This window comes from Fundulus heteroclitus, chromosome 6 (genome assembly GCF_011125445.2).
Source record: "Fundulus heteroclitus isolate FHET01 chromosome 6, MU-UCD_Fhet_4.1, whole genome shotgun sequence".
Lineage (NCBI taxonomy): Eukaryota > Metazoa > Chordata > Actinopteri > Cyprinodontiformes > Fundulidae > Fundulus > Fundulus heteroclitus.
In genome coordinates, this window is record NC_046366.1 from 4,025,166 (window position 1) to 4,076,237 (window position 51,072).

Here is a 51,072-nt window from a genome sequence, read left to right on the forward strand (position 1 = left end):
CTTGGGACTAAACTACAGCTTGAGACTTCTAATGACTTGCTCTCATCTCCAGAAAATATGCAGATGGAATTTCACAAACTTTCTGACTTTGAGTTAGATTATTTCAGCTCACCATACAATAAGGAAGGTTTCAACAATTTAAGAAGAAGCATAGTTTTCAAATTAAAAAACTAGCTATTTCACCTTGTCATGTGCGTAATGTTGTGTTGTATGTATTGCATCAGCTTTGGGGATGTGCCTTTAAATATGTTACTGCAGATAGTCTGCAAATAACATTAAAAAGCATTCTAATGCATGAAATACGTTTTTTGAGATTTCATGTGATAGACCAACATGAATCGTGCATCCCTGTAAAGTAGAAGTACAAAAGAAAATGTGGTTTTCGATATTTCTAAGTGTGGTGTGGATTTGTGCTCAGCCCCTCTGAGTCCGTACTCTGCAAAGGCACCATTAGCTGCAGCTACAGCTAGAAATCTTCTGGACTTTGACTAGACCATTCCGACGCATAATTAAACTTTGATCTAGACTATTTCTAGTTGTATGTTTGCGACTGTAAGTTTAAGCTAATTTTTCTGCTCGATGGTGACCCTCTGCCCCAATTTCAAATTACTCGCAGCGTCTGACAGGTTTTATTTTATGATATTTTCATGATTTTTCTTCTGTAATAAAGCACTTTGAAGTTTGCGGTGGTAGCGTGACAAAGTGTGGAGTAATGAAACCGCTATATAGTCACAGGAAGGGAAAAGTAATTGAAAAGTGATTTTATCTGGAAGAGATCTTAAAAACCAACCTAACGTTTTATGTGTGTTGTAATCTTACCCAGCCACATGTGTATGTTGTAGGACGGTGCTGAGGTGGTGAAGAGCAACAGATAGGCATCCCCAGTGTAGAAGCTGCCATACAGGGCCTTGGGAACAGGCTTGAGGTCCATGTTCTCGATACGCCACACCTGCAGCCCCGGCTTTTTCCCTGCGTCTTGAAACTCCTTGTGGCAAACCATGGTGGCTCTGAGGGGCAGAAAAGAAAATGTGGAGACACAGGGAGATAAAGCCACAGGTTTAAACTCATTTAGCCTAGCAAGAATTTGCAGCACATAGATATTTGTGATCCCAGTGACAGGATGGACGGTAAAGAGAAAAGTACAGGGGCTGCACAACCACAAACTGACAAGTTGGGTTTTTTTATAACCTCGACATCATGATGAGTTTCCTGAGAAGCTCGTTGATGGTGTATGTAGGTAACAACAGAGAGAGACCGGAACCCGCTGTGGTTGACAGTTCTTAATCTGAGATCTGTTTTACCCCATTTGAATACCTCCCTCTGCTGCTTTAAAGCCTTAAGATACACAAAAAGCACGACCCAACTAGCATAAATGTCATTTTTGCAATATGTATAATATTTTTTGAAAAAATAAGATATTTTGATAAGTTCAAAATGTTTGTTCCTCTCCACCACTTCTTTTTTTTCTGTCTCTCGTCATCTTTGTTTCTATATAATAGACATGGCCTGTCCAATATCTGCCTAAATTAGACATGGCCTGTTGTTCCATTGATTCCATAAAGTCATTTGGGCAAGAGGTGGAATATGTCATTTCCCCCTCCCCTTTGGTGGAATAAACCTGCACTGACACTGTATGGCAGCCAGACCCACCACATTAAGTTGCCAGGACAGGTCACACACAATAAAACATTTAACTTTCAGATAAGATTCGCCATTACATATATCTAATTTAACTTACTCATTTCCCAAACAAAAAAAGTCTTCAAAGAGATATTTACTTAGTAATATCATGTTTGTTTCTGGTTTAACTCTTGATGCTATCATCTCATTCAATCATTGTAACTTTTCAGGAAAATCAGCTTTAGTGTTTTAGCTCCAACTATGACGTAATCACATTTTTCTTTCCCTCAGCCACGAAGAGACAGAAGTGTTCTAGTAACGCTCTCTGAACATAAGCTGGAAGTGAAAACACAGGTATGGAATCTGGGTCACCCTGCAGCAATGGCACCATCAGCTCTACACCCTGCTCACTTTTGAGGATTCTGCAGCTTTATGAGGAAACAATGACATTTATGTGGAAATGTTTGCATGAGTCATATGTGATGGTTGGGGATTTCACTGGTCATTTACTGAGTTGAGCTTCTCTAAGGCATAGCAACAGGGTATGAACCAACAAGCTTTTAAGACATAGATTGGAGAAGCTGTTGGTTGGAAAAGATGGCCAAACAAAGCTTGTGTGCCGGGGTATCTGACTCATTCAGATAATTGCATCAACATTTAGAGCTTGGATACAAATGTTACGTGTAAACGTTAGTCAAATGAAATAAAGGGAGTAAAAAGGTGGTTCCAAACGACGATCCCTGAAAATAAACTAATACGAGTGAATGTTTTGATATATTTATTGATAGAAACATTTAAACACCAGGTTATACACAGAGGATACCATTTAGACACTTCATGAAAGCATCGCCAGCACCTGACAATGTTTATGAATGGTTTGAATTGGGCAAAGTGGTCGTATTCTGCAAATGCACAGTATCTAGGGTGCAGAAACTTTATAGTGGAATCGTGTTGCAATCAGTGGCCGTCTGAGGTACCTAGGCGCATGGAAACCCAAAATGTGGTCCTCGTCAAATTCTGTCCAGGTAGAGGTGTTTAATGTGTATAAGAAGCATCCTCTGTGTCTGGAGACCATTATCACTGTTTTGATTGTCTGATGCTCTGGTTACTGCCTGTATCACTGAGCAATGTTTAAAGCCACCATTGGTTATCTGAGAGCTCCAACTGGACAATGAGCCCAAAAAGAGACCAAAATGGGTTTTTGAAATAGATAAAGCAGACTAATACTAAAGTTAAATGTAACGATCATGTTTAAAAGCTGGTTCTGTGCCAGGAAATTTAAATTAACTCTACCGTTTCTGATAAGAGGAGAGGTTTCCAGCTAGAATTATGCCAGGACTTTGTTGAAGGTAACTAATAACATGTGTTTTTCTGGAACTTCTTATCCAAATAGAAGTGGGTGTGTTTGAATTTAACTGAGCCTTTATTTATAATTCTGACCCTCTTTTGATTAGACATAGTGTTTGTTAAGTTCAAACTTGTGCGCCTGATTCTTGATGTTGAAATTGGAGCATCTTTAACAGCTCCAAAAGTATTATTATATTCCCATATATGAGGAGTGTATGTAAACTTCTGGCCTCCTCTGTCAGCCCTCTTGTGAATGCTCCAAAAGTGCCAGCACCTTACTTTTCTTGCTTCTCTACAAAGCCATTGCTGGTCTGCATGTGTGCCAATCACATCTAAACTGAACCTTTCCTTCTCTGTGCCTAACCTGGACTTTTATTGTTTTTAATACTGAAATAAATAGTTTTTCCTGAGGGGGGTGTAATAAAATAAACACCTAAAGGTGTTTTTAAAAAGCAGCTTTTAGAGTAGCTGTTCTTACTTTGGTTTGAGCCTATAAGACATATTCAAAGTCCAGATAAACCCACATCAGTGTCTCCATACTGCTATTAGCAGATATCTAATCTGCTGAAATAAACAGGCAATCACCTTGCAGTCAGGGTGGTGTGCACGGCTTACCTTTTAAATTCACATCAGTTTTTAATTAGCTGTACGGTTTACCACCCGGGCAGGTTCAAGGCTGAATGGGGAGCAGTACAGTTTGATTTGTGGGCTCATTACTGCAGCACCGGGTCTAACAGAACGCTGCATGTAAGCCAACAATGAGCCAACAATGAGTCTCCTGAGCTGACAATCATGTCAGACATCATAATTAAAGCTTTGTGGGAGTTGAAAGCAATGAACAAATTGTTGAGATGGGATATTTCTCTGGCTACTCATTTGCTCTTGCCGTCAATTACTCGAGGTTTCTTTGCCATAAAAGGGGGCAAAAACAACAGACGTGATTAAACTACAGATGTAGAATTACATGAAAACTATTCAAACTAAATTACCAAACTATAAAAACTTTACACTTTGCATTACATTCATGTATTTCATTTTAAATTGTTTTACATCTGCCCATAATTCTTAGATCTATCCTGGATAAGTATTCAAGAGCGCTTGGAGCCCCCCCAAATCTCTGGCTCTTAATAAATGACAACCGAAGCGTGCGTGTGAGTACCATAAAAGATGGGAGATAATGCTGACTGCCATTTCCATGATTACACAAGTGCCAGATCACACATCTCTCTAGCTGCAGGATTACAGCTGTGGTGAGCCCAGCACATCACTTTTACTCCCCCCTCACATCCACAGGGTTGGATTATTCGCTCCATGCTGATCAGGTAAACCTGTCTGCACCAGCAAACACACACGTCAACACTTTAAAAAACTGTTATTACAGAGAGGTTGCTCAGCTGAGCGGGTCGCCCAGCTCAAGTTGCAGAGAGGAAGTGGACTTCCTGTAAGAGCTCTCCTGATCAATAAGTGCAGCCATAATGGAGTCTAAGTCTCCAGAATGCAGAAAATGAATGCACATTAATAGATGCACTGGGAGTAACACTGTAATGAGAGCTGATGGGAAGAGCATCCCCATTTCCCTTAATTTACTGCCTCCACAGCAAAAAAAGACTACTTTCATGTTTTAATATGAAATGTAGACTTTTTAAGAATCAAAGAAAATCAACAGATTGCAGTTTCTGAAGCTTTTTCTTTATATTTGATTATTGCACAACATTAAAAACACGACTTTGCGCACTTTAAACGCAGCCTTTTTGCACTCTAATTCCCTTTAGCGCAAACAGCAACACGCATAGGAACAGCTTTATGTCAAGACATGCCCCAAAAACAGATATAACAATAACAATAACAGATCTCCTCTTTTCATCACGGCCAGCAGCGGTGCGTCCTCCCCCCCTCTGCCTTCTGCCGTCGTCCCAACAAGACCAGCTTTTCCCCACAGCTGCAAATCTCGTTAAACCTCCCAGCAACCCTGTAAGTCCTGCACAAGCGCGATCTGACGAGCAGCAAGCCCGAATGACACAAGCAACCAGACGTAGCCTGCATGTCACTTAGTGTGCTGGGAATACTGTGCTGATAAAAAAAAGAAGGGAGGAAAAACGCCCCAGTGGGCTCACTCACAGTCTTCAGGATGAATCACACAGCAGAGACAGACAGAGGGGCAGAAATGCTGCTGGAGGGTGGAGATGTGGGAGTGGGGCGTCTGTGAAGCGACTTTGTGTTTTACTGTAGAGTTAAAGAGGAGGAGGAGGAGGAAGCGGAGGAGGAGGAGGAAGGCGCACTGATTGGTCCACAGGAGCAGCAGGAGTAAAGGTGGTACCGTCACTCAAAATGCGTCAAACTGCGCTTCACAGCTCAACTCTGCAGATTCCATTCAGTTTGTGCGACTTTTGAGACTTTGATGATGTCAAAAGTATCCCCGCGCCTCAAAACTTTTCATTTCGATACAACCCCAACATTCCCTGTGTTTTAATGGGATTTCAATGTAGTCTAACAAACCGACTTCAGTTGTGGGCAACAGGAGGACTCTAGAAAGGCGTTGCATGTTTCCCCCCGTGCCATGGCTCTCTCCGGGTACTCCAGCTACCTCCACAGTTTCCAAACCTTTAATGTTTGGTTAGCTGGTTGATCCAAATTGCCCTTATGTATGAGTGCATGGTTGTTTTTCTTCTCTGTTTGCCCTGTGAGTTGCTGCACTGACCGCTAGAGACGGGCACCTGCCATGGTTGGACCCTGCATGGATGGAGCCCAACAGAAGGTAGACCATAGATGTGAAGTGGAAAGGAAAATGTAGAAAAGGGAAACAAAATGACACGTTTTTATATAGCCTCCATATTTTGTCTCACCTAAAATCTGAAAAGTGTGGAGTGCATTTATATTCATCCTTCTGAGGCAATATTTTGTCAAACTTTTGCAACAGTCACAACTGCACGCGCGTGTCAGCTCTGTACACAGATACTGATAATATTTTTCTATGGACCAGAGCCGTGTCCCCTAGATGGCTTGTGAGGAACATTAAACAAGGCCTTTGACGGCTTCCTCTCAACAATGAGATTCTTTTTGCAACTTTTCCATTTGGATGACATGTTGAGCAGAGCACTGTGTAATATTGGAAGTTTAAGATATTGTTTTAGAACCAAAACCTGCTTTAAAATAAGCTCACAACTTCCTCCCTGACCCGTCGGCTGTTTTCAATGGACTTCATGTTCTCTCATGTTCTGTCACAAACCTCTGAGGCATTTATAGAACAGCTGGAAGTGTACTGAGATAATATCAACGACAGGTGGTTTTACTAGTAATGGGACTTCTGAGGGCAGTTGATTGCACTGGATTTTATATGAGGGTATCAGACTAAAGACAACTTAACGGCAAGCTTTTCAGATTTTGATTTAAAAATGATTTTGAAAGACATCTATCATTTTCCATTCACTACAAAATTAGGCACCACTTTGTTTTGGAATATCACATAAAAGCCATGAAAAATGTATTGAATTTTGTGGCTGTAACATGCCAGAATAAGTTCCATTACCTAATGCCTTATTGTTTCAGATTCCCGGAGGTGCTAAATCAGGTTTGTGGCTTTGCTTTCCAAGAATGACATAACTGACAGAATAGTAACGAATAGAAGGCAGGGGCAGATTTACCATTGGGCAAAACTAGGCGGTTGCCTGGGGCCCAAAAATTCTGAAAGCTTCAACACGAACCCACTGCTCAGCCCATCAGATGGGAATTTGTGTGTTTAAGATCGGTCTGCTCTGATATTACATTTTCCAGCTAAGAGATTGCTGACAAATTTAGACAGGTTCCAATTAATTCAGACGAACTTCTGATGATTTCTTCCCATGTGAGTTGTAGCTCTTCCGTTTTATCATTTAGGAATGGACTTACTATTATGCAAAACTAGGGCCCCAAAATTCTGAGGGCCCAATAAACATCCTCATACACTTATGGTCAATACAATTATTACATGTTTGCACACACTAATTATGTTAATAGATTCCTTTCACTAAAATGCCATCAGAATGCTTATTACACTGTGTGTCTCAGGAAGCCCCCCCCCCCCCCCCCCTTGATCTCCACTACACTGGATCAGTCCATATTACTGCATATGTGCTGAGAGGATCCAGGAAGAAAGCAAAACATGAAAACAAGCGGTATGAAGAGGTGAAACGAGAGGAGAAGAGAAAAGAGAGGAGAGCAAAGCGGACTTGCGGTTTGTCCGATCCTGAGAAGCAAGAATGACTGTTCAGTTCAGGACCATGGCCTGCCTCGTTAGCCGGATGGGGCTACAATAGGGGAACAGGCTTGTTTGTGGCTCTATGTGGAGCGGCATAACCCAGACTGAAGTTGGCTGTAAAACCTGACTGCTGACTCAGCGTGTGTTGCTTTTAAACCGATTGTAATCACTTATATTCACCCAGCAAGATGTGAGGTGTAGGTTTACCCTAATGAGCATCACCAGGGTCATCATGAAGACCAGAGAGCAGAAGGACTTTCACCTGAGCTAAAGGTGAACTTAAAAGCTCTGGCTTAGATAGATAACTTTAGGAATTCTCTGTGGGAGCTTCTAGATGGATCTGCATCATGATGTGAAATTGATCTGGTCATTAGATGAGCTCTATAGATTATTATGGAGCTTAATTGGGGCCCTAAACTTTGTTAAATTTGGGCCCATAGCCTTTAGTTCAGTGAAAACCAAAGCATTTATTCCTACAGTGGCTAAACACATTAAAAGATCCTTCGGATCAATATATTGCTTCTCATTCCTGCAGCAGGTCTGATTCCATTTGTAGACAGAAAAATGTGCAGCTTCATTAACCAGGACATTTTAAGAAATTTACTGGACACAGAAGTGAGAGTAAAAGTCAGCCTCCATCTTTTATATTTTCTGTGATGAATGTAAAAATGCAGCTCTGGATTGTTTAAAGAGGCCGAATTAATGAGGGGGAAAAAATCAAAATCGCAAATGTACCATTAATTAGTCAACTGTTTTATCTTTCTGAATAATACATGCAATATGTGATATTACATAAGCTAAAGTAATACAAAAACATGGTTTTATTTAAACAGTTTTTAATAACTCAAATATTATTACTAATAACAGGACAAATGATGAAAGTCCAGGAAAACTCCAGGATGAGGCTCTGTGCTATAGTCTAAACCTCACAAGTTAAAACTGTTTTTCTCCACAGAAAATACTTAAAAATAAAGATGCACAAAATATTAAAGGTATGGTCCAGCGTTTCTGACTTAGGCACATCAAACGTTTTGTCCTGTGAATGCTGGTGTACCTGCTCATTGATTGACAGCTCCCACCAGATCAATATGCAAATGTATTATTGAACACTCTAGGCTCCTGTCTCTGATACTTCATCCGTAGGGGCCAGAGGAGGGACTACAGGAAAATGCTGCACTACTGACTTACTCTCAGTATTATAGCATAAAGCCCAACAGAGCCTTTCACATTCAGGTCAGACTTACTGCATAGACTTACTGCATATTTGTTTACATTTGTTTACATTTCAACTGCCTACTGTCCACTGCTGCACTTTATCCGGAAGTCAATTGAAACTTATCCTGTAACTGACTGCAATTAATTACTGCATTTTTATCCTGTACTGTAATTCACTGCAAGGTATCCTGTAGAGTTACTGCAATTTTTCTGAGCTGTATGGAAAAGAAATTTCATTCTGTATGCACTCTGTGCATACAAAACGACAATAAAGAAAGTCTAAGTCTAAGTCTAACTTGGAGCAAGACCCCTTCACAAAGTTTGCCTAGGGCCCCAAAATGGCCAAGTCTGCTACTGATGGAAGGTTTTACAATTTGAGTTCCTGTTATGTTCAAGCAACATTTCAAGAAAAGAGGGTGTGCTAGAATTACATTAAACAGAACTGAAAATGTTGTACTTACTGCTAATCACTACACCAGCTATTGCAGAAACTCAATACAGCCAAACTATTGTGCTTTGATTAGTAATAGGAATATAAAGTGTCTGAAGTTCTGACTGCTGGTTAAAAAAAAAAAAACTACAGGCACCCATGAGTTACCAACAGCTTTTTTTGTGTTTCATTTTTTCTTTTCGCTAGCAAGCAGGTCGTAACCTGCTACGCAGCTCCGTGTGTGTACTCATCAATCCTCAGCTCAGTCTTGCATGCTCAAACCGGTCACACCCACCACCTGTCTGCTGTAATCGCTCTTCTTTTACATAGCATATTTACTCATGTCATATGTGGATGTATAGCTCACACTGAGAAGAGAGGGCATGCAGGCCTCACATCCAGCTGAAGAAGAGCTTCAACATGAACCCAATACTCAGCCCATCAGCGGGGAATATGTTTGTTTTAGATCGATCTCCTCTGATAAAACATTTTTCATCTAACTCAGAGATTGCTGACAAATTTAGACAGAGGTTCAAATGAATTCAGATAAACTTCTAGCGAGTTCTTCCCATGTAATTTGTAGCTCTTCCGTTTTATTGCATTGAGAGATAATGTCTGTGGCTGCTCACTTGAGTGTTAAAGTGGAGGATGCATCATACATTGAATGCAGCCCAGCAACATAATGCTGCTGATGGTGATAAAAGTTTGTTTGGATGATACATCTCTTTCACTTAGCATGGCATTATGTTAGATCTGTGGAGAAACTGAAAAATGAAAGAAAATTCTTTCTAAAAATATTTATGGACACAATGTGTCAATGATACGATCAAGGCAATATGAAAATTCATAGAAAAGAGCAACACTCATTGACAAATAATATGAACAAACTAGAAACCCAAGTGAAAACCTGTGGGCTAGTCAAGTATTTTGTGGACAGTGATTTAATATAAATATCCACCTATTATCTATTCCTACTTATCTGTGCAGGGTCACTGGCTCCAGTCATTGGGCAAGACGTAGGGTACAGCATGTTGGCAGTCCATACAACCATATACACATACCTAAGGGCAATTTAGAGAGGCCAAATAACCATAACAGACATGTTTTCGTACTGTTGGAACAAGCTGGAACACCCAGAGGAAACCCACACTTGCCCAGGGAGAAAGACCACAGGCCCAGGACCTTCAAGCTGCAAGGCAACAGTGCTACCAACTGCATCACCCTGCAAACATAATTTAAGTAACTCTGACAAATGTAATCAATATAAGTAACAAAAACACTAAATAAAACAGCTTTCAATAATTTCTGTAAAATTATTATTATTATTATTTTCTTCCACTTATCCGAGATCAGGTCGCAGGGGTAGCAGCCTAAGTAGAGAGACTCAGACTTTCCGTTCCCAGCAAGCTGAGAAACATAGTCTCTCTAGCGTGTCCTGGGTCTTCCTCTGGGCCTCCTCCCGGTGGGACATACCCAGAACACCTCACCAGGGAGGTGTCCAGGAGGCATCCTAACCAGATGCCCAAGCCACCTCAACTGGCTCCTCTTGATGTGGAGGAGCAGGGGCTCTAATCTGAGTCCCTCCCGGATGACCAAGCTTCTCACCCTACCTCTAAGGGAGAGCCCAGACACGTTACATGTCAACAACGCTCATGTCAATAGAAAAGGGCAGGAACATAGGTCAACCGCTAAATCGAGAGCTTTGCCTTTTGACTCAACTGTCTCTTCACCTCGACAGACCGGTACAGTGCCCACTTCACTGAAGATGCAGCACAAATCTGCCTTTCAATCTCTCATTCCATTTTCCCTCATTTGTGAACAAGACCCCGAGATACTTAAACTCCTCCATTTGGGGAAGGACATATTCCCTGAACCCGAGAAGGCACTCTACCATTTTCTGGCTTAAGACCATGGCCTCGGATTTGGAGGCACTGGTCCTAATCCCGACCTCTTTACACTTGGCTGCAAACCGCTCCAGCAAAACCTGTAGACATGACCTGATGAAGCAAACAGGACCACGTCATCCACAAAAAGTAGGGACACAATCCTAAGGTCATCAAAATGGATCCCCTCAACACTTTGGCTGCACCTAGAAATTCTGTCCATAAATGTTATAAACACAATCGGTGAGAAAGGGCAACCTTGGTGGAGTCCAACTCTCACCGGAAACGAGACTGACTTTCTGCTTTTCGGACCAAGCTCTGACACCGGTCATACAGAAACCCAACAACCCGTATGAAAGGGCTTGGTACCCCTTACTCCCAGAGTACTCCCCACAGGATCCCCCAAGGGACATGGTTGAATGCCTTCCCCAAGTCCACAAAGCACATGTAGACTGGTTGGGCAAACTCCCATGCACCCTCCAGGATCCTGCTGAGGATGTAGATCAGGATAAAACCCAGACTGCTCTTCCTGAATCCAAGGTTCAAGTATCCAACAGACCCTTCTCTCCAGAATCCCTGAATAGACCTTTCCTGTGAGGCTTAAGAGTGTGATCCCTCTGTCGTTGGAGCACACCTTCCTTGTCCCCCTTTTGAATAAGGGGACCACCATCCCGGTCTGACAATCCAGGGGAACTGTCCCCAATGTCCATGCAATATTGCAGAGTCGTGTTAACCAACAAAACCCCACAACATGCAGAGCCTTAAGGAATTCCGGGCAAATCTCACCCAACCCCGGGGCCTTGCCACCAAGGAGCTTTTCGACTACTTTGGTGACTTTGCCTCCAAGAGACTGGAGACCCTGACCCAAAGGTCCCAGGCTCCGCTTCCTCAATGGAAGACATGCTCTTTGACCTCCTTAATCTGCCCCCCTCCCCTGTCTGATCCCTGTTAATTATTCTCCCTCAGCCAGAGGCACCAGGTAATTAAGTAGACCCCAATGATGCCATCACTATGGCATCATTTGTTTCATGTTTTGGCAATGAAAGATGACGGGTGCCAAGGTGTTGGTGGTTGGTGAGCTGGTAAAGTTGAAATCAAACAGGATGTGGCATGTAGGGCCCATTGTGCTGACTGTCTCGTGTGCATCCCCATGGACAATGCACCCCACATAGCAGGGATTAGATCCCTATCATTGGAGGCTTAAGTATCTACAAAATACAACAAATGACGGAATGGTGTTCACAATTTCAGTTTTTATCTTTTTCTTTTTACTTTTTGAGATTCTATATGATAACAACAACATAAAGTAAACAATGAATAATTCCGTGTCATGTTTGTTTCTAGTCTGAGTCTCATGTAGGCAACAATTACACTCACTTTGTGAAGATTATATTGATTTATTGAAAATGTGCAATCTGGTGGATCATTTGGGTTCTTTGCAGGTATCTGGTGGGCACTGAGGATGAGAGGTAAGTGATTATTTCCAAGGTTTTGATGGATAATACATAAACAGATCTGAGTCTTACCGTAAATGAGGATGTCCAGGATGAGGTGAGCACATCCACTGTGTCTGAGGTTGTGTATAGTGGCTTGCGGATGTTGTAATGGAAGTTGGACAGGCAGCTGAGTGTGTGGTAAATTGCTGAGTGATGTTTACTAACTAAAATCAGAAAGACAGTCCTAGGAACAGTGAGGAGATTAGTGATTTTTTTTTTTGGGGGGGGGGTTGCGACTCTAGTGGGTTGCTTTTTCTGAAAGTAGGCTGAGAGGAAGGAGGGTGGAAGAGGGGGAGAGAGATGCAGCAAAGGACCGCGGGTCGGATTCGAACCCGGGTCAACCGCGTCGAGGACTAAGGCCTCCGTATATGGGTCACGCTACCTGCTGTGCCACAAGCGCGCCCATGATTAGTGATTATGAGAGGATTTTTCCAATGATCTGAGGAGTGGGGAGGCAGTGGAATGAAACATCATCCACAGATTTGGCATGGATGAAATCCTGCATAAAGGAGGGTAAACTCTGATGAGAGTCGGGAAAAAAAGTACCCCAGATAGCGTAAGACTGATTACTGTCCTATGTGTGAAAACAATCTGACATCTGCCTCACGGGATCCGCTCCACCTTATTAGCCCTGATGACCTGGACCACACCTGCCGGTAACACCTGCCAGGAAGAGGTGAGGAGTGAAACACATCCACACACCGACCTGCACACAGCTCCATGGACATGACACTCTAGACTAGTTACAGAGAGCCAGAGCTCAAGTGTGAGAATCTGACAATAAAACCATTAGCCATGTATTCCACAAATCTTTGTGAAACACCAGCAGAAACCATGGTTGAAAAAAAATAAGCTAGGAGAAATCATCCAACATTTAACAATCCATAGATACATCCACCGTGTGGAAGAGGGTGCTCTGGTCAGATCAGACTAAAATAAAACTTTTTGGCCTTCAAGAAAAACTCTGTGTTCACAGGAAATCTAATACTGGGCAACACCCTGAATTTACCATCCGCATTGTAAAACATGGTGATGACAGCATCATGCTGTTGGGAGGCTTTCCTTGAACAGTAACAGGGAAGGTGGCCAGAGTTGGTGGGATCCATCTGATCTGACCTAGCCTCAACGGTTGGGTAAATAGGAAATGGCAAAAATATCAGTCTCTAGATGTGCAAAGGTGGTAGAGATGGATCCCAAATACCTTGCAGCTGTTATCACAGCAAAAGATGGTTCTACCAAAGGGGGAAGGGGGTTGGTGAATATAAAGGCTTGCCACCTTTTCAGTTTGTTATTTGAAAAACAGTTTATTCTTTTCAACCAACTCATTAAATCAGTTGTTCCCAACTCTGGTCTTCAAGCACCCCGGCCCTGCATGTTTTAGATGCGTCTCTGTTGCAGCACACCTGATGCAAATGATTGCGTGACCTCCTCAGCAGCCATCAAGGGCTGCAGAAGACCTCTAAATCACTCATCTGTTTAAGTCAAGTGTGTGGCAGCAAGGAGACACCTCAGGACCAGGGTTGGGAACCACTGCAATAAATGACCTCCAATACTTTTTCAGTCTGCAGCACAATGGAGACAGAGTCACCATTGTTTTCAACTACCGTTTTGTAAACAATTCATCACAAATTATTCAGTCGCAGGATTTATTCACATATTATTAACTAAATGTTGTGCCCACCTAAAACCACAGCTCAGCTCAGCTCAGCCAGCCCATGCGATTGTTATGTCTGCAGCAGCCAAAGGTTGAGGCTCACACAGTGCTGTCATAAAACAACAAAACGAGGCAGGCCACACCCTCTCTCTATGTGTCAAGGTTTACTTTAGTGTCTCTGTGTGTGTTGGTGGGCTGACAGCTGTAACCTGGTGCATTTGGAGTGCTGTGGAGAGAGATAACACTGACCTTTCAACAGCATAGACCATTGATAATGGTGTTGAGAATGTTGAGGCAAACCTGCTTTGCCTAAGGAATAACAGGTCGATGCCAACCTTCTGCGGGGCCATGTAAATCTAACTAATACTATCTGTGGTCTGGATTATCTGTATAATCTGGTTATGTGTGTGACCAGAAACAAGGCATGGCTTCTTGATGACCGGTAACAATAAGAGTTTATTACTGTGAATGCTGCACAAGAAGCTGTCAAGCAGCATGCATAAACCCATATACAAATTGTGCATGTTAAAAACCTTCAGCTGAAAGATTGTTATTTCAAAGGAAAGCTTGTCTTTTGCTGCATCACAAAACTTATCATAACTGCACGGCCCACAGTGCAAACATCCTGATTCTACCATCTGCAAACAATGAGCATTATTGCTTTATTGTCCACTGTCCTGTGCAATCTGTTATAGTCAATATGAAACACTGACGGTTACTTCTCTGGTTAGCTCATGAGCCAGGCACACTTTTCAGCACTGCTGCAGAGCACAGTTGCAGATGTGGTTAACCCTGGCACACAATCCTCGCTCTAATTTCTTGGCAGAAGCTCTCATATGGCTGTTGGTGCGTCTGCATGCGGTTCCTTTATTTGCAAATCTGCAGACGATTTAGGATTTTTTTCTGAGGCAAATACTAACTTGAAGAACATTGGTAATGTTTGGATGTGAACACTTCCAGGTTGCACAAACCTTACTGAGGAAGTATTAGTTCTTTGTACCTATTGCTATGGTACCAATTGTCTTGTACCAATTTCTATGGTACATTGCTACTTACTAATGCTTCATGTCTCTGAACAATAAAGTAAGAATTCTGCAATTGTGAATTTCATTGGCCTTGAAATGGGAAACCAAGGTCTGGCACTGGCACCCCACATCACATGGTCCAGTTGCAAGTTAGAAACCCACTAAAATTTGTTGAATGGTATGCCAAGTGTCTGGGAAAAGTACAACTGCAAATACTGTGTTTCTAATCATCTTTAGAAGCATATTTAAACACAAAAGGACACAAAAGGAACAAATAATGGTATTCAGTGCCATGTTCGATTGTTTTAATGACATACAAACCGTTAGAAGTACAAATACTTTTGCATACAAATGCCTTTGTGCGCCATTATTTTTGCACATAAACAATGGTTGTACATTCTTCTGCACACTGTTCATGCACACTGTTTTTCTCCTGCATTGTTACATCTGATCAATGCTGCACTTTATATTGTAATGTTGCCATATTCCACCTGCAATCTCATTATACTGTCGTAAGCTGTGTGCAACAAAATTTCATTCAGAATGAAATTTTAGGCTTAGGCTTAGACAACAAAGTTGTCTAAGCCTAAGTCTAAATGATTTGATCTCATTTGTAATGTTATTTTTATGAAATGCTCCTTCCTAAGAAACCTCTTTGAAACTTCCGCAGCTTTCTTTGTGCTTTGAGATATCCCTTTATCCATTTTTCCAAAATAAATAACACAGATTTTGAGGTCTGGGCTTGTGAGGTGGCTCCGACTTTCTAAATAGTAGTTCTGACTGTAGGGATCTCGCAGTTCAGCTTTTGCAATAGAATTTGAAAATGCTGTCTTCCAAGTAGAAACTAAACACATTATTAGTAACAAGAAGCACAATAGAAAACAGATATTGAGCTAGCCTTTCTAAATAAAAATAAATAAAATATAGAAAATCTGCCTCTCAACCACATTCAAAGCTAGGCATCTTTAGTCCCTCTGCTGAAGTAACAAGAGGAGGCAATCCAACAGGTCAGGCAAACAATCCTCACTTTGTTTACAAAGGCCTCATGGCTGTTGCTGTAAGTTTTGCATCTATTTTTGTTTGCAAATTCATCCTTATAATTACATCAAAGTGTACTATGCTCTAGGTGGTGAGGGCGTTCCACCTTTCTGATATTGCAACGTGCATCATGTCAGGTTAGCACGCAAAGATCCGCGGAAAAGCTAGCCTTTCATCAAGCAATAAAAATGCTGCCTTTCTGACACTGTTAATGCTCACTATGTTTTAGAGGTGGGACCAAGTCACTGTTTTGCAAGTCCCAAGTAATTCTCAAGTCTTTATCCTCAAGTCCGGAGTCAAGTCTCAAGTACGGACAGTCAAGTCCGAGTCAGGTCTCAAGTCAAAATACATATTTCTCAAGTCGGGTCCCAAGTCTGAAACTTCTAATTTCAAGTCGTTTCGAGTCTTTAACAATGTTGAAATACATGTTAAATGTAAATAATAGAGTATGTGCTCTTAAAACATTTTATTTCACAATGTGTGAAACCAGTGCAATTGACCTTTCAAGACAGTAAAATTCAACTTAGCTTCAAGAACAGTCTTACCTTACAGTCTGACTCAAGACCAAGTCATGTGACTCGAGTCCCCAACTCTACTATATATAGCCTATCTAATAAGCAAGTGGCAACTGGAGGCAGTCTGTGGCAACAAATTAGGGGCATTGTCACAGTCACAAATTATTACACATTGTTGCTCCAGGAACATCTGTGATCTTTGATTATTCAGGAAAGAGCAAATTGGGGGCATAGGCATACTGACTCAAGTAAAGAGTTTCATAAAATAAAGAATGACGTTTTCCAGTGTGCTACCAGCTGTGAGCTATTGGTCAGATTAGGTTAATATTGCATAAGAATGTTTCATATTAAAAAAATCTGCATCTTCTTCTTTTAGCAGCTCCCTTTCAGGGTCTCTTCATCAGATCATCTGTCTCACGTTTATTCTATCCATAACTGAGTTTTTTCTCTTTTCTTCTACCATGGCAGCTCCACATTTAATATCCTTGTCCAATATTTTTACTATCCATCTTCTGAACATGTCCCCCCGGTCTCCCGGTGTCTCGTTTTTAACTACTTAACTAAAAGCGGTCCCTCCGATAAACACACTCCCCCTCCTGTCAATTTTGGTCACCCCCTATAAAAATCCTGACATCTTAAACTAATCTTCCTTGCTTATTGTTAATGCCACGGTCTCCAAACCATATATTGTTCAGGTCATACTCCCATCCTGCAAACCTTCTCTTTCACACTTGCAGCTATTTCTCTATGCTTCTACTGACTTTTCATTGATCCGGTCGTCAGAGCAACTCAAATTCTCCCACCTCCTTTCCCTGCTCCCTTTCACTACAGATCATGATGTCATCACTGAACATCGTGGTCCATTGGGACTCCAACCTGACCTGAGCCTGTCCATCATCGTTGCCAAGAAGAAGGAGCTGAGCCCTGATGTAATCCCAGGCCAGCTTGAATCTATCTGCCACTTTTACCGTGAACCTAATCATTGCTTCGCTGTATATTAACAGTGCTGTGAAGAACTTTTTGCCCCTTCAATGTTTAATCAGTTTTAGCTTTTTTTGTCATACTTACAAGCTACAGTTTAATAAAAAAAATAATTATACCAGACAACTTGCCCGGCCTAATTACTGCCAGGCCTGTAGAATCAAGAAATCAATTGAATCGAACCTGTATGACAACATGGAGTAGGCTAGAATAACTAAGAAACACATAAAAAGCAAATGGGGGAAAAATAGCTGACAAAAATCAGTTCAGAAAGAAAGGCTTTTTTTGGCCTGCAGTGAGCCTGCAGTGAGTCCAATCTTGGTATTACTTCAACAGTACACCATCAACTCATCCAGATCAAAAAGAACACAAAACATCATCTAAGGCTCTGTAGGCGTCACTTGCCTCAGTTAAGCTCAGAGTTCATGATTGAACATGAAGAAAACAACTTCTGAAATAGAACATAATCTCACATTTGCCAAATAAACATTTTGATGATCCTCAAAATTTTTGGGATAAAGCACCCAACCCACTCGCTCAACCCCATTTCCTGTCAGCCTAATGTCACAAAAAAATCTTTTAAAAAATAACATATTTTGACTGATATAACAGGAACAGATTTATTTAGAAGGTATGTGTCCTGTTACAGCTGAAGGAAAGCTAACAGCATTTCAGAAAAATAACCTAATGCCTACAGCAAACATGTGCCTGGTGGTATCATGTTCTGAGGCTGCCTTGCTTCAGCTGGACCTGGGTGTCTTGCCATAATTGGTGGAACCAAGGATTCTGCTTCCAAGCGGAAACTCCTGAAGGCGAATGTGATCTTCAGTTCACAGGTTTGTTGGAGTAAGGAGCAGAATGATAATCAAAGCACACTAGTGAGTCCGCATCTCAGTGGCTTAATAAAAGAGAAGGTTTTGCAATGGCGCTCTCAAAGTTTGACTTGAATTCAACTGAGATGCTGCGACATGACATTAAAGAGGCAGTTTGTGCTCAAAAATTCGTCGTTTGGGTAAGTTTAAAAGAATCTTGCAGAGAAGAGTGCGGTAGGACAAAATCTAACAGCACTTAATCATGGAAGTTGTTACATCCAAGGGTAGCATATCTACTTTCAATTCAATTCAATTTTATTTATATAGCGCCAATTCATGAAACATGTAATCTCAAGGCACTTTACAAAGTCAGGTTCAATCAGATTATACAGATTGGGTCAGATTATACAGATTGGTCAAAAATGTTCCTATCTAAGGGAAACCAGTTGATTGCTTCAAAGTCCCGACAAGCAGAATTCTCCCCTGAAAAAGCGTAGAGCTACAGGGAGAGTCGTCTGCATTGTCCATGGCTTTGCTGCAATCCCTCATACTGAGCAAGCATGAAGCGACAGTGGGAAGAAAAACTCCCCATTAACGGGAAGGAAAACCTCCAGCAGAACCGGGCTCAGTATGAACGGTCATCTGCCTCGACCGACTGGGGTTACAGAAGACAGAGCAGAGACACAACAAGAGAGACAAAAAAGCACAGAAGCACACATTGATCCAGTAATCTGTTCTACATTAGATGGTAGTAGTGGGTGAGCCGTCTTCTCTGGATGATGTCACAGTTAACAGAACGCCAGACCAGGTGTACCTACTATGAAGAAAAAAAGAGAGAGAACAGAAAGTTATGACAACACGTAATGCAAAACTGGAGAACAGTAGAAATCAGTAGAGTGAGAAAAATAGGTCCTGATGTCCTCCAGCAGCCTAAGCCTATAGCAGCATAACTACAGAGATAGCTCAGGGCAACATGAGCCACTCTAACTATAAGCTTTGTTGAAAAGGAAAGTTTTAAGATTATTCTTAAAAGTAGACAGGGTGTCTGCCTCACGGACCAAAACTGGGAGTTGGTTCCACAGGAGAGGAGCCTGATGCTAAAGGATCTGCCTCCCATTCTACTTTTAGAGACTCTAGGAACCACCAGCAGACCTGCAGTCAGAGAGCGAAGTGCTCTGTTAGGAACATACGGGGTAATCAGAGCTCTGATATATGATGGAGTTTGATTATTAAGGGCTTTATATGTGAGAAGGAGAATTTTAAATTCTATTCTTGATTTAACAGGAAGACAATGAAGGGAAGCTAAAATTGGAGAAATATGATCCCTCTTGTTGATTTTCATCAGAACTCTTGCTGCAGCATTTTGGATCAGCTGAAGGCTTTGAACTGCATTTTGTGGACTTCCTGATAGTAAAGAATTACAATAGTCCAGCCTTGAAGTAACAAATGCATGGACAAGTTTTTCAGCATCACTCCTGGACAGAATGTTTCTAATTTTGGCGATATTCCGGAAGTGAAAAAAGGAAACTCTGGAAACCTGTTTAATATGGGATTTAAATGACATGTCTTGGTCGAAAATAACACCAAGATTTTTAACTTTATTACCAGAGGCCAGGTTAATGCCACCCAGATTAAGTGATTGGTTAAGAAGTTTATGTGAGGACTCTGGTCCAAAGATTACAACTTCTGTCTTGTCAGAATTTAGATGCAGGAAATTTAAAGTCATCAAGATTTTGATGTCATCAAGACATGACTTGATGACATCTTATTAGGCTTTGGAGGGATCACCCTTTAACATTTGGCCAGGTGGGTTTAAGCAGCTTTTTTACGTTAGTAAATTAATTTATCATTATAAAAATGCTGTTTGTATTTACTCAGGTCTCAGGTATGTGTCTGAATTTAAAATGTGTTTGATGATCTAAAACAATGGTGTGACAGTGGAAATGTAAGGGCGGGGGAATTACTTTTTAACAGCGTTGTACGTGTTCTGCACCAGCCTCCTGTCTCTCTACCACACCTCACTTCCCCATAAATTACCACACTTCCCCTGCCGGCACCGCACAATTTCATGTTGCATCTACATGACTTGATCCGACAAGCAGTGCTCTGATTTCAGTCCAGCATGATGACAAATGCCTGCGATGGACTGGCGACCTGTCCAGGGTGTACCCCGCCTCCATTGACAGCGGGAGAGAGGCACTAGCAACCTTCGCCACGCCAATAGGGATAAGCGTGTTGGAAAATGGATGGATGATGACAAATGGTTTCAATAATGTCTTGCTTTAAATTATATGATGCAGCAGAAAACATGCTTGATAAAGACTATGCGGAACAATGTTGCCCTTAGCCCAGGTGTGGAAATTAGGGATTTAGGTCAGCCCTTTTTTACAAAACAATTCCAGGCCAGTTTGCCGTTTCCATGTGTTTTGTGAAAGGACCCATGCTGTAAGTGGGGTTCACATCAACCCGCCTCTGTCACTCCCATGATTCCCTAAGAGTGGCAGTCACAGGGATTCAGCTGACTTGAACCCCTTTTCCAACAGCTCGGTTTGGCCGGGGTCTAATCAGCTCCGCCTGCTTTGCGAGTATTACAGCCCTGCTCAAAATTAGGCTCGATCAGAGCGGAATAGTGCCAAGATGTGACGTGAACAGACCACTGCCCACTCATTGGCCGAGGGCGAGGAGAAACGAGAGGGTTTTCTCCAAGGAAGTCCTGTAAAAAAGTTTAACTGAAGAGCAACAACATTAATATTAAGGACCACCGTGAATGGAGTGGGTCAAACAGAAATATAACTTCACTATTTACAAACTATGAGACACACCTGAACGAAAAAAAAGAAAAGAAAAAGGACACTTCAGCTTTCTACAGTATACGGTGCGTTGTATTTAATAATCTAAATCAGACGTTGATTAAAAAGCTAATTCCACGGAGCTGAGGCTTTCATCTGAGCTGTTGGTTTTCTGTGCCTCTTTATTCAGACTGAGATTACGTTTCACATACTGTAGGTGGACACTCTACTAATTAGTTAAGGTTTTGTAAAATATTTTAGGAAAGTTGAACATCATATTCTTTTTACTTTATATTTACAATATACACATTATGTTGGTTGATCGTGTAACATCTATATGAAACACATTGAAGTTTCTGGTTGGAATGTGACATACTGTGTATTAATACTTTATAAAGACACTCCACTTCTCTGGACAGGAGCAGTTTAAGCAGAAACTCATCTGCTAAATTTATAACTTTATCCCTGCTTGAGCAACATTAAAAGGATGGCCTACCAACTGCAATGTCCCTCCTCCATAATATGATGTAAGAAACTCTTCCTGTCACCCAAGCCTAGCTTTGTTCATATCTCCCTGCAGTAGACACTGACCATTCAGTGATCCAATCAATTTGCTCAACATTTGGTTTCAAATCCAATAACCTTTCAGGTGACAGACTAGTTCATTTTAAAGCTCTGTTATTGAACACCACACCCTCATTTGTCAACACAATGGGTAGTGACTGGTTTGAAAAAGGTATTGATTGCTTCTCATATAAATTCATAAATCAAATATTTCCATCATTTGAGGAGATACAGAGCAAATGCGGTATTCTGAGGTCACCATTCTATAACTAATTTCAGCATTTTAGGGGTCGCCAGTACGAGTCATCTGTCTCCATTTAACACTATATTCTGTGTCTCTCACACCAACTACCCTTATGACCTCTTTAACTCCATCCATAAATCTCCTCTTTGGTCTTCTTCTAGGCCTCCAGCCTCAGCATCCTTCTACAGACGTACTCACTATCCCTCCTCTGTACATGTCCAATCCACGTCAGTCTGACCTCTCTGGATTTATCTCTAAAACATCTAACGTAGGTTCTCCCTCAGATGTACTCATTCCTGATCCTATCCATCCTCTTCACTCCCAAAGAGAACCTCAACATCTTCATCTCTGCCACCTCCAGCTCTGCCTCCTGTCTCTTCCTCAGCACCACTGTCTCTAAACCAGACAACATCGCTGGTCTCACCGCCGTCTTGCAGACCTTTCCTTTCATTCTCGCTGATAGTGTTTAGATCACACAACACACCGGATACTTTTCTCCAACCAGCTTGGAAATATTTCTTCACCTCTTTTTCACACTCACTGAACTGTTGATCCTACATACCCAACATCCTCCACCTTCTTTATCTCTGCTACCTGTAACCTCACAGCTCCTCTAGGGTCCCTCTTATTCACACACCCGTATTCTGTCTTGCTACAGAAAACCTTCTTTCCTCTCCTTTCCAGGGCAAACCTCTATCTCTCTAGATTTTCCTCTACCTATTCCCTGCTCTCGCCACAGATCACAATGTCATCTGCAAACATCGTAGTCCATGGAGATTCCTGGCTAACTTGTCAACTTGTCCTTCACCACAGAAAACAACAAGGGGCTCAGAGCTGATGCTTGCTGCAGATTCACTTCCACTTTGAACTCCTCTGTAAAACCTACAGCACACCTCACCACTATATTACAGCTCTGATACATATTCCTGTAACATTCTGACTAGCTTCTCTTCTCTTTTGGTTTGCTTTGGCCTATTCAGTTGCTGATTTACTGGCCTAGTTGTGAAGTTGCATGTTTAAGAGAGGCTGGCCTCTCCTGACTACTCCTTGCAGACATCCCTGGCTTTTTCTGCTGGACTTGTCGTCTCCTAATCCCCCAACCACAGAAGCGGGCTCACCTATTTTTTAAATCCAGCAGCTGGACTTCTGCCATTTAAAATATTGCACTGCCTGCACACGTCAGAACAAATACTTCACTAGATATTTCCTTTAGTTGACCCTTCAAGTGACAGGCCTGTACTAGATCCAGCATCCTTGGGTCATGTTCCAGTTTAATAAACAGTCCCAACTTTTACATGTTATGAAGCATTTAGAGCTGGAGAAAGACAGATTCTCACTAAGAAAACATGGGAGAGAAAGTTCAGTTGAATCTAGCAGGCAGTCACTGGTTACTTTAACCAGAACCAGTGGATGTGTACAAGTGTATGTAAGCCATCTTTAACAGTACTCTCCATTACCACATGCTTTTTGACTGTTTCACTAGGTATATGATATTTAATTTACTGAATAGTTTATAGGCTAAATGGACATATATTGGCGTAACCTAGTGTATATTGTTTTTGTTTGGTTAGTTTGACTATGTTGACAATCCATCACGAGAGGTGGGGAAAACAACTCCATCTTAGGGGACTTCATAGAGAGAAGCCTCACGGTGAGCGGCCCACAGCAAAGTGGTGGACAGAGGCTCAGCAGAGAACTAACGTAAGGCAGTTTGGTTAAGATTAAAAAACATGCAGCCCAGAGATGTCAGGAATCCACAGGAACTAAACTAGCAGACAAACAATTGAGAGAGACAACAGGTCAGCCTCTGCCACATCCTAACAGGATAGTGTTAGGATGTGGCAGAGGCTGATTACACGTGGAAATCTGAGGAAGTGGAGTTGTCTAAAATGAGACAAGAAATTGGTGCATAAAAAACAGGAAGTTCAAAAAGAAAACAATGCCAGATACACAACTGTAAAACACTTGACCAGTACACTGCAAAAAGGGAACTAAAAGTAAGTAAAATTGTCTTAAAATTAGTGTATTTTTCCTTGATTTGAGCACCTAAATGACTATTTACCAATGGAATGAGTATTTTTACCCCTAAATAAGATTATTAGCTATCCTGCATTTGGAATATAATGATGAAGATTAATTGTTATTATTTTAAGTGCAAAAATCTTGTTCCATTGGCAAATAGTCTTATTTACCTGCTCAAATCAAGGAAAAATACACAAATTTCAAGAAACGTTTACATACTTTTACTTCCCTTTTTGCAGTGTAGAGCTGGACAAGACAGGAGCTCCATCTTATCTCCTCATCTTAAGGCCTCCAAACATGGGTGGCGCTACCCGCTACGCCATGAGTGCGCCCTTCCTTTCTTTAGCTAATCTGAACACCACATGACTCTGCAGGAAGTTGGTGACTTCTGCACACTATATGGTTCAGCACCTGCTGATCCATCTCTGGGTTTTGGTGCCTATCACTCTGTGGCTTAATTGCTGTCATTCATGATTGCTTAAACTTTGGTATGTAACCACTCAGGAATGGATGGTGAGGAAATTTCACTTCTAACTTGATTCCCTTGATTGTGTCCTTTCACATTACCACCCACACTAAAACCTATTGACTGGCCACTGGTGCAGTCAGAACCACCTGGAGATTCATCCACACAAGACAGAGGAGGTGGTCTTCCAGAGTAATTTCAATCAAAAAGTGAAACTGGTATATTATATTCATTTATTATGTTTGTAATGAATGAATATAATATACCAGTTTCACTTTAAAATATTTCAATGATATATTTCAAGTGTATTTTGTTTTAATGTTGATTATAACCGACAACTAATGAAACCCCCAAATTCAGTATCTCAGAAAATTAGGATATTACTTAAGACCAATAGAGAAAAAAAAGGACTTCCAGAAATGTTGGCCAACTGAAAAGTCTGAGCATGTTCAGCACTCGGTACTTAGTTGGTGTTCCTTTAGCCTGGGTTACTGCAGTAATGCGGCGTGGCATGGATCCATCATTCTGTGGCGCTGCTCAGGTGTTATGAGAGCCCAGGTTGCTCTGATAGTGGCCTTCAGCTCTTCTGCACTGTTAGGCCTGGTGTATCGCACCTTCCTCTTTACAATACCTCATATATTTTCTGTGGGGTTAAGGTCAGGTGAGTTAGCTGACCAATTAAGAACAGGAATACCATGGTCCTTAAAGCAGGTACTGGTAACGTTGGCACTGTGTGCAGGTGCCAAGTCCTGATGGAAAATAAAATCTGCATCTCCATAAAGTCGGTCAGCAGCAGGGAGCATGAAGTGCTCTAAAACTTCCTGGTAGACGGCTGTGTTGACCTATGACCTCAGAAAACCCAGTGGACCAACACCAGCAGATGACATGGTTCCCCAAACCATCACTGACTGTGGAAACGTGCAGCTTGGACTCTGCCTCTCCTCCAAATGCTAAATTTACTTTCATCAGAGAGCAGAACTCTGGACCACTCAGCAGCATCTCAGCAGCATCCAGTCCTTTTTGTCTTTAGCCCAGGCGAGACGCTTCTGACGCCGTCTGTTGTTTCAGAGTAGCTTGACAGAAAGAAAGCGACGACTGAACCCATGTCTCCGTCTGTGTGGTATCCTGAAGCTCTGACTCCTGCTGCAGTCCACTCTTTGTGAAACTCCTTGTGTGTGCGCGCACAAACCTGGTGAATATTGCTGATTTGTTTTAAACCCATTCTTTGAAGAACAATTGTACAAACAGTGAGGATCTTGATGTTCTCGCATTAGCTGGTGATTAAATGTTTTCTTGTGGGATGTCTGTAAGTATGGGCAGAGCCTGGCCACTTCACAGAGAAGGCTTGTTTCGCCCTCTGGTATCTGGGAACTGGTTCTTCGAGGAGTTTAGGTGTGAATGGTTACGTTTCTGGCAAAGACCTAAATGTAACATGCATCTTTTAGTATTATGTGGTGGAGCCAAAATATTATTTCAATGCAGTTTAATGTTACTTTCCTTTATTATAGAACATTTAAAAACAAATTCATCCATTTTATGTTTTCTTTGACTGCACAATGACTCCAGCTGCTATACCATTTAAATGTGCAGAGCTCTTTACAATAAAATAGTTTCTCTTTAAAAGTAAGCGTAGCGGACTATTTCTGCAGTATTTTATTAGTGTGAACGTAAATGCATGCGACGACAACGCAGAGTATAGTGGAGCTGTTTCTGACAGGGTGATGCTGAGGAAGTTTCACTGAGAAAATAGAACCCAGCACATTGCACGCCATTCACCACTGACTCAACCACATCCTCAATGCTTTAGAAAAAACAAGAACAGAAAGCCAGATGTGCTTCTTAAGCTATAAATAATTGATGCAAACGAGGGTTTAAATTATCAGTCACAGAGCCTTAGAAAGAGCTACTTTCATTTAGGGTCTTTGCATCGTGAGAGGACAAAACAAAAAGTGCTGTATTGACCATCGAAGAAGCAGTGAGTGTGTTAGATGTTTTAAAGAGACCAGACATGCCCCTGCTTTCAAAATAAAAACTTAACCCCTTACATACTGTTAAAGATAACGAGAGTGTAGGGCTGGACGATAATTCAATAACGATATATATCGATCAATAGACGTATGGTTCAATATAAAAAACAGGGTTCGATAAAAAGATCAATAAAAGAACAGTGCATTCTAGCCTATCATGTAGGTTAATAGTACAGTCATTGCATCCTCCCAACCAATCACAAACCCAGGAAAGCTCCATCAGCCTTCAGAGAGCACATGTTCTTTTTTTCTTTTTTAACACTTACAGGTTTCGTAAAAAGTTGGTTGAATAAAGAGTTGTGTTTGAATCCATCTATTTAAAATTAGCTCATTAAGCAACAGCATAAAATGGTCAGGGCTGCACATAAAATGTATATTTTGAATTTTTTTTGATAATTATCAATATCGATCAATATGATTTCTATTTTATCAATATGCTTTTATTCTATATCGTCCAGCCCTACAAGAGTGCAGTATTGAAGCTTTATCATTACTCTGGCTTGTTGGATTAAATATTTTAATATATAGTTTCTGTTTATAGTCATTTCTTACTAAAGAAGTCTACAATAAAAGAAGACCTCAAGGGCAAAGAACTGAGACAGAACTTTTATGTTCACAGATAATTAGCGACTCTTTTCTATTTGTGTCAATACCAGAAGCTTTCATCTAACATTAGGCCAAGCAAACTGGTCTAAAAGTAATCTAAGCATAGAATTAAATTGTCACATTTGTAAGGCAAGCAAAACTATCTGCAAATCAAGCAAAAAATACCCAGAAGTGTCAACTGAAACCTAAAGACAGCTTTATTTGCTTTATCACAAACTAATTTAGTCTCTTTCCGTTGTGATAAAAATACCAATGTGCACCAAGCTCTTTCCAAAGAATTAATATGCATCTGATCACCACACAGTGATCCAAATGCAGTAGCAAAAGTTTATAACCTTCACTGTATATTCCGCAGAAGTTATAAAGAGGAAACTAAAAAAATAAATAAACAAAAACAAACTTTTGACCATGACTGTGCAGAGCTGTGAAGATAATCATCACCAGGCTGCTGCAAAGCGTCACAGCAGCAGCTCAGTGAAAAGCTCTTGACCTGAGGAGGTTCTAACAACCAAAGCTTTGAGACGTTCTCGTTCCGTGTTCGCATGCGATCCTAATTTAATTTAACCGACCCGCGCCGGGAGCCAAGCATTCCTGTCATGGTCAGAGAGCAGCCTGTGGTTCCGATGCTCTCCACAATCACACGCAGCATGGGAACTTCCAGACTTTAATAGAAACAGGACTGATGGAGAAAAAAAACTCCTTTAATTTACAGACTTTAATAAGAAAACTATTCACATTCATAAATATTTGCAATGCAAAATAGAACAGAGACGCTACATTGCGCTGAACTAAAGAGTGTGTCTTCAATGGACTGCATTAAACGTAGTCATTGAAAACGACCGTGGCCTAATAATCCAATTTGATTATTAACACACAAAGGGAAACTTCATGGAAATGCCAGAGTGAGTAGAAACTTGGTATGCCTCCCTTGCAAACGGCTCCCTAAAGGATAAAAAGAAAGAACATGTTAATCATCCGGAGTGGCAAAGCAAGATAACCTGAAACTAATCCGATCATTCAGACTTTATTAAAAAGACCCGTCGGTTATCTCAGCTCTGCTGGATCGGACAGATTTACAGCTTGGATTAGCACTTGGGAAAATTACTAGCTAACAAACTGCAGAAGCACATCGAGCTTTTCTCAGATCCTCATGGGGTTACGTCACGGAAACATCTGATCTTGTTCCACTTCTCTAATGTAGTGACCCTGTGATCTGATAAATGCTGGTAAACCACTCGACCGCTCACACTGCTGAACCTCACGCAGGGAATCAAGTCCTGCTGCTGCGTATCTTCCCGAGTGATAACAATGCAATCCTTGGCTTTCAAAGCTGTTTGCAAATAAAAATCGAAATACTGAGGTGTGCATTTGTGTTCAGCCCCCTTTCGGACGCAGTAGCTAATATGCAGATGATGCTCTCTGCTCTCTGCTTACTCAATTAGATTTTAATATTTTAGTATAAAAATGGAGAATCAGAGTTGATTGTAATATGCAAAAACAAGGTGCAAAGCCATTTAAAGGAGCGAGCACTGGTTATTGCTTCTTCCACCTGAAACAAAAAAGATGATAAAACAAACAAACAGAGATATACACAGGCATTTGTGTTCAGCCCCCTTTCCTCAGACACCCTGAAATACAATCCAGGGCAGCCAGACTTAGACTTAGATGCCTTCAGAAGTCACCCAGTTGGTAAATAGGTTCTACTTCTGGGGAATTTAACCACAGCAGACAGGTCAGGGAGAAAGCCGTGAAGTTTAAAGCAGGAGTCGGTTCTGAAACAACATTCCAAGGCTTTGAGCATCTCAGAGCTCTGCTCGAGCCATCTTCTGAAAATAGCAGGCATATTGCACAACCAAGACATCTGTCCCTAAGAGGCTGGGCAAGGAGAGCATTAATCAGCCAAGAGGCCCATGGGAACAGCAGAAATCCTCAGCTCCAGTGGGGGAATCTGTCATCAGGACAGCTACTAGTTATGCACTCCTTTAATCCGGCATCTAAGCAAAGCAAGAAAACAGCCACTGTTGGAAGAAAGCCATAAAAGACTGTTTGCGTTTTGCCAAAAGCCACGCAGGAAACAGTAAATATGTAGAAGGTGCTCTAGTTGCACGACACTAAAAGTGAACATTTTGGTCTACATGCCAAGTGTGAGGGAAATAAAATGTTCATGTAAAGGTGAACTCCCCAGCCCACAGGTAAACACCGTGGAGGCAGCGTCCTGCTGTGGGAAATCAAAAGTAAAGAAGTACTGACACAGAGGGGCTGAATAAAAATACACACCTCACTTTACGCAAACAGCTTTTGTGAAAGCTGTTGAAAATCACGTAGCAGTTTCCTTCCACTTCTCAGCCATGCACTGCTTAGTGTTGGTCTGTCGCATAAAATCCCAACAAAACAAGCTGAGGTTTGGGGTCGCATCATTACAACGTCTAAAAAAAAAACGTTAAGGCAACGTGTAGAATTATAGCATTTATTTTGACGCACGGGGCACAAAGTAAATAAATAAATCAGAAAAGTCAAACTAAAGCCGTTTATGTTGCAAAATCTTCCTGCTGTTGCAAAACCACCGTTCCTCTCCTCCCCCACAGAGGTGAGAACGATCGGTGAAAAGGACGCAGTGGCTAATATGCAGATGATGCTCTCTGCTTACTCAATTAGATTTTAATATTTTAGTATAAAAATGGAGAATCAGAGTTGATTGTAATATGCAAAAACAAGATGCAAAGCCATTTAAAGGAACAAGCACTGGTTATTGCTTCTTCCACCTGAAACAAAAAAGATGATAAAACAAACAGATAGAGATATATACAGGTAGGGTTCCCAATTATTGAACCTTTGTCATGTGACAAGCACAAAAGGGATTTTATGTTACAAATTAAAAAGCAGCACATTACTGTCAAGTGGAAGGAAAGTGATTCTTAGTTTTCCCTTTAGTATATTATTATTTATTTATTTTTACAATTAAAAATCTGAAAAGTGTGGCATGGACTTGCATTCAGCTCTCATATGGGGGTATTTCATAGAAGCGGCTTTTGGTACACATGCCGTGTGCCGTATACCTCTACCAGCTTTGCATATGCAGAGACTGAGGTCTGTTTTGCAAAATACCTCATCTCAGGCAGATCAGGAGGGGGAACATCTGTAACCGTCAGGAAAGTCCTCCCACCGGTTCCCAACATGATTTGGGTCTGGGCTGTGCCGTTTAACCCAGGAATATGCTGTGATCTAGACCAGGGCTCTTCAACCTTGGTCCTCAGGATTCCCTCCCTGTCCTGCATGTTTAAGACGTTTCCCTGCCTCCACACTCCTGAGGTAAATCAATGGCTGAATGGCTGCCGTGGAGGTCATGCAGTCATATGATTCAGGTGTGGTGGAGCCGAGGCAGGACAGTGGGTCCTGAGGGCCAGTGTTGAAGAGCTCTGATCTAGACCACAGTATTAGCAGGTCAGACTGTGGCTTTGTTAACAGGTTCCAGGGGTGGAAGAAAACCATCTGTCTTCCCATCAATTTGATCCAGCGTCACCGTCATGGCTGAAGAAAGCATCCCCACAGCATGATGCTGCCAACCCTAGGGTTCACCACAGGGATGGTACGCTCAGGGGATCAGAGTGAAATGGGCTGAGTACAAAAGTGAATTTTGAAGAAGCTCAAGGGGAGTGAACATGAAGGCAAGACAACGGGGGGGAGGGGGGGGTCTTCAACTCGACGGCTAGATGCCAGTAGCTGCTACACTGATAATCAGCATCTCAGATAACAAAACCAAGCTTTGATGAATGATTTATTTTCCAGTCTGCCAATTCAACATGTTTTTACCTGCAGCGCAGCAGGGATTCAGCTAAGTATTTCCTTTGTAGAGCTCCAGGCAGAGGGATCGTCCTGCATGGCTAACGTCTGATTCACAAACTTCAGCATCCCTGTTAGTGAGCTCATGTCCACCTCTTCCTCCTCCTGCCCCACCAAGGTACTCACAGACTCCCTCCTGGACTCCGCGTGCTGCACGTCGTCTCCCTGCTGCACCGTGGGAGGCTCCACGCTCGCGTTTGTGTCCAGCATGTATGTGAGCGGATTGAAGGAGCCGTCAGACACCGCTGAGGCCTCTGTGGCGCTGAGCCCCTGCCAGCTGTGGTCAGCGGACCCTGGGAAAGTTGAAAGAGACTGTGAGGAAGACTCCCATGGCTGCTTGATCAGCGCGGCACTCAGCGCGGCCTTCAGGCTTGGAGGGAGGTCCACGGAGGAGTCGACGCTGCTGCCCTGAAGCCAGTCTCGGGGTAGCAGGAGGCTGCCGGACATGTGGGGAGCTGAGGTAGGATGAAGATACGAGAGAGTGGGAGGAGACGAGCAAGGTCGCGTCTTTGTCGGGGAGCACAGGGGGACGGAACGACTACGTGAAGGAGAGGGGACGGCGGTTTGTAACTGTGTGGGCGAAGGAGGAGATGGATGAGCAGAGGAGGAGGGCTCTGTGAATGTGTGCAGGGCAGGAAGGGAGACAGCGTGACTGTACAGATTCTGCCGCTCAGCAGCTCGTCCCATACTGGAGATCCTGGCTTGGAGGCGGGTCAGCTCAGCCTCCTGCAGAAGGCAAGGAGACAAATCAGCACGACTCCCTTTGAAAACAACACGTGATGCTGGCATAAACGGTACCTTGATGAGCAGCGAATCAGCAGACGTCTCCACAGACGTCTCCGAGGCACGGAGCTGAGTTTGGAGCTGAGAAACGTGCGTTCTGCTTTGCTTTAACTGTGCAGAGAGCAGCTCCAGCTGAGCGTTCAGGTGGCTGTTCTGAACGGCCGCCTGCTCACGCAGAACCCTGCTCTCCTCCAGCTCGCTCTGACTCTGCAGAAGCTGCGCCTGGCTGCGCTCCAGCTGCGCCTGGAGGTGACCGGCGTGGCTGCGGCTGTGATCCAGCTCAGTCCTAGCCTGGTCCAGCTGGCTGTTGACCCGGCTGCACTGTGCCTTTGCTTCCTCCAGCTGGGCCTGGCTCTGCTGGAGCTGCGCGGTGAGCTGCTCCTGGGAGGAGCGCATGGTGGAGGAGATCTGCTCGGAGACTTTGAGGAGCTGGCCTCGGGTGTGCTGCAGAGACTCCAGCTGGAAGAGGAGGGGGAACAACAGGTGTTCACGAAACAGGGCTTTACTGAAGTATTCATCCACGAACCACGGCACATTTTATGGGAAAGCTCAGCACAGAGAAATGCATGGTTGTGAAACAGAAGGGAAACGGTGCATTGTTTGCCAATAAAACTCTGGAAAGTGCCTTAAGAAGTCATCTAAATAGTAAATAGTGCCACACAATTTAATCTCAGCGTGAGTGTGGCTGTTCTGTTCAGAGGTTTGTTAAAGAACATTAGACAACGAACCGCATCCTCAAGACCAGAAATCCCACAGGAGACAGCAAAAGGAGAGGCTTTTCCAGATGTTTGAAGCAGAGTTATGGGAATAAAGCAATACCCCAAGCTTTTTAATCCCACTGAGCTCTGTTCATCATGTGGGAATGGAAGGAGGATAGCACCATGTCTGTGATGATGCATGGTGGTGGTAGCACCATGCTGTGGGAAAGCTTTTCAGGTCAGAGCTGCAGGGAAGCTGGACGTCCTGTTCATGGCTGCAGCCAGAGCAGTGAAAGATTCGATCACAACATGTTGATGAAGTAGAATGGCCTAGTCAAAGGCCAGACCTACATTCAGCTGGGAATATGAGTCCATATGCTCTCCGTCCAGTCTGACTGACTAAGGAAAAGCTACGAGCCATAGCTCGGTTCTGTTTATAATATCAATTATGTTAATATCTACTACATGCTGATTTGCACTCCAGCTTTACGTTATTTACCGTTCTGTCTTTTTGGACATTTTATGTGGTCAGTTTTAATTTCCCCTCCTACATTAATAAAGTATATTGTATCTTTAACTGACTGCAGGAAGGTGAATAGAAATGACCACAAAAAAAGTGAATCATCTTCCTTTTTACTTAAAAACCGTACGTTGTTCAGTCAAATAAAACCTCAATACAACACATCCCAGCATGCTGCTGTATTGTGATGAAATGTCAAAAAGTTCCCCTGGGAAAACGATGTAAAGAAAAGAGGAAACGAAATCCGACAGAACAGAAGAGACTGAGGAACTACGGCGACCACCAGTCCTACACGGACCAGCATGAAGCACACGGACTGATGAGAAGCTCACCACAAAAACTGACGTCACTTCTTCTAGATAAGCTGATCATTTCAAAATGAAATCCTGTCCTCGGTTAGTGGAGGACAGCTTCACCCCCCCCTCAGAAGGAGCTGTACCTCCTTGCTGTGCTGCTCCTTCTCCAACTCCAGCTCCTGCTCCAAAGCAGTGACCGTACTCTGCAGCCTGGCCTCCTCCTGCAGCCACCGCGCCTCCTTCAGCGTCAGCTCCTCCTCTACGCTACACAGCTGGGCCTCCTGCAGAACAGACACACAGACCCCACCATTAGATCATGAGCGTGACGTGGGACAGCCGTGCAGAATGGAAACAAATATTCATTCCCAGAATATCCCTGTTCAGGCCAGCAGGCTCTACTGTGGTTGAGTTTTAACGGCAGAAGGTTACAACACGGCGCTCAGACTTCACCGTCTCCCTGATCTGCAGCTTGGCCGTGTCCAGCTCTCTGGTCAGAGCCTCACGGTGACGCTGATGTGCTTCAAGTTCGTCCAGCACTTTCTGAAGCTTTTGCTGGCCCTCACGCAGCTGCTGACTGAACTCCTCTGACTCCTAGCCACACAACAACAGGAACACACAGGAAGATTTATTAGGTCGTTGGAATTCTCCAGACTAGTCATTCAGTTTATTTATATAGCGCCAATTGACAACACATGTCACCTCAAGACACTTTACAAAGTCAGTTCTAAAAGGTTCAACGTTTCTGTCAAAGGAAAGCCAGCAGATCGCATCGAGTCATTGGCTGGCAGCATTCAGGCCTCCTAAATGAGCATGTGGCCACAGTGGACAGTGGCTTTGTGTCATTGACTTTGCAGCAATCCCTCATACCAAGAATGCATGTAGCAACAGTGGGGAGGAAATCTCCCCTTTAACAGGAGGATACCTCCAGCAGAACCATGAAGAGGGCTCAGTCTGAACGGCCATCTGCGACGACTGACTGGGTTTGAGACGACAGAGCAGAGACACAAAAGGAATTTTAAAAAAAAGCACTGATCCAGGAGTACTTTCTACATGAAAGAAAGGAAAAAGGTAATGGCGAGAATATAAAGACAAAAGCTTAAATACCAGGAAATAATGCAAAATTGGAGAGTAGTAGGAGAATGAAGCAGAGTGAGGGAAAGTGGTGTTTATGACCTGATAGCCAGCATGGTTTCCCAGGAAGTGCCCTCATTTCCATCTAAAAAAGTCTGGGAAGTTCTTTTAATACTCCAATATGACACTAATCAGGTAACAGGAAATTGAAATATTAGTATGTAGTATGTTTGAACAATAGAAGGTGCTTCGTAAAAGTATTCACACTCCCCGACAGTTTGTCACATTACAACCACCAACATCTTTGTACTATATCAGGATTTAGTGAGACTGACCAACACAAAATAGCATCTATGTCAAGTGGAATGAAAATGATAGACATTTCTTTTTAACAAATACCAATCTTAAAAGTGTGGCGTGCTTTTATGTACAACCCCCGATTTAATGCGTTTTGCGTCGATGTCAGCTGCGTGTTTGGGGCAGGTTTCTACCAGCTCTGTGGGCAGGAGGAGGGGGCAGCCTTTCTCTAGCAGGTTACAGGTTAGTTTTACCCAAATGGATTTAAAGCAAATTATTAGATCATGATTATAAATATAATTTTAATCAGTGATTATTTCTGGCCTAAACAGAATACAATACTTAACAAAACTGGATTTGCTCATAAATTTATATTTACATTGACTTAAAAATTACCTTTTTGTTCGCAGTTTTGGCTCTTCCTTAAAATCTTTAGTGGGAAACTTCAGGTTAAAGATAAACAAACAAAAAAAGCAAAGAAAAGCGGTTCCCAGACCTTTGTGTTCCTGTCTGCGAGCTCCTTCTCCCGGGCTTCCAGGCTCTGCTGCAGGAACTCCACCTTCCTCTCCATCTCCAGCTTGTGCTCCTTGATGGCCACGTCCAGCTGGCTGAGCTGAGAGGGAGACAGCAGTGAGGAGAGCTGGCAGCCAAGCAGTTTGAGGGAGTTGAATAAAAGGCACATGAAGATGTCTCGTACCAGCTTGGCTCTCTGCTGGAGCTCCCCCTGCCTTTCTTTCAGCGCGCTGTCCATGTCTAAGACCTCAAGAGTTCTCTCCTCCAACTCCCTCTGGGTCTCACTGCAAATTCACAAACACAGTTAAACTGATCAAGCCATAAACCATTTGTCTGATCATTAGGACTCCTGGGGGCAGAGAGAAATTCATGAAAACTCAAACTGTAGCAACTCCTGATTTGCATAAAATGTAATAGCTGTTTGCTTTTTGCAAGTGTTTGCATGTCCTTTGGGTTGATAGCAACCAATCCTGATGCTCCACTTGTATAGAAGTGCCTGCAGATTCAAAGGCGGAGTTTAAAAGCCCATTAAGCCATTAAGCCCAGTTTGCTTTCTGTTTTATTTTCTTCTTCCTTCATGAATGTTTATGCAACCGAGTGCTTAATGTACAATAAACGTGAAAACTGCGTACGTTGTGTGTTATACAACTGGAATTTATAGGATTCTGCACTTTACGCAACAAAACATCCCAATGTGTCAATTTATCTCAACAGATAGTGACAGTTTGTACAAGTTTTACTTTAGAAGCACTTTATTTCATACAGTCCTCACCTAAGCCGAACACTCAGTTTGTCCACCTTGGCTTGCCGCTCCTCAGAGATGGTTTGGGTTCTCTGTAGGACATCCCTGAGCTCCTGTAGTCGCTCCACGTTGTCGGCCAGCTCTCCCTGCACGGAGCGCAGCTGCCCCTCCAGGACCTGGACTTGCCGTGAGCTGCTGAGCTGCTCCACCTCACTGCGATGGAGCTTCTCCTCCAGATCTGTGACTGGAGGAAGACGAGGACCGATAAAGGACAAACATGAGACTTGAAGAGAACATGGTGCAGTCCAGAGCAGCTGCTGTAAAATGTAGAGCTTTTATGGAACTGATCCTAAATGTCTTACCCACGGAGGTCTTGCTGATGATTTGGCTCTTCATGTGCTGCAGGCTCTGCTCCAAGCCCAGCATCTCCTCCGCCTTTAAGGCAACCTGGCTCCTCAGGTGCTCCAGCTCCGACTCCTTAGAAACCAGCTCAGCCCGACACGTTTCCATCTCTGATGCCAGATGGCTGCCCGGAGATAAAATACAAACCGTGTGGTCAACCTTCAACTGAGATTGGCTGCAGTGAAGGGAATTTAGGTCAAAACAAACAGAAAACAGGTTCATATTGTTCCTTAACCCGGCTGGAAACTGACAGGAGGATGAAAAATGCTACAGAGACACAACAGAAGCTAGCCAGAGCTACACTAGCTAAAAGTCACAGAGCATGCTGCTCTGCACAGAGAATGAAATAAACCTGTGATTATTTATAGTCACATTGATGGGATGTGGTTTCACCATAAGACTGTGTCACCAAGTGCTTTCATTCGGTTTTATCTCGCTCTACTTGTTGTAGGGCTAACAGAATTGCACGTTGGTACTTCAGCCGGCAACTAAAACACCACAGAGGGTCTGATCTTCAAAGATTCCAAATAAGTAGCGCTAAATTGCAATGTGCAAAACCAGTTGGGTCCGCTCCAGTTAAATCAGTATAATACGTGTTACTGGCAGTTTGAGGGAGGCCGTAACAGAAAGAGGAAGCTCTAAACAATGGAGTTGGAGGTAGAAATGGTAATGGTTATTTAAAAACATTATAACAATAATAATGATGAATATTATACATAATGCATTTTAAGAGTCTTAAAGTGCTACAAACTAACGTAAAAAGATTAAATGATGAAAAAAAAGTTTAATTTAAAGGATTAAATATCAACCATAAAACTTGGACAAGCTGACTTTGTCAGCTCCGACCCGACCCAACCCCCCCCCGGCAGAGATTAGTCCGGGAAGCATCTGTACGGTCAGATTTACCAGTTTCATCTCTAAGCAGCTGGGTTTACCTCCTCTTCCCAACAGCTGCTAAATATTCCATGAGTCATCATTTTCACACATGGCTCGGCACCCGGAGAATCCAGACCTAAACCTTATAGATGTGCTGGAGAAGGATTCTCCCATCATCGATACAAGATCTTGGTGTAAAATTAATGTAACACTGGATGGAAAAATAAACCTTTGCAGAAGCTTATCAAACAATGGCACAGCGAACGCTAGCTGTAATCAAATTACGGCTAGCATTCGTAATTAAAGGCGGTCCAACAAAATATTAGTGTGTGAGCTTTTTTTTTGGCCAGGCAGTGTGTGTTCACATGCAGAGACTCTTTGTACCAATCATATATAAACTGTAATGGTGCGTTCAGACTAAATGCGGTGTCCGCAGCATTTCGTGCCGTGTTGACCCGGTGCAACGAGTGACATCAAGTTCACTGCGTCATCATATAGGAGAAGCCTCCATCTGCTTGTCTGTTCAACTCAACATGGCCGACCGGGATTTGACCAAGCAGGTCACGATGCTGCATTTAATGCGAAAAAACTGAACAATGGCGCTGGCGTCCCTGGCATGGACAGAGCAGAGTAAGAGGCTGAGACAGGCCAGTTCTGGAGCTACGAGAACAGGATGAATGATGTAACAGGCTAAATTAAAATGGCTTTTTTCAAAGCCACCCCCAAATCTCTAAAGAGCATTCCTTACTTCATAATTTTTATACCTTCTATTTTGACTGAAAAAAAGCTGTGTCTCCACTGCGCTCCTACGCTGTGACACAACAACCAGTCCCTCATTGGTTGCCACGACGCGATTTGACAGAAAAGTTCAGATTTTTGAACTCCGCTTTGCTTGTTCTGCACGGACCGTACCGACTGCTCTAACCACGAGGATCTCACCGCGGGCCCATTCAGCGCTCCTGACCGCGCCATTAGCATAGGGATAATATGTAAATCCACCGCTGAGTGCGGTTTGGTCATTAGCATGTGATCTGCATATAGGCACACACAAAGGCTTGTCCTTAGGTGTGAGTGTGTGCATGAATGGTTGTTTGTCCTGTCTGTCTCTGTGTTGCCCTGCGACAGACTGGTGACCTGTCCAGGGTGTACCCCGCCTCTCGCCCAGTGATCGCTGGAGATAGGCACCAGCAACCCCTGCAACCCCATGAGGGATTAAGCGGATCAGAAAATGGATGGATGGATGGATGGTTTTACAGAAAGGTCTGACTAAAGGTTTTTAAAAACTTCCGCCCCAAATGACTGAAAGTGCAGCAAATTGCACAGATCAGGTGTAAATTTTGACCTATATCCGGTGGCGCCGACCGCATGGCCACCCCGCTTCTGTCGGTCTGGCCCAGGAAAGCTGTGGCTACAACGTAGCTTATTGCCCTCAGCGTGTCAATGGCTGAGTGAGTGAATGTAGCAGAAAGCGCTTCGAGTTCTCAGACTTGATAACAGCGTTATGCAACTGCAGGCCATTTAGCATTTAACCAAGTGATTTGTTGATCATGAGTCTACGCCCTTATTAGGATTAGGACAAGTTTGGTGCACTTCAGAGAGCAAGATATTTGTGTTTCATTAAAGGCGTGACACATATAAATAGGTTGTATTGCGAAGCTTTCTATAATCCTAGCTTAAGAGACGCTCTGGAGTTTGGACCTGAGGGATTTGGAGAGTTGTTGGTTCTGCTGGGTCATCTCCTGCAGGTTCTCCTCAGCAGCCTGCGCCTCCAGCTCCCTGCCCCTGATTTCGTCCTGCAGAGAAGCACGAGCGCGTTCCAGCTGCAGCTCCAAACTGGACACCTGTAACAGACAGCCCAATGCCAGCGGATGATGTCGGAGGAAACTATCATTTTCTGGCTTCTGTATTATGAGAATAAAAACTGAAAAGATGACCATTTTAGCTCGAATAAAATAACTTCCACACAGTTTAGACCTCCAGGCATTCAGATGTCCTCTGACTGACTTTCTATGGCTCTGCTAACTGAACGGAGATCTTTTTGGCCTTGATCTCAGTGTTCTAGATGTTTTATGCTTTGATGTGAAGGAAACTTTGCACACCTAAATTATACAGCTACACGACTTCCCCTTGGAACCCTTCTAAACAAGTCAGATCTGATCAGGCCATTCCTAGCAGCAGTTAGAAATGGCCTGGTGGGGGGAGGGGGATGGGGGGGTCTGATGCTGCAGAGCCAAAACTGTCAAAAGCCCTGACTGTATAATGGCTCTCACACTGATGATGACCAGTTGAAGTAGATTTACTACTTCCTACTTCCTACTACTGCTACTTCCTCTTACAAAAAAAAGTACTTATGTAAACAGAGGCGTTGGTGTTTGAGGTTGTGAAAGTTCTGACGTGGAGTAGCGCACACGGGATCTGTTGTGTGCTGCTGGGAGCATTAATGATGTCCTACAAAGGTCAGATGTCTCTGGATTACAATAAACTCAGTGAATGAACAATGTTTGATGCAATAAACGAGCAAAGAAGGTACACAGTTAACCGGATGTGGCTAATAATAATAATAATAATAAAGCCACATATTCTCTTAATAAACATGTAAGCAACACCCAACGTAGGCAAAAGAGTCTAAAGAAATGTTATTTGTATTGATTTTGTAATATAAATCTTTGGCTATTTAAATATTAAGAGCTAGAAGTTCCACAATTCGAGAAAAAAAATCATTACATAAAGTCATTAGATTAATTAGGTCATTACATAAATGTATAAGACATGTGCTTGATTCATTAAAAATTAAATAAATCCACTGAATATATTACACTGTACATATAATTCTAAGATTTGTAAATAATTTAAAAATGAATAAAATGTCAAAGTAATTCAATACTATTTGGGTTGATTATATGTTTAAAGCAGATATATTTATTCCACTTAAAAATAGTTTATTACTCCCAAAGGCAAACTAAATCCTAAAATAATTATTTATTTTAATTAATCGTATCATAACCCTGCCAGCTTTACCAATCCAAGTCAGTGGGTGGCGCTAACACAGCTATTAACAAGGTCACAAAATTAACCAATCAGGTGTTGAGCTCTATCATCCCAGGTGTGAATAATTTCATTAAGCACAAGAAGTGTAAACAATTAAATGATTTCAACACAAAGTGTATTAAAAATGTTATTAATCATTTTGACATTTATTTAATGCATTTTATAAACTACTGACCTTTAAATGTATTTATAATGTTTCTTAATCAGTGTAATTCACATATATGTTTTTTTTAATCATTTATTGACCGCAATATTTAGAGGATAACAAGATGGAGAAATGGGACTGTTTGCTGCTTCCAATCAAAGACAGAAAGGAAACTCTGGAACATGCATTTGTCCCAGTAGTTGAAGAGCAACCTAATTAAATATGTTATAAAGTAAGCAACATTATAAAAGGTATCAGTAGGATGACCCAGTACTGTTTGCAGCTGCAAACCAAAATAAGGTCAGTAGCAGCTACTGTGCTTCTAACCTGGTTTCATGTCCTGGTCTCCGTGTGTCCAACTCACCTGTCTCTGCAGTTGGCTCTGGCTCTCCTCCAGCTCAGAGATCCGAGCCGTGCTCTCAGTCAGCATGGTCTGCTGCTGCTGCAGAGACACCTGCAGCTCCAGGTTCTGCTCACTGGAGTGCCGACAGTCCAGGCTGGTGCTGTGAAGCTTCTCCTGCAGAGAGGACAACTGAAAAACAACAAAGATGGACAATGGTTGGAGGCGTGGGCCCTGCTCCAAGGACAGGCGAGTGGTTGTTTTCGTGCCCCCTGATTTGAAAATGAATGATTTCATTCCGGTGACCAATGGTGCACCTTTTCATTCTTCCTTTGCAGCTCAGCCTCATAGGTCTTCTTGCTCTCGTCCATCTGCTGCAGGTACAGGTTCAGCTCCTCTCTGCACGCTGACAGGCATGACTGTAGCTCAGATATCTGATGGAGAAGCACAGCAGGTTAGAGATGGTGGACACAGCATCTTTGTCGGTATGGCTCTCGTTTATTAGAAGGAAGTCCCTTCTAAGCCCACGATTTAAAAGCATGCAGAATAACTGTATTCAGATTGACTGGATCCGTCTCACAGAGCATTAAAGAAGTCCTTAGTATTTATAAATGTGGCTTTACTCTGCTGCAGTTTGAGGGCATTTTTCATTGCAGGGCTCTTGATGTCATGTTACTGCATTCCTTCAGGATGAGTCTGAACCGGATCATTGCGACGGTTTGATTCTTTCTGTTCCGGTCTTTCGCGGCGGATTAGCAGCTGTGTTTGGGACCGCTGTGGGACAAGCTTTAGCCCCAAGAAACTGAATTCCACTTTTATTAAATGACACACTTTTCCAGACTCAAAGTCCTAACGTCCTCTGTCTCTTCAAAGAGCTTTTTAAACTAGAAATACCAAAGTCCATAGTTATCCATAGGGACTTATAGACGGGAAGAGACAAGCAGAAGGATGGATGGATAAAGAAAATGATGCAAGTTTCAGACAGTGGGACAGGAGATAACGTTTAGAAACAGGAATATATTTGACCAAACGTATGCAGACATGGTAATTATGGAGCCTGTACAAACCTTGGCAGCAGAGAGCGAAGCCTGGTCTTTGAAACTCTGCAGCAACTGCTGGTTGTGACTAACTTCTGCTTTGTTCTCCTGAAATTGAGGAACAACGATCATTCATCCATAAATAAACTGCCCTGTGCCGTACGCCTATGAAACCAACATGTTGTGTTACCTGGGCGAGCTGATCTACAGAGGTCTGAAGCAGGAGAGCTGCTTTCTGAGCCTCGTCTCGCTCCCTTTGAAGAGAACCCAACTGCTGCTGCATCCCCAACACCTGAGACCGGGCCTCCTCCACAGTCTGCTGCAGCTGCAGGAGGTCAGAGAAACACCGCTAGTCCAGCGAACATCACTGCTAGAGAAGCTGTGCTGCGAGTCTAGGTTACCATTTCTATCCGATGCTGCTGCTCAGCCAGCTGGTTACAGTGAGACTGTTTACATTGCTCCATGGACTGCTGGTACTCTTTCTGCTTTTTGGACAACAGGGTCTGGAAGTGCTGAATGCTGCTGCTCCTTTCCTGTGATCAGAGACAAGAACCAGAGCTGAAGCCGAGCCTCGGGCAGAGGGCCGATGAAGCCGAGATAAAACCACGGGGAGGTTTGGATGTACCTGCAGCTCATTCTCCAGCTCCGTGTTCTTCAGAGCAGCCAGACTGTACGCCGAGCTTTTCTCCTGCAGCTGTTTCTCCAGCGCAGCGACCCGGGCACCTTTTCTTTTCAACTGATGTAAAACAAGTAGAAAAGGAAGAAGGAAGAAAAGACCTTGGTGCATGCATGTCTATATCACATTTTCTTTCCAAAACTGTTTCAGCATGATGTCGTTTTTAATGCTTTACGAAAAAAAAATGCCTAAAATATCAAAGATCCCATCCTTGATGTTGCTCAGTTTCACTGACACACTTAAAAAGCCTGAGGCGCAGCTAGCAGAGGTGATTAGAAGACGTAGGCACCTCTTTCTGTGCGTCTGTGGCTTGGCTGGCTCGCTCCTGCAGCTCTGTGTGGAGGCTCTGGTAGTGCGAGGCTCTCTGGGCCATGGAGCTCTGCAGGGAGGAGATCTCCTCCTGGGCCCTGCTCAGACGCTCCTGGAGCCGCTCGTTCAGGCTCTTCTGCTTCAGACGCTCAGCCTCCTTGGCCTGAACAACCCTCAGCAGCTGCTGGTAGCCTTCACCTGGACGGGGCGAGGCATGGAGAGAGAGAGAGAGAGAGAACGGCAAGGCTTCTGTTTCAGGAATGTACTTTACGAAGAAAATTAGACAAAATATACATCAGTCAAGGGGAGTTCTGACCATAGTGGGGGGGGGGGGTTGTTATTGTTTTTGTTTTGTTTGTTTACAAAAATATGCAAAAAAGACAGTCTCTGAACATTTTAGAAAATCCTGTCTTTAATTTATACTAAGAGGGGGGAAATCTGGTGCTAAGAAACCATTGTTTTCACATATTTCTTAGTGGTACAGTTATTTGCAGAATCTAACAGGCCCATAAAAATAACAGAAGGTTTGCTTTTATTATTAGCCACTCACATCTTTCCTTTTTCCACATAAAATCCCAAGAACCAGCTGAAAGCAGACATCTGACATATATGGGGGAGGGAGCTCAAAACTGCATTCTGCTCCTGATTTTTTCCCATGCATCTCATAACATTTTAAACGTTCTATCATAGCAGATATTTTTTTTCCAAGTTTGTGATGAGGGCTGGAAATGTCCTGACAGGTGCATTACAGAACATCTCCCTTGCACTGCTGGACCTGGTTTTCTTAAGCTGAGCTGAGATGCCGTATGCCGAGGTGCTCAGTACGCTGAATGCACTGATCTCTATGTTCACTGTAATTGGTGAGCATAATTAGTCATATTTCTAAGGGGTCAGCTGCTCCTGAAGTGGGATTAGATCAATATAATGGTTTGGTTAGTGGTATGAAATGGAAGGAGGGAAGAAATGACAACACAAAATAAAGGTACGAACGGAGGAAGTGGCAAACTGACCCGCCATTGATAACCAAACTAAAACTATGAGGCTCAGCCTTAGAGCGGTTGCCTGCTTTGTGATGCTTGAGCATTTGGAGCCTACCTGGTTTGAGTTTCAGCAGATGTGCAGCTCCTAAATAGTCCACTGGGGGCAGCATGCACGGATTGGGGCAGACTGGCCCTGCAGGAGCCTTAATGCATTAAAGAGCAGAAGAGAAAATTCAGGCTCCCTCCTTTCTGCAGGACCAGCGATAAAGACATGGACTGTTGCTAAACTGGCTGCAGGAAAATGTTTATGCAGAGGAACCAACTTACAATGCAACTCCATTTTAATGCAGTCACAAACACGAAATAAGGATGTAGGAGGGAGTTTAAAAGCTTGGCTACCTCCTTTAGGTGCAGCAGAGCCAGCATTGCCTCCAGGCTGGCCAGCTCAGCCCGGCTCTGTTGAGCCTCTCTGTGGCTCTGGGTCAGGTTCTGCTCCTGATTACGGGTCAGAGTCCGCAGCTCCTCCACCTCCCTGCGCAGAGAGGCCACCTCCCTGCACTCTGCACCCCGCTCTGAGAGCTGCTGCTCCAGCTGGGAGGCTTTGTGTCTCAGCTGGTCCACCTGGGCTTGAAGGTGAGCAGCAGCATCCTTGGTCTGCCTCAGCTCCTCCTGCAGCTGGCTGGATGAAAAAAAAAAAAAAAACACTGCCGATTGAATACAAGTTGAGGAAAAGAACGGGACTGTTTTCACACTTCTCCTCTTTTTTTTTTTTTTATTCAACAGAAGTCAATCAGTACCCGACGGTCTGGTTCTGCTCAGCTCTTTTCCTTTCCAACGCAGAAAACTTCATCTCCAACTCCTCCTTTTCTCGGTCAGACTCAATCAGGCTCTCTTTCAGCTTTTTCTCATTCTCCGTCACCTTGAAGGCACAGAGAAATAAAAGAGGTCCAGGATCACCAAGGAGGCCAGGCTCTTGTTCGTAATGAAAGAAAAAGGCAGTTCCACTCGGCGTACCTCTTGGAGTTTAACAGAAATGGTGTCTTTATAATATTTGAAAGCTTCTTTGAGTTTCTCTGCGTTTTGAAGGGCTTGGTTCCGTTGCTGCTCGGCTCTGCGGGGAAAGGTTGTGGAACATGCTGTTGGAGCTTAAAGTGTAATTTAACATCCGAGATATCAGAATACAGGGATGTGATCCTGAGGTGACTCGGTTTTTTACGTCAACAAAACAGGATGAAAATAAAAGTCCAGTAAGACTGATGCTGACAACATTCAGATGGCACTAGGTCCAAGCGTGTGTAAAATCCTCACCTCTTTCCTACTGTTGTTCTGCTGTCCAGTTCCTCTCTCAGCGTCCGCAGCTCCTCCGTCAGCGAGGCGACCGCAGCGTCGCTGTGAGCTGCAGCCTCCTGGCAGCACTGCGCCCTCAGCTCCGCGGCCCTAGAACACATCCAGCATGCCAGGAAACTACAGCTTAAAAACAGGTCAGAAATGATGAATCATTCAATGAACAAGTCACCGCGAATAAAATCTAAACATTAACCTGTATTTTGTTGCCTTCAACCTAACAAAGTAAAAGGTTTCAGCTGAAAATAATTTTGTTGTCTAAATAAAGGTTCAAAGTAGGGCTGGCCGATATATCGATTTAACTGATTAATTCGAATTTACAATTTATTAAGATTTTATTTTCCAAATGGACTCATTGGGCTTCCATGACGAGAATAGCATGTTTAGGAAAATATATTACATTGTAAAGACGAAACTGTTTTTACCATAAGATGAGGCGCATCAATTTATTCATTTTTTTGAAGCTAATTTGAAGTCACACAAGTGCAGTGAAGCTTGTTCTTTGCTCATCGCGTAAAACCAGCAGCAGCAAACATTCTGTTATATTTTCATGGTTTATACTATGGCAGGGCCGCCATCTTGTTTCACAAGCACAGTTACACAGCTTGTTTTTAGTTGCACTTTGAATCCAGGTCAGCTCCCAGACGAAATGCTTGACATAAAAATCAGTTTTAAAGTAATTTCTGTAATTTCATTTTGCGAAACGAAAAAGAGGAAAATAAACCGATTAAAATAAACCGATTAATCGGATTTGGTATAAGAAAATCAGAGATTTTATTTTTAAGCCATATCGCCCAGCCCTAGCTAAAAGTAATAATTAACATCTAAGAAACAGAAGATTTTTCTTTCCTGCAAATTAGAAAGGCATGCCAGGTTTGTTCGGTAAACCAGCCTCGTAAATGCAGAGCAAGGAGCTTACCTCAGCTCCTCGCTCTGAGCCTCCAGTTCAGCTTCCAGCTGGCGGATGTGTTCGCTCATGGCTGCCACGGTGCTGCCAACCCTGACCCTAGAGAGGCTGGGATGGACCTGCCGAGCAGAACAAACACTTTCGTCGTTACGTCCCAAAGCAAGAAGAAATGCATCACCGCCAGCCGTTAACAGCTGAAGCACGCGCACCACGGCGTGTCACACCTGCAGCTTGGAAACTCCAGGCTCATACTGCAGGGAATCCAGGTCGCTGAGGAGCCGCTCCTCTTCTGTGATCAGGCAGGCGTTCTCCTGTCGCACGCAGCCTGCTTTCTTTTTCGCAGGAGCAGACTCCATCCCTACTGGCTGGATGGAAAGAGGCAAAGAAAGTGGGAGAGGAGGGTTAAGACAAAATAATCAATGGTTCCACCACCATTTACTGTAGATAATGATGCTTATATTTACAGAAAGGTGAAAAATAAAGCTAGGCTGAACGGAAGTGTGCCGGTTTAAAGGTGTGCAGCAGGGATTTGTTCTCTCTCTAGCTGGGTATTTAAGGGAGCTCTGACCCCCACATAAAGTGTATTACAGTAATGCACCAGAGTACCATAAAGGGAAGGCTTAACAGTTAATTAGGACTAATTAACGCTGATATCCCTAGATAAAGTGTCCCGTGTAATAAACAGCTTTCTGATAACAGTCCAAGCTTTAAACATCACAGAGCTCTGTTCAATCCATTGTCTGAAAATGAAACGAGGATGACACAACCTGCCAAGACATCCGACTAAACAGGGCCAGGTAAGGACAGCATTCATCAGAGGAGCAGCCAAGAGGAGCTCTGGAGGAGCTACAGAGATCCACAGCTCAGGCGTCATAAAAGTATTAGTCGATCACAGCACAAACATGGATGTTACAGAAGAGTGGGGAGCAGAGGGTGATAACATGACACCCGAGATTTGATTTGATTTTTCATCCTAAAAGCCAAACAGGATTTTGGAGATAGGCTAACATTACACATCATTAGAATCTGTAGTAAGGCTTTAAAATTCATGTTTAGAAATGTTCTGTATGCAAACTGTTTGACTTTGAGATATTTTGCAAAAAAAAAAAAAAAAAGAATGGGCCACCACAGAAAACTCCCAATGAAATAGATTTAAGTGGTTGCAATGAGAAAACTGTGGAAGTGTTGAAGGGATCAGAGTTCCTTTTAAAAAGAACTCTACCGTTTATATATTTTCCTTTTCCTGCATTATCCTTTCCTGCCTTGGTTTAAGCTTCAAATGTTGCACATCTACAGACTGACACTTTTCTTTCATTCGTCTCTGCTAAACAGATCAAGCTCAGTCAGATTGGATGGAGAGCGTCCGTGAACATGAACGCTCTGTACTTGTGGCCACGGGTTCTCAGTTGGATGGAAGTCTGGACTTTGACTGGGCCACTCTTGCACATGAATATGCTTTGTTATAAGGTCTGGCTGTATGTTTAGGGGCGATGTCCTGCTTGAGAACAAACCTCCACCCTGGTCTTAAACTGGTTGCAGCCTCTAACCAGTTTTCCTCCAGAACTGCCTGGTCTTATAGCGCCCTCCATCTCTCCGTCAACTTAATTGCGGCTGTTAGAGAAAAGCTTCCCCGGAGCACGAAGCTGCCGCCACCAATTGTCACTTCAGGGATGGTGTTTTAAAGTTAATGTGTTGTTTTAGTTTTCCTCCACACATTTAAATGTCATTTGCCAAAAAGTTGCGTTTTGGTCTCCTCTGGACAGAGCACCTTCTTTCACAGGCTTGACGAGTCCCCTACACAGTTTGTGCCAAACTTTGGCTTTCTTGTTGCCACTTTTCCACTGAGGCCAGCGATGGGTAGAGCACACAGCCAATACTTCTACTGCCTGGCCTCTTAGTTTAGGTCCTAAACTAAGAGGCTGTAGGTGGATGGGCATATCTGGGTGGCTTTGCAGTTGTGCTATACTCTCTCCATTTTTTTTTTTTTTTTTTTTTGGGATGATGCACTGAACTTGCACAGGGTTTTATTAAGGAATATCAGATTAAAAGAGACCTGATTCTTGCCTTAGTTTGTGTCAACTGCTGATCAACACTGTTGGAGTGATCAGCTCTTAGTTTATGCTTCTATAGTTTACTCACCTTAGTGTCTGTCCCACACTCTGGTAGCAGAGCTCAGTTGACTGGATCTGATCCTTCAGGCTGGACACATGCTTCGCTTAATTTTCTCTTCGATCTCTTCAAATAATCTGAACAACAACTCCTGCATGTCGAGCCTCGGTGGAGTTTAACTAAAGAACAGCCTCACTAGAGTTACCATCTGGTCGCCCATTGTATGGCCACAAGTGGAAAGCTGAAAGAAAAGCAGGTCTGGCTTTGTTTAGGAAGCAAGCTGCCAAAAAAAACTTACGCTACCAGAAACCTGGGTGACTGTAAACACAGGAGCTCTTTACGCCAACAGGTTGTAAGCTAGTAAACATTAGCCCTGTTTTCTTGTTTTTTTAATAAGAACAATTAACTTAACACCAGACATAATTTCTGCTTTAAATAAACTATTACCTTTGTTGTCCAAGAGTCTGTCTCTAACATATATTTTCAACAAATCTCTTGGGTTACTGGAGGCGGAACGGTTTGTATTTTTAGTCTCCGCCCACATACCAACAACATACTGTCCAATTGGCTAAGATTAACCGTTCTGTGAGGCGATTGGTCGATATGCGACGTGTCCGCGAGCAACGGCGCGCACTGGCTTAAATGACGTTCTAAAGGGTCTAGTCGTTTTCCTTTCGCCGTCACAAAGTTATAACGAGCAGCTAAGGAGGAGTGAAAACTCTGAGCAAGACTGACTTTGCGACACCACCGTTGGAGGTGCTCCTTAGCAGCATAGCGGCCAGAGGCAGCTTAAACCCCACTAAAGAAAACCACCATTGGCTAAAGTCCAACTAACCTGTTCTGTCAGTGAAACCTGTCAAATGATTGCAAAATATTTTGTAGCCTACATGATACTCCTTGCATCTTTTTCCAAGAAATGCCCCTTTGTTTTATTTTTATATAAACGCAACACAAGTGACACAAGTGAGGAAATTTGGGTTTGGGTCTTTTTTTTTTTTTTTTTTTGTAACTGGGCTATTAGAAGATAAATTTATAGCTACCATTGGTCATCCTAATGGTGCCACATTTGTTAGGAAAATGCATTTAGTCGACCATGCTGGTTGCATCTATAAAACAAACTTGCTAAATCTGTTCTGCCTACGCCACACAGCTTTAGGTGGAGGCAGTGTGATGGTGTGGGGTGACATTTCCCTCACTGAAGAACAAGGTATGTCAGAAGAAATTCTGCAGCCAGCTCCGATCTCATAGGTTCCCTTTCAGAGACTCAACTCTATGCCAGGATGACAATGAGCCTCACAGAGCAGGGCTTATCAGAGGCTACCTCAACCCCACCAAACACAGGTGTCAAGTAACTAGGTACAAATACTTTGGTACCTTACTAGAGTAGAAATTTTGGTTATACTTTAGTAGAGTAATTACTTTTTAGTTGTGTTGCCCCAATGCCATTTTTTGGACACGATACCGATACCCGATAGCTGCTGTGCAGTATTGGCCGATACCGATACCATCTGTTTGAAATTGGTGTGTGTGTGTATATATGAAGAACTGCATACTACTTAGGGTAGTAGAACTTTTTATTGCCTACCTGGAATGGGTGACAATAGTTAAATAAACTTTTGGCTCTCAAAGGCCAAAATAGTGCAACATTCGTACAACATGTATAATAGTAGTGCAACAATAAGACAGTAAAATTACTTTAATAATTGAATAATCTCTTTTAAACCCTGTGTTTTGGCTCTCAAATGCCAAAATAGTGCAACTTTCATGAACTTATATAACATGTATAATACTAGTCGGGAGAGAGAAGGCTGCGTTCAAGTGCCGATACCGATACCACCATTTTAGTGCTGGATCAGGGCCCCGTCCTGTACTGGTATCAGTGCAACACTTTTTACTTACTCCTAACATTTTCATGCAATTATCTATACTTTCTACTCCTTACATTTTGAAAATAGTCTAAATTCTATTTGTATTCAGCTCGTTTTCGTTCTGGCTTGTCAAAAAACAAAAAAATAAGATAAATAGCGCTACCCGGACAGAATGATAAAAACTTAACAAAACGTACAACACAGCATTTTTAGGACCATTTGGTATTTTCCTCTTCTATTTTTTTTTTTTTTAACCGCTAGGATTACCCATTTGTATTAACAATTTCTGCTGTATAAAGACAACCATACAAGGGTAATTGTTATAAGAGGGTAATGCACTAATCTTAATGTCCTGTTTTGTTATCTTACATTTGTTGCCCTCATCAATTCCTGTAGCTATGCTCGGATGGCCATTTACATTCCAATAACAAGAAAAAGGTTATTGATAATCTTAGTAATGGAGGGTGGGGGGGTTACTTCTACTTTAAAACTTAAAGTAGTTTTACATCCAGTACTTTTATACTTTTACTTGAGTAAAATGATTAAGTTGATACTTGAGTAATAGATGTGAATACTTTTGACACCTCCGGTACCAAGGACACAAACACAGCCACACTGGCTGATTAAGTCGGTGACCAGTTAGAGCAGAAGGACCCAGACTGTTGGAGTTTGTGTATGGGTCTCCTATATAATACTGGAGCTTCTGTTTGCTGAAAGACTAGGTTGTTACATTACTAATTTGTCTTGTTGTCATGCCATCTAATAAATGACACTAGACAATCAATAGCAGAATAAAGAAATCCTCTCTGGGACTGGCAGAGAGGATTTGGTAAGATTCGGCGATGTGGCGTAAACCACAGATCTCTTTCAAAGGAAAATAATTCAGCGTTCCCATAAGTCAGTCTGGCTGGCCAAGCTAGTCTGTATCAGTCATATGGTGAAAGTGGGTGTCAGTTGTTCTGATCTGATTGGGGCTTTAGGAGTATGACCCAGCTGTGCCCGTTTAAAATTATATGCGACCCCACCCGCTGCTCTTCGCTGATGGTGAGAAACGGTGCACACCCAGTGATGAAGATAAAATGTCCAAACAGAGAAAATAATTTAGTTTCCACCCACCAGCTTACAAATGACAATATCATTTACAACCAAGGGGATTTTTTTTTAAAAATCATTTAAGTATAAAAGAGTTAATGCCAACAACTAAACCACTTGGAGCAAACATTTTGAAATATCAACTTTTATTTCTCCTTCAAAACAAAAAAACAGGTTCACCAGTAACACTTCAACCAGTAAAAAGAGAAGG

The 51,072-nt window shown here is 42.8% G+C and overlaps 1 protein-coding gene across 4 annotated transcripts; it reads right to left on the bottom strand.

Moving 5' to 3' along the window:
- Window positions 1-27,648: 27,648 nt before the first annotated feature.
- On the bottom strand, window positions 27,649-48,439 carry ccdc18 (coiled-coil domain containing 18). Of its 4 annotated transcripts, XM_021312608.2 has the most exons (26): window positions 48,349-48,439; window positions 47,932-48,142; window positions 46,017-46,157; window positions 45,805-45,911; window positions 44,850-44,978; window positions 44,556-44,652; window positions 44,339-44,460; window positions 43,941-44,220; window positions 43,657-43,744; window positions 42,542-42,759; window positions 42,202-42,312; window positions 41,978-42,109; window positions 41,767-41,901; window positions 41,607-41,684; window positions 40,857-40,973; window positions 40,564-40,731; window positions 38,705-38,847; window positions 36,091-36,254; window positions 35,759-35,972; window positions 35,171-35,270; window positions 34,970-35,086; window positions 33,556-33,696; window positions 33,249-33,386; window positions 31,607-32,050; window positions 30,779-31,534; window positions 27,649-27,910 (listed from the first exon to the last, which is right to left on the bottom strand). In XM_021312608.2, the coding sequence occupies exons 3-25, from the start codon at window positions 46,146-46,148 to the stop codon at window positions 30,797-30,799; spliced, it is 4,113 nt and encodes a 1,370-aa protein (XP_021168283.2). In that variant the 5' UTR covers window positions 46,149-46,157; window positions 47,932-48,142; window positions 48,349-48,439; the 3' UTR covers window positions 27,649-27,910; window positions 30,779-30,796. The 4 variants fall into 4 exon arrangements, with proteins under 4 accessions (XP_021168283.2, XP_021168284.2, XP_021168282.2 ...); XM_021312609.2 differs by having other exon boundaries at window positions 40,564-40,716; window positions 47,932-48,423; XM_021312607.2 differs by having other exon boundaries at window positions 47,932-48,423.
- Between the last annotated feature and the right edge of the window lie 2,633 nt (window positions 48,440-51,072).

Coding starts and splice junctions, on each gene's coding strand:
- ccdc18 (XM_021312608.2), bottom strand. CDS start 46,148: ATGGAGTCTGCTCCTGCGAAAAAGAAAGCAGGCTGCGTGCGACAGGAG. Junction 36,255..38,704: donor CAACTCTCCAAATCCCTCAG/GTCCAAACTCCA, acceptor ATCTCCGGGCAG/CCATCTGGCATCAGAGATGG. Junction 33,387..33,555: donor AGCTGCAGATCAGGGAGACG/GTGAAGTCTGAG, acceptor TCTGTTCTGCAG/GAGGCCCAGCTGTGTAGCGT.